Raw genomic sequence first — 72,089 nt, forward strand, 5'->3', positions numbered from 1 at the left:
ATTCCTCCTTCTCATCCCAAGTCCCAGCGGACGGTGCCTAGGAAGGACAACATGGAGCACAGAGTCAGCCAAACCACAGGTACGTACAGACAGCTTGCACAGTTAAAGAATGGCAATGGGTTGAAAGGCGTGTATGTGTGGCAATGCAAGGCCTAGGCCTGTGTGTCGCAGTCAAAATTAAGCCATGTGGGCCCTGGAAATGGCGGCTGCCTGACCTGTGAAGTGGGACAATGGGATGTGAGGTCACTGCGCTGGCGGGGCACACCGTGGCGGTAGGCGGTCGAAGACCGCGGCGCAAAGCCGCATTGGTTAACATTGAAGCCTATGGGTTTCAGGAGCCAATAACGAAGTGCGCCGGCGGTCGCGGTACGCACCGCCGCGGTACGCACCGCCGCGGACGTGACCGCCATTTTCTATCTGCTTAATCACTCGAGACCTGATCATCCACAGGAGAGGACCTATACTGCAAGTGCTGCTGTGACCTCGGTCTGGAAGATACAATGGCTGCTGTGACTGGGGAAAGGGCCCCTGCCTTCACGTCTGAAGAATTGGACAAGCTCGTGGATGGGGTCCTCCCCCAGTATGCGCTACTCTACGGTCCTCCAGACCAACAAGTGAGTACCCCGGGTGCTAATGGAATGGGCTATGCCTGTGTGGATTGGGGTGGATGTAAGTTGGTGGGGTGGGGTGGGGGGCGAATGAGGTGTGCAACGCCCGACAGATGAGAGCATGTGCCATGTGGCAAAGTGGGTGGGGGGGGCCAATTACATCTAACATGCAGGCCATTGATGATTTCCTCCTTTCCACCCTGTACATGTCTAATAGGTCAGCGCCCATCAGAAGATCGATATTTGGCGTGCCATCGCCAAGGAAGTCCGGACCTTGGGGGTCCACAACAGACCGGGCACCCACTGCCGCAAGAGGTGGGAGGACATCCGCCGCGGGACAAGGAAGACCGCAGAAAGACTGCTGGGGATGGCCTCCCAACCTAGGAGGGGTGCCAGTCGCACCATGACCCCCCTGATGTCCCGGATCCTGGCGGTGGCCTACCCTGAATTGGATGGGCGCTTTAAGACATCACAGCAGACACAAGGGGGTGAGTATCAGCACATTCTCCTATCTTTCTGCGCAGTGGAGGCGTCTGGGTGGGGGAGGAGGGTTGTGGGTGACATTAGGCCAGGGCGCTTTCTGTAGTGTAGTCCTCTCCCTTAGGCATGGCCCTGGGCCCCCGGCCCCCACCTCTGTAGGGTGACAAGTACAGCCATTGAAGGTCCAGCATCTCCCATGTGCGCGTTTGACGTCTCTTGGCCTGTTGTCTTAGTCAGTAGTACTGAGTAGTGTACCCCGAATGCGCGGCTTAGTGCATTAGGCACCTGTGTCTGTCCTCTCCGCCAACGGTGTTGACATTGCATGCACTCAACCTGGTCTTCTTTTTTCTCCCCCCACCCTTTCTCTTCATCTTCTTGTGCATGTGTGCATTAGCATCATCAGGCGGAGGAGATATGGCATTGGAGCACGAGGGAGCTGCAGGACACAAGGCCCCGGTGGGCCCAGGAACAGACACCGAGGGCACCAGTGATCCGGAGGGCGAGGGGAGCACCACGACGGGGACCGCTGGTGAGAGCAGCGACAGCGACACGTCCTCGGATGGGAGCTCCCTAGGGGTGGCGGCAACATCCGTGCCCCCCGCCTCTACAGGTACAGCCGCCACCCAGCGCACCAGCCCCGCCCTCCCAGCAGCCCCTCAGTCTTCGCTCCGTGCCGCTTCGCCCAGGAAGGCGCGCGTCTCCTTCGCCCCAGGCACCTCAGCCCCTGCCCCTGTTGCCCCTGCTGCCCTCAGTGCGGAGCTCATTGACCTGGTAAGGACGCTCATTGTTGGGCAGACGACCCTTCTGAATGCCATCCAGGGTGTGCAAAGGGAGGTGCAACAGAGCAATGCGTACCTGGAGGGCATTCATTCGGGTCAGGCTGCCCATCAACGAGCGTTCACTGCTCTGGCCTCAGCACTGACGGCAGCCATTGTCCCTGTTTCCAGCCTCCCTCTTCTGACTGCCTCCAGCCTGTCTCTGTCTCCTGTTCCTCAGCCTATCCCATCCACACCATCAGACCAGCCTGCACACACCTCAACACCCAAGAGCAGCTCATCCAAACACAAGCACCACAGATCCCGCAAACACTCACCCGAGCAACACCCAGATGCAGACATGCCAACAGCCACTGCCACCCCTGTGTCCCCCTCCTCCTCGTCTCCCTCCTCCCTCCCTGTGACGTCTACACTCACACCTGCATGCACCCCAACATCAGCCAGTGCTTCCATCACCACCTCACCCTCCAGTACAGTCCACACTCGTGCAGTCACCACCCCCACTGCCATGTACACGTCCCCTGTGTCCTCTCCCACTGTGTCTGTCACCCCCTCTTCCAAGACACACAAACGCAGGCAGCCACCCACCCAACAGCCATCCACCTCACGACAGCCTACAGCACCAGCACCTTCACCCAATGACAGCACACCTGACTCTCCTACAACCACCTCCTCTACCTCCACTTCCATCTCCACTACTCCTACCCTTTACCTTGGCCCTAAAAAACTTTTCCTGGCTAACCTTAACCTCTTTCCCCCCGATGACCCCCCCCATCCATCTTCAAAGAGTCCCAAGAGCACCGCAGCCACCACCAGCCCAGCTTCGGGTGTCACTGTTGTGCCTGGGTTCTGGAGCCCACCCTTTGCCAGCAGTGACACATCGAGCTGCAGCAAGGACACGTCCAGCCCCCCCCCCGGCAAGAGGACCCGCAAAACCAAGGACCGCCGTGCGAGGACTGACAGGGCTGCCCCCAAGGAGCAATGTGCGGCCACTTCACCACCCACACCATCTGGGGGAGGCAAGGGCCCGAGAGCCCCATCAAAGGAGCGGAAGGGCAGCAGGAGCGCGGAGAAGGTGGACCCCATATGCCACATCCCAGCTGGGAAGGAGGACACTAAGGAGGCCAGGAGTCCGTCCCCGAAGGGTCCAGATACGTCACGGTCCGAGGGCGACTGAACAGGGAGTCCAGGCCAGGTCTGGCTCCCTTGACCTGCTGGATGTGCACCGCTGAACAGGGCCCGCGGTGCAGAAGAGCACCGCTGAACAGGGCCCGCGGTGCAGAAGAGCACCGCTGAACAGGGCCCCGCCGTGGAGATAGGCACCGCTGAACAGGGCCCGCGGTGCAGAAGAGCACCGCTGAACAGGGCCCCGCCGTGGAGAAGAGCACCGCTGAACAGGGCCCGCGGTGCAGAAGAGCACCGCTGAACAGGGCCCCGCCGTGGAGATAGGCACCGCTGAACAGGGCCCGCAGTGCAGAAGAGCACCGCTGAACAGGGCCCCGCCGTGGAGAAGAGCACCGCTGAACAGGGCCCGCGGTGCAGAAGAGCACCGCTGAACAGGGCCCCGCCGTGGAGATAGGCACCGCTGAACAGGGCCCGCGGTGCAGAAGAGCACCGCTGAACAGGGCCCGCGGTGCAGAAGAGCACCGCTGAACAGGGCCCCGCCGTGGAGATAGGCACCGCTGAACAGGGCCCGCGGTGCAGAAGAGCACCGCTGAACAGGGCCCCGCCGTCTCAAGCACCGCTCCGCTGGGCCCTTCCACTCAAGCACCGCTCCGCTGGGCCCCGCCGTCTCAAGCACCGCTCCGCTGGGCCCTTCTTCTCAAGCACCGCTCCGCTGGGCCCTTCCTCTCAAGCACCGCTCCGCTGGGCCCTTCCTCTCAAGCACCGCTCCGCTGGGCCCCGCCGTCTCAAGCACCGCTCCGCTGGGCCCCGCCGTCTCAAGCACCGCTCCCCTGGGCCCTTCCTCTCAAGCACCGCTCCGCTGGGCCCCGCCGTCTCAAGCACCGCTCCGCTGGGCCCCGCCGTCTCAAGCACCGCTCCGCTGGGCCCCGCCGTCTCAAGCACCGCTCCGCTGGGCCCGCCGTCTCAAGCACCGCTCCGCTGGGCCCGCCGTCTCAAGCACCGCTCCGCTGGGCCCTTCTTCTCAAGCACCGCTCCGCTGGGCCCTTCCTCTCAAGCACCGCTCCGCTGGGCCCCGCCGTCTCAAGCACCGCTCCGCTGGGCCCCGCCGTCTCAAGCACCGTTGATGGTTCATTGTGCCCACCATGCCTCCTCCTTGACCAGTGGAGACTGTCATTCACATGATGGACTGTGGCTTTGCACTCCCCAGGATTGAACAGTGGGCAGCACACCCACTGTAGAGACATTGAGAGACTGTGGCTTTGCACTCCCCAGGTTGGTCCAGTGGGCAGCCCACCCACTGTAGAGACATTGAGAGACTGTGGCTTTGCACTCCCCAGGATGGTCCAGTGGGCAGCCCACCCACTGTAGAGACATTGAGAGACTGTGGCTTTGCACTCCCCAGGATGGTCCAGTGGGCAGCCCACCCACTGTAGAGACATTGAGAGACTGTGGCTTTGCACTCCCCAGGATGGTCCAGTGGGCAGCCCACCCACTGTAGAGACATTGAGAGACTGTGGCTTTGCACTCCCCAGGATTTAACGGTGGGCATGGTGGCTCCTCGTGGATCTGGCGTTGTGGACTCATGTGGCTGTGGTGCCCCCCCTTCCCTTCCCCCTGAGGTGCCTGTAGTTTTTACATCTGATGCCCCTGCAGTGTTCTCTCCAAAGGACTCAGGTCTCCTGTGTGGGCTTTGCCCTTGTTTGTCAAGACTTTGGCCCACGGACATGCTGAATTGGTAGGATGTGCAGGACTTGGTACTTCAGTCATACACTGATGCGTATGTCATTTGTTTTGTTGTGGATATCTTTCATGGTTGTACGCTAATTTTCTGGAGCTTTTTGGTACATAAATATTTATTCCAAATATGATTATGTCCTAGCATTTTTCAGGGGTGTTTGGGTGGTGTCACTGTGACTTGGTGCTCTGCATTGGTGGGTACATGATTGGGGGGGTGGGGGTCGCATATGTGTGTGCCCGTAACCTTTCGTCCTCCCCCTCCCGTGTGTCGTAGGTGCAGTACTCACCGTTGTCGTCTGCGCCGGACTTCGTACTCGTGGTAGATGAGAAGGTAGACGAGAGCAGGTATGATGTTCAATTCGGGTTCCATGCTGTCCTCCGTCCTCGTGGAGTGCGTAGTGGTGAGCGTTTTCCCGTTCGTAGTCTGTTTCCGCCGTGTTTTTATCGGCGGTGCTCCCGCCCCGGAAAAGGTGGCGGATTGGTGAGTTATGATAGTGTGGGCGGTACATTGTCTGCCGCCTGCCTGTTGGCGGTGACCGCCGCGCTGTTTGTCTGTACCGCCGCGGCGGTCAGAGTGTTAAGTTGGCGGGCTGTGTTGGCGGTTCCCGCCAGGGTCAGAATTCCATTTTTTGGACCGCCAGCCTGTTGGCGGGTTGGCTGCCGCTTTAACACCGACCGCCAGGGTTAGAATCACCCCCATTGTATTTGTAATTGTATTTATATAGCGCTTACTACTCCTGACGAGGCGTTGAAGTGCTTTTCGGAAAGTATCTTCTAACATACCTGAATGCTGTCAGTATAACTGTGAAAGACTAACATAGAATGTGTGGCAGATGTACAGAAAGGTAATACAGCATTCCTACCATGATGGTCAGGGCAGTGGGATTGTTTCCTTGCATATTAGAGCAACTGCATTATAGACTTTGGCAATGTACACCAGTTTGGGGTACATTTCAGGTACCCACATTGATGGCATAAATGCAAAAGACAATGCAGGCATCATAGAGTTTCTGTTAGATAATCCTGGTAAGGGACAGATTTACTAACACTTTATGGTGATGCAAAGTTACCAAACGTGACTCAAACTGGTGCAATGCATTTGTTTACTTTCCAGTTCAAAACCAATGGCCACTGGAAATTTGCCCGAAGATAATGCAAAGTAGTGCTTTGCGTTAGTTGCTTAAATGGGCATCCTATGGGTGATACATAGACATTCCAATACTACCACCTTGGTTATTGACACAAAGCCTTATTGTTTGAAAGTGCCTCTTTTTGTGTGGTTACCCCTGCTGAGTGGTATTGCTGGTTTGTGAAGTTTATTGACTGGGACACTGCTGTCCAGTCTCCAATGCCTGTGCTCTGACCAGAGTCTTTAAGCCTTCAGGCAGACCTATAAAATTAACCTTTTTTGACAGAAGGGAGTGTGACTTTTAAACATTAAGGAAGTCACCCCCAAGTAGGCCCTGCAACCTTCGAGGTAGGGTACCTTGGGTTTAAGAGTAAAACATGTAAGAAATTAGGGTTGGCATGTTCCTACAGTTACTAGCTCCCAAAACCTATTTTGAGTGTGTATGGCCATGACGTGTTTCATAAGGAAAGATGTAGTACAATTAAATACTACTTTTTAGATTCTTTGGCTTAGGCTCAGCAGCAAAGTTCATCCAGCTACTCTTTTTTAAATATTTATTAAACATTTATTAAAAATCTAATTCACTGTCAAAGGTTTGTGATAAATATAAGGAATAATGATGTTTAGACAGTCATATTTTCTCTGCATGAGGCTCTAGCGCCTAATTAATTAATTGGCCTCCCAGTAGCTGTCCTGCCAGTGCTGCCTTTGATGAAATGTGAAGAAATGCTCTCAGAGCAGAAACCATGGCCTGGGCCTTGCAGGGCAGCCTGGGTGAGGAATATAATCCAGAACAACCCAGGGAGGTAAGTTGACAAGGGTCCAGGAACTTCACTAACTAGAAAGGGGCCTGTACTTTTAGTTTTATAGTTTAGCAATTAGGGATCCATTGAAAAGAGGGGTCTGTTGATCCCATGATATACGTTTACCTTCCTGGATTCATCCACACTGAGGGTGGAGCTGGCTATTGTACTAGTTTGGCGTGATTGAGAGGGAGGGTTCTGTCCATTTTCCCAGACACAATTCTGGTTCTGCCAGGTCAGACTTTATTGAGAATGGTCCACTGTGGGATAGTTTGCAGTGAAGCAAACAGAATGTGCTGCAAAAGTAGGAAGATTTGTCCTTGGGAACTTTTTAGCCAGAGGTCAGGAGTTTTCCAGAAGTCACAGCAACCATTTGGCTAATCAACTGAACAAAAAACCTACCTCATCCCTAACTCTTTAGAACTTATCTGGACCTGTGCCAGTGGAAGAACAGAAGAGGACTGGACCTGAGGTCTGTAGTCTATGTGAAATCCAGAAGGGCTGGACTCACTCCTAGTTGTACACAGGACTGGATTGAGAAATGGACGCAAGCGGTCAGTTTGCTGAACTCTTGTGTGGCTAGAGTGACACAAAACATTTAATGGAGCCTTTCCTTGGATTAATTATTTGATTAGTGGCAAATAGACCTGGACTTAACTATGTCAGTGACCTCTGCTGATGAGAGTCCTGAACTGTGAATCCTATATCTGTGATCCTGGAAGCCTATCTGCCCAGGGTGGTCCTATTGATGCTTTTTTCACCCAAAAGAACATTTTGGTGGAACCGTGCAGCTAAGATATCTGGGTTCAGTGTGACCCACCCAGGTAAAGCTTTCAAGTTTCTCCCATTGGACATTTTTGAGCTCCAAAAAAGAGATTTGGTTCAAACATTAAAATCTTGACCAGGCAACAGCGCACCAATTATCTGGCTAATGAGAGGACTTAATCAGAAACGCTTTCCTGCTCAGACATATTACCAGCAAATCAAACCTTTCCACCACGTTCCTAGTTTGCACCTCGATGAACCGTTTTATGGCCACCGTCCGGGGTCTGGGTCATGACCCAGGACTGCAGACCATATCCTTGGTCTGCTGAAAGTAGACCATGGATGCAGACCATATCTTTGGTCAGCAGAAAGTAGAAAAAAACAACCGCTAATGATTATGCACATTGTTACCAAGACATGCCTGTATGTTATTTATACTGACTAACTGATAGATGTGTCTTACAGTATTGTACTTTATGGGATGGCACATCTCTTATATTTGTCAATGCTAATGGTGTCCATGTCCTGATAATGTGGGCACTTCTACATGCTGACTTTCATGTTCAGGCAGTAGGTTACTGTGATAGGTGTTTGTAAAAGTTGCGGACAACCCTGTGTCATGTGCACTCCCTCCATGTGCAAAGAGACAAAGTAGTGATCACATTTCGTATCATATATTCGGCACTAGGTAGATTTGGACATTGCCCACCATTTAAGTTTGTTGCATTTGCAAAATGTGACATAAATAGTTAGATATTTTTCAGGTTATGCTTGTTGTCAGACACGTAATGCTGAACTTAGATGAAGACATATGTGTAATACTGTGGGCCATTATTATGTAGGACACACTGATGTAGATACAAGTAGCTTTCTACAACAGACTATGGCACACTACGTTATTGTTTACCATCTATTTATAAAATTCTACCTTGTAGGGGATTATGTACTTCTATGCTTTTATTCTGCCATCACTGATGTGGCTTGAGAAAGTTGAGATTGGGATCTTGGGTACATTGGGCTACCTTGTCCTTGTTGCATTCTATTCCATGTTAGTTACTGGTGTAGGACATGTTTGACAGATTTGTGTTTTAGTTTGTGAGTTTGACATTGAAGGCTTCCTGTGCTGGGAATTTGGCCTTGTTACAAAACAATACTGATGATCTATCACATTGGTTACATGTGTCAATGTGGCTTGATACTTATGTATGGGTGTGTATTTTGTAATGTTGGATCACAGATTGCTACATTAAATTGACTTGTGTTCATGAGTGAGGCCCACACTTACATTGCATGACACAAATGAAATTTACAACTACTTCTTCCAGAGTTGCTCCAGAAACTAAGGTCTACATATAAGTGTTCAGCCATGTGTGACACAGCTACTTATGAACACAACACCTTTAATTACTTTTTTTGAAGTGTGTACCAGAAGATGTAGGCATCATGTGCACTTCCAGGATATTTGGTCAGCATGTTGGTGTACATCCCCAGATGGTCTACGATGGCCTGGACATTGATGAAATAGGTGTGCTTCGGTTCCTATGTAGGTGTGATGTTTATGCAGGGGAAACAAATTACACATGTGTGCAAACCATGCAACTATCACACAGGAAAATCCTGCAACGGCATAGAAGCCTTGCTTGGTCTCCAGCTGCTCTTGTTGGTTCTTGGAGAAGAGGAGGTACTGGGGTGTGAGCCAGATGATGTCATCCAGGACAGTAGGTAGGACGGCAGAAAATGAAAAAGTGATATTCCTGCCACTCTTGCTGTTGTGACCTGGAAGGAACCAGAAGCAAGCATGTGGAACACAGCCATCAGTTTAACATGCTGAGGAATGTTAGTGGGCCTGGCAGTTGGTGCCAGGAGACTTTGCCAAATCTTGTAGAGCAGATCTATGATAGACTTCCTCCTGAGTGGATAGAACTTGATAACCTCATCCTTCCTGATGTCGATTAGGGAGATGCGCTGCTGGAACACACGCTCCCTCCTTCTTCGCTACCTATGTGTTGGTGGTCTCATTGTGACTCCAAGCTTCAGGATCACAACCTTCATGGCGTAGTTGAGCTTGCCAAAGTGTTTTTGGTTGTTGTTAAAAATTGGGTCTTTGGTTGGCAGTCAGGTTACCCCCTGTGCAAGCAAGGACCCTCACTCTAGCCACGGTAAAAGAGAATCACCCTCAGCTAACCCCCCACTTGCTCCCTTGATAGCTTGGCACGAGCAGTAGGCTTAACTTCAGGGTGCTAGGTGTAAAGTATTTGTACCAACACACACAGTAACTTAATGAAAACAAAACAAAATGGCACAACACAGGTTTAGAAAAATAGAAAATATTTATCTAAACAAAACAAGACCAAAACAATAACAATCCGCCATACACAAGTCAAGTCATCAATTAAAAACCAAAAAGAGTCTTCATGTGAAATTAAACACAATGCTAACTCTGTTAGTGTGGAAATGTACCTGGGCACGTCAAAAATAACTCTGCATGGGTGAGTGTGCATCAAAAGGGGCTTGCGATGTGTTGATATCACTCACAAGCGAGACTGGGTGTTGTTTCTCCTTTAGTCGGGTCGGCGTGCGTAGTTTTTTCTCCCCGCAGGAGAGCGGTGCGTCGATCCGAACAGCACTCTGAGGTCCGGGCAGGCCTTGCGTCGTTTTACACGCCCAGCAATGTTTGCATCAGAAATCCTGCTGCCTGATGATTCGAAAACCACGCAGCGTGGGTTGCGATCTCACCAGCCTCCATCTGCAATGCTGCACGTTGTTTCTCCAGCCGTGAGTATCGTTTTTTCAGCCGCGTCTCGGAGTTGTGTCGATCTTTTCCCTGCACAGCGGTCTGTGCGTGGATTTGTTACTCTTGTTCTGCCAGCTTCTCCTTTCAGGGTCCCAGGAACTGGATGGGCACCACTTGGCAGGGTAGGAGTCTCAGCAGAAGCTCCAGGTGCTGACAAAGAGATGTTCTTGCTGTCCCTGAGACTTCAACAACAGGAGGCAAGCTCTAATTCAAGCCCTTGGAGAGTTCTTCACAAGAAGGAAGGCACACAAAGTCAAGCCTTTGTCCTCTTGCACAGGCAGAAGCAGCAACTGCAGGATAGCTCCACAAAGCACATTAACAGGCAGGGTAGCTCTTCTTCCTCTGCTCTTCAGCTCTTCTCCAGGCAGAGGTTCCTCTTGGGTTCCAGATGTGATCTAAAGTGTGTGGTTTTGAGTAACCTTCTTATACCCATTTTGCCCTTTGAAGTAGGCTTACTTCAAAGAAAAGTCTCTCTTGTTTGTGAAATGCTGCTTTGCCCAGGCCAGGCCCCAGACACACACCAGTGGGTTGGAGACTGCATTGTGTGAGGGCAGGCACAGCCCTTTCAGGTGTGAGTGACCACTCCTCCCCTGCCTCCTAGCACAGATGGCTCATCAGGATAGGTAGGCTATACCCCAGCTCCCTTTGTGTCACTGTCTAGTGTGAGGTACAACTAGCCCAACTGTCAAACTGACCCAGACAGGGAATACACAAACAGGTAGAGTCACAGAATGGTTTAAGCAAGAAAATGCCTACTTTCTAAAAGCGGCATTTTCAAACACATACCCTAAAAACCAACTTCACTAAAAGGGGTATTTTTAAATTGTGAGTTCAGAGACTATAAACTCCATATTTCTATCTGCTCCTAAAGGGAATCTGCGCATTAAGAAATTAAGAATATTTAAAGTATTTAAAGGCAGCCCCCATGTTAACCTATGAGAGAGATAGGTCTTGCAACAGTGAAAACTGAATTTGGTAGTATTTCACAGTTAGGACATGTAAAATACATCAGTATATGTCGCCTCTTTAACATACACTGCACCCTGCCCAAGAGGCTACCTAGGGCCTACCTTAGGAGTGCCTTACATGTATAAAAAGGGAAGGTTTAGGCCTCGCAACTGGGTACACTTACCAAGTCGATCTGGCAGTTTAAACTGCACACACAGACACTGCAGTGACCGGTTTGAGGCATGGTTACAGGGCTACTCATGTGGGTGGCACAACCAGTGCTGCAGGCCCACTAGTAGCATTTGATTTACAGGCCCTGGGCACTTCTAGTGCACTTTACTAGGGACTTACTAGTAAATCAAATATGCTAATCATGGATATGACAATGTACACATATAATTTACACAGGGAACATTCACACTGTAGCGCTGGTCAGCAGTGGTAAAGTGTCCAGAGCAAACAAAACAACAAACAGAGGCCAGCACACAGAAACAACCTGGAAAGCTGAGACAAAAAGGTAGGGGAGACCAGGCCAAGGATGCCAAGTGTAACACCTCTAATATTACAATCATCTTAAATTTTCTTTTCAAAGTAGAAAGCCATACAATAGTAAGTTGTTCTTGTGGATGTTTTTTTACAAAATATATAATAAACTAATAAATAATAACAAAGAAGAGACTTTGGAGAACATTTGACTAATGGTGTCAGTTGAAACACAAGAAGTTGATGATAGTTGAGTAGGGATGAATATTACCAAAAAACAAAGTAAAACATCATATATGCAGATAGGCATCTGTTACCACTTTAGGCAATCAACCTTTTAAGACATTAATGACATTTTGATAATAAAACTTATAACAATCATGGACTTCATGCAAGTCAAATATATTACCAAAATGTAAAATTAAAGCACTGCTGTATTGACAAGATGTTTGTGTCAATGCACACATTTTAAGATTGTACTTGCAATAATGTTAAAATCATAAACTGCATTAGTATATTATTTTAAAATGATAACAAAGAATTCCTTGTACTGTGGCCTTCTGTAGAATCCATAACTCCTTCTGAGTCAACATGCAATTGTTCACTTCCTGGTACCTCCATTTCCATATCCCAGCCTTTTCTTCAATAAATTGTTAAGTTGTTTCTGTCCATTACTCTGGGATTGGGCAAATTAAGGCCTGGAGGCCATATCCTTGGTCACCTAGAAAAAAACATTATTGGTAATACCACATAATATATAGTTCATATATTATAAAGAGAAGTAAAACAATGCAGAAAACATAAACATATAGTTACGTGTAAGGATAACTTATATTTGACATCAGAATTTGGAAAATAACATAGTATGAAATTTAGCTAAAATGCATAAACAATTAGGACATGTACACACTCATTTTTCAAAACAGGTATCTTTAATATTAGTAATTAGACAAATGATTGTTAAAAACATATATCTAGTGTACACAGAATTTGTTACGTTGTTTCAGGATTAATCTGTAACATACCGAAACAGGCATTCATTTTTTAATAAGTTATTCTATAAGTCATATTTATTATCTAAAGTATTCGTAAGCAAGCTTGATAGCACAAAAACACAAACATTTGAAACTAAATATGTTTGAAATTTAGAGGAGTCACATTAAATTCTACATCTAAAATCAAAGAGAGATTGACTAATGTAGTGTAACTAAAGACACACATATAGAAGAGTTCTAACTCTTAATTACACAAACAGGTATTGGGATTACTAAATCATTGTTAGTGGTAATCTAAATATATAATTAAGCAATATTTTAACATCCTTACCAAGTAGTTTCCACAGAGACCATCTTGGAAGAGCTTATTTATAGTATTGCATCTGAAGATGTACACATCATGTGCAACTTCCAGGATTCTTGACAACAACAGTGGTGAATTGTCCTTTACAGAAGCCCACAGTAGCCTGAACATTAATAGAATAGGTCTGCTTTATATTTCAGTAGATGTGTCCTATTGCAGCAGGTGGTACTAATTGCAGGAGTGCAATTAATAGATCGAAATACATGAGGGAACCTTTCAACACCATACAAATATTGCTTGATCTTGAGTTGTTCTTGGTTTGAATTTGGGAAGGCAGACATTAAGGGGTTAGGCTGACTATAGCATTCAGGACAAATGGCAAAAAGGACCCAAATGTACCCTGGGAATTTCCCACGACCTGACAGAAGTACTCTGAAAGGATTCAGTTGTCAACATATGAAGTACTGCTATTAGTTTCACATATGGGATGACAAGCGACTGACCAGTTGTAGGTTGCAGAATTGGCCAATCTTATCCAATAAATGCCAGGTGTTCTTCAAGCTGTATAACTGGATCACCTCCTCTCTCCATAGATCAATGGGGGTGATCTTCTGATGAATGATCGTCTCCTTCCTCCTTCTCTGTAGTGGGTGTCTCTCATTAACTGAGGTGAATACCTCATCAACTAATCCTTCACAAATTGGGAGACGTGGAAATTATTCTGTTATGTACTCCACTAGCATACCAGCAGGACGTGGAACCCTGCTATTTACTTTACATTTCAGAGCCCTTTGGATGTTGTCTTTTTTAATAGGTTCTCACCTGTACTCTTTCCAAAGCGAATAAACATAAAAGGCCTGATCTAGAGTTTGGCAGTTGGGTACTCTGTCACAAATATGAGGGATACCCCATCTGCTTTATTACAAATGCATTATATCCTGATGCACTTGCAGTAATTAGAAGGACAGGATAATTCCTGTCCTAATTGACCGATGTTGCGCCTCCCGGCCCAGTACAATTTACTTTGGACATGTTCCCACCACTAGCACCGCTCGTATGTTGATCTGATTACAATACGGACAAGTAAATGGCATTCCTGGATTTCTATCCGGCTCCACCTAGTCTTCTGCCAGCATTAGATACGTATTTATGAGCATCCTCGACTTATAGCAGCAACCTCATACTCCCTTATGGTGGTGATTCCTTGTAATTGGACCCTCGTGTCCATGGGCCCCAACCTGATAACTTTACCTTTGGTGCCTGTTCCAGATGCTTCTTTCTTCCAATGTACTGAGGAGGCCCATAACTGCCTGGGGCCGAAAAGCACCCACATCATTTCTGGAGGAGTTCTTGGACTCTGTGTTTCTCTGTGTAACTAATTCCCTTGTGGATTGTGCTCTCAAAATAGGACTTACAGCCACATTGCCTGAAATATTTTGGAAGTTTGAAGCCCAGTGATTTCTGCTACATTATATTGATGTAGCCAGTATTCTGGCATGTTATTTGTTTGGTGAAGTGATAGTTGTCATCTGTTTTATATATGTTGTTGCTTTGTTATCTTACATGGTAATTCTAAGTCCAGGTGCTACTATATTGAGGTGCGGGACATTGTGTGATATGAATAGAATAATAGACATTTTTTTATAGGACATCTCCAGTGATTGATCCATGTTTTCACTGCTGCCATACGTGACAGTATTTTTCCCTGTTATATACCATCATCTTACGGTTATCATGGTTTCAGCCCAGGTTTAGGACGGTCACAATGGCATACCCCTGTTTTGATACCAAGGGCCTTATTACGAGTGTGGCGGTCTATAGACTGCCACACTTGTGGTGGCGGTCTGGACCTCTGCCAATGAGGTGACCCGACCACCACATTACAACCCCGGAGGTCGGCCCACCAGGGAACAGCCAGCTCCACCAGCATCTCGGATCCCGGTTGTCTGGGGGTGGTGGTGGTGGAAGCAGCACTGCCCTGGGGATTGTGACCCCTTTCTCTACCAGTGGTTTCATGATGGTACCACTTCCATGAAAAAGCTGGCAGATAATGGCTGCAGGGGGCCCCAGGGGTACCCCTGCATTGCCTATGCACTTTGCATGGGCAATGCAGGGGCCCCCTGGCTAGCACCATTGCAATGTTTATTGTTTGCTTTGCAGACAGTGAACATTGCGAGGGTGCTGGTGCACCCTGCAAGCTACAGAATTGCGGCCGGCTGGATTGCGAGCCGGAGACAATGCTGTAGTCTGTTTCCCGCTAGGCCCGCAGGCGGAAACTAAGGTTACGGCCTGTTGACCTAGCAGGAAACCCAAAATAGCTCTGGCAGGGAGGTCACCGTGTAGGCGGCGGCCACCCTGTCCGGAGTTTGGCAGACAGAGTTTTCCATCTGCCAAACTCATAATGGAGCCCCAAGTGTCTTTTTAGCACCTGATATCAGGCACCTTTACATAATACCACGTTCACCTCGGTTCTAGTCTGCTTCATCTTTACCTGATGAGCCATGCAGTGACTACTCTCTTTCAATATGAGAAGATCTCCATTGCTTTAGTCTAATATCCATTTCTCATTGCTTTTAAGTACACTTTGACAATTCAGTTGTCTTCCCCTCCAGATAATTCACTGAGGAGTAAACCCCCTGCTAATATCTTAGGGTCATATGTATGAAGCATTAGCAAATCAGTAATCAGTCACAAACTAGTTACAGTACACAAAAACAGTGTTTTCAAAAGTGCAAAAGCCATTCGTAGATCAATTTGTAACAGTGCGAAAAGCAAATCAGTATTTTTGCGTCATTAAATACCGAATGGCAAAAAGGAATTTTATTATTGTGAATTGCGTCGCCTCGCCCCTTGATGTTATCGGGAGCTACGACTGGAAACCACGTAGTTTTGAAACCATAATATATCTGTATTTTCAGGTAAAATAATGTATACATGACAATATAAAGCTCTTTTAACACGTGTATGTTAAACAAAACATAACATAACAAAAACGTAATATTTGGCAACAAAATAGAATAAAAGTGCACACTATTTTAAGGCATGCATCTGCCTCGACATATGTTTTTGCTTCAACATTCTCTCAAGCCCAACTGTAACTGCTACTTTGATGCAGATTCATACTATCTGTGTCTGAAATGCTGTTAATAGTGGCTTGAGTCTTCATTTCCCCAACTCCATCTTGTGTGCCCCTAGAGAGTTAGGTTGTTTGCATTGTTTCTACTGCATTATTCACTTGAATAAGTCCTCCAGCAACATCTGAGCTGTAGTGCCCTATTTTCGCTTGTAAGCTCACAGTGTAGGTTGATAAGGTGGTTGAGGACTGTGCAAGGTGACTGATTGCGTGAGTTAAACCATTAATACAAGGTGAGTTACAGAGCTCCCAACGTCTTTGATGTATGTTCTCCTGATGTAATTCCATGCATTAAGTCTTGATTGCATCAATCAAATTCTCAAATTTGTCATTAATGCATATCTGATTTACGGCAAGAGTATTAGAAATAATCCTAGTTTTTGATGGAACAATCTTATTTGTTTTTGTTGCAGACCCTGAAACATTCGCATGCAGGTTTCAGAATCTCTAAATATTTGAAAAGTTCCTCCACTATGTTCATCTGCAACAATTGGCTTGGATTGTGTATGAGAAGCACGACTAGTCCGAACTCAAAATCTTCCTCGCATTTGTCTGGGCCTCGCTCTAGGTCCCTCCTGTTACATTCGTTGTGATTTTCTCAAAACCTTCATCAAGTTTTGTCTGTACGCTGCATAACTGCTTGACTCACATTTGCAGCGTGTGTTGGTCTTTCCTTGCTGCCAGTATTATTGGGCTCATCTACATGCATATGTATGTCGTGATGCACTTCCCTTCTGAAAGGTCGCTTTCTTGTACAGGGATGATATCTGTTTTTGACTAGATTAAAGATTGCTTTGTGATTTATGCTTAACTGTAGTTGATTTATATTTGCTATATTTTCATTTTTTTCTTTTTTTAGGTCCTTATAACTCTGAAAATTCCACCAGCACCATATTCTGTGGGGAATCGCTATCCAGCTTGAAAGAGTTCTGTCTCCAGCATCGATCACCGTCAGTACTCTCTTGTAGTGCCCGAGTTTTCATATGATCGGGACCAGAAAAGTCATTGGGCTGTATTAGCTGTTTCTCTTACACATAACCATCTCACGAACGGTGACCATATCACCTTCGGCAAGACTCTGTCTACCGCCTTTTCCGATATGTGGACTTGTATTACTGCTCTGCGCTAATTACTCACCTTTGGTGGGACTACTTGTAATCACCGTCTATACATTTCCCTCCTGGCCAACTGAACAGTGCAAAAAAGCAGCCTACATCCGACTGCCATTACATCATGCTTTTACCCCTCACTATGTTCTGTATCAAAAAAAACAAGGATGAGCTTACCTGAATGTCAAGCTCCAACAACATTGATACTACATTGCATATTGCTTGTCAAAATAATCCCAAGGTATGACAATCCTAGAACATATGTATGTCATTAGCTTTCTGGAATCCACACCTTTTACGGCTGTTATTCTTGTTTTTCATGATCCTTGCCTTCTCCAAAGGAGTCCAATTGTACATTTGTAAATTACAACATGATTATTTTTGAGAATAGCAGATATAACTGTAGTATACAATAGGTTCAAGGATACTTGAAATATCTCCTTGATCTGTACTTCAAGCAGATCTACCACCCAAGGTGTATATATTGGCTTAGAGTTCTCATCTAATGCTGTGGCCAGATAGCCATAACACATAGAAACTTCTATCTTCTTAGGCCCAAGGTTTTGCAGGTCCTATGTACATGCCATTTCTTGTATAGTTTTTTTACTATATCTCTACATATTTGAAAGTGCATGGAAAACTACTAATGTACAGACTATGTTGAACACTATAGTTGTTGGGATTGACAACATCATTAATGGTTGTTCAAAGGTGTACATGGCTCACTGAAACATGTTCAAAGCCATGTTTTGCATGACAATGCAATATTGAACTTACCTTGAGAAGTTCCTGAAATGTCTGAGGTGTCAATAATGCCAAATCCACCGACAGATGCTGGCTTCGGTGTTGTTTTCACTAGATCAGCTTTCCACTAGGCAGGAGATTTAGTGCCCTAAACAGGGCTACAAAGAAGGTGTGGCTAGACTCCACAGCAGGGGATTTTTTGCCTTGTCATTCCCCTCCTGTGCCCCTGTTCCAAACACAGTCCTTCGCTGCCACACAAATTGTCCCATTCAGCAGGAGTGTTAGCACCCTAAATAGCGCAATAAAGAATGCAAGACTGGTGTCTTCAGCATGGAATTGTGGCTCTTGCAGTCCCCCAGCTCCAAATACAGACCTCCACTACTTCTTTAGCTCCTGGCCCTCTTTCAGCATGAACAAATAAGGCCTTGGGTTCATTTACAGATGGAATAATTTCCAGAGCTCCTGTTTTCATTTCCCTCCTGTTTAAGTCCCAAACACCTATGACCAGCCACAGAGCACCCAATTATCTGAATTCCTACTGCTTGATGTAGTTTGTTCATTCCATCCCGAGACCAAACCAAGTTGTGTCTCAAAAGTGCCTATTTATTGCCTAAGAGGAACAATGGTATAGCATTCCCCATGCAGTGTCGTTGAAGTTAAACAACACCATATTTGTGGTACTTATTAGTGCGCTCTATTTTCAAGAGTTTGCTTGTAAGTCAGAGTGCCAACACATTTCTTTTACTACTCTGTTGTGTAATAGTCCAGTCACCTATTTATTGTTAGTAATTGCAAACCACTCCAGTTATTTGCTACACTGGAATCTACAGTGTTTTTAAGTTTGAGAATAAAATAGCAAACCATTTAGAGAGGGTATTGAATCCCTCTTACTAATTACTACAGCTTTGATGTTTTATATGCCTCTGTCCTTCACTGTGATCATAACAACAAAAACATCAGTCCCAGAATATTTACTTATTAATACTTTGTGAGAGATTGATTTTGCTCAGTTTTGGTCATTTCAGAGCCTCATCCTAAACATAGGCACATAAAGTTGTGCAGCCATGACAGTTGAGGTAATGTTGTTACATGGCCGCCCCTTAGGTATGTTAGCAGTTTTATAGACTCGAGTGCTGAGTGCTCAGGGAGTGGGGATGAATAATCAATTACTAAAAAAACTTGTCACTGCAATTACATTCTCAGCAGTTTAAAAATGTAACTGAAGTTAAGTTCCATCTTCGATGTGAGATGTTTATAGAGCATTTGATCGTTTACCCCTAAAGGTCTGCCTAATGTAACCATTTTCGATTTTTTTTATAAAGATAATCTTCAATGTTGCTGTTTGTTCTTGGGATATAAAGTTTAGCTAGCTAGCTCCTGAGTATATTGTCAGGTCTTTGCTCCAGTAGTTTCTGTGTATTGAATTTCATCCTGGCCCTTAATAAAATGGAATGTTTGATATGATCATGCTTCTTGCAGATGAGGACCAGCCAAGCTACATTTTGTTGTATCCTTTGTGATCTATTCATTAGCTTTTAAGGAACTCCAATGTACACTACACAGAGTGGTCCATAGGGCTTGTGATCTGTGATTGTTTCAGTTCTACTCGATATTCAGTTTGTAGAAGACCTTGAATTTTCCTGGAGTATGAAATTTTGATCCAGAAGTTTTTGGACCTCTGCTAAGTTGCTCATTTTATTGGCTTACAATGGCCAACTAGATACATACAATTCAAATATTTGAAGGATGGATATTGCTAATATTTAGTGCATCACTACATTGTTCATTCATATAGCTGTATTGTTATTACTTGGTTTGTAAATGAACATGTTAGTCTTTGTGATCATGGTTCAGATCATGATTGCATTCTATATTATAGCTACAGATATTTCTGTGGCAAACAGTTTTGACTGGTTTGAATGAGCAGATGTAATGATCCACATTGATTATGAACAGCTAAGAACATTCTATTGTATTTATTAAGTCAAATTGTCCTCTATGTATTGGACTACAGCATAACATAATTAATATTTATAGTCAGAATGCATATGCTGTATATTGTGAGGTCCCTGGCTAACTGTAAGTTATTGGTTAGCAGTGTTGATAGTGGCCTGATAGGTAATTATCTGACCATTTCTGCTCCCTCATTTATCTGGGGTATAGTCCTGCACAAGCAGCAGGAAATCATGCCTTTATTGGCTTATTTCTATATATGATGAGGGTCCTTTGCAACTATCCCATGCAAACTGGCTGGAAATAATCAGTGGCGAGACAGTGTGCATTGCCACTGTCTGAAAAGCAATGTTTTAAGTGTCATGAAAGCCACTTTTTTGATTTGAGACCAGCTCAGACAGTTTTGTAGCGTCCAACACACTTGAGTATTTCCATGACAGGGGTCCTGCCCCCTTCTAGTTTATCTCATAGAGTATCTGCACAATTTGAAATAACTTAACATTGGAGGGTCCTTATTCTCAACCTACCTGAGTGAGTAAATGTATGCTTTATTCTCTTTGGTGTTAACCTTCATGCCAACAGCCAACAGCCTTCCAGCATGAATGCCACATTTTGCCAGTCTTTCTGAAAGCCTGCAGATTTCAATGGAGTTGAGTTGAATCATCAACAACAACAAGATGTGCAGACTTAGCCAAATGGATTTCTATGACTAGAATCCAGACTAATATGATTTAAAAGCAGCCTTACACAACTAATGGATTTAAGTGGTGTGTCTTTTGTAGATACACATCTTGCATGTCTCCTTTCTTTTTATAAAGTCATTGGGGGCTTACTTGTTATTCCCCCTACTCTCGGCCACACGTTATGACCATCACTTTTATTAGTTCTTTTGTCTTTATTGTTTATGATAATAACTTTATTGTTCAGGCTACACATATTTTCTTTTCTTCACATTTACTGCTTACAGTGATTGAATCTCTGGTACTAAGGGCCAGATGTAGCAAGCAGTTTTGCCCATTCTGTGTCTATGGGAAAATGTGTTCGTACATATGGCCCTAACTTACTAGTAATTGAATCCTTGGTGAACTATTGTGGTTTTGCATAGGTTTATATCCAGGTTCCCAAAGGTAAATGGGTTGTGCCTGCATATTTTAAGACTAATTCAAGCTACAGCACTTCCACATCATTAGCAAGCTACTTTCACCATTATTATAAGTGTTTATTGTTTACTTCTGATTTTGCTTTACCTAGCTTTTAGGAGGACTAAACAAAGTTTTACGTATTTAGAATTTCATATGCAACGAAAATCCAACATTCAATTTACGTTAAATTTGGTAAGACTAGGTAGATTATGATTTTGTGTAAAAACAATGTTCATAGTATGCAGGTATATTCATCAAAGCAGTGCACTTCTCTTAGCTTCATTAAATGAAGTAAAATTGGAAATCCAATCCAGTATATTTGCTAATCCAAAGTTTTGAAGCCTGAAAGTTTGAAGATGCTTCGGCTCCACATATCACATTATAGAAGAATTGCTAAGTATGTAGACCTTCAAACAAAGATGCAGTTTATTTAGCAGTATCTCAAGGGACCGTTAGAGTCATTTGAATGGCCATCAAAGTCTACGTCAGATAACAGCGTGTAACAACAAGCTTATACCTATAGTAAATGGACATAGATTGTGTGTAGTTGGAATTTATTAAATCGTTTATGGGAATGACTAGTGAACTACACTATTTATTTTAACAGTAGATACATTTCAGGATTATCAAATTTATTCTAGCTATGGTGTACAGGCAAAGTAAAGGGATGGAAAATGTTGTTGATGCCTGATCCTGCTTGACATTTTTCCATATGCAATGGTCTTCACTTTTGAAGCTTTTGTTTGAATAGTTGTAAATTGTTTTTAAAATGGCAGATTATTTTGTTGCCTTCCCACTCCTTTTATTCGATTTGGTGATTCCACTCCCTAATGTGACACTACACCATATCATTTTTCTTATTTGCTCTATCTATAAGATCATTCCACAGTTTCCTTGTAGATCTATAGGGTGTTTTGAAAAAGCAGATCAATCCATTTGCTCGCTTTCATCCCAATGCAGATCCATCCATTAAATGTCTAAGGAACTTTCAAATTAATTTATCTATTTTCATATTTTCATCTTTCTACTTTGCTACCATTCTTCTGCCTTTGAACCGCCTTCTCATCTTCTGCTCCTTGACCTATCTCTAATTTCCTTATTACAGGTAGGTGTGTGTGAAATTTGCATGATTGCTGTTAGTGTAATTACTTGAAACCTGAAAAATATAGACACAAATACACTTACATTCCTCTCCTTTGCCTTTTACATAAAATTATGGTGTGAAGATGCATTTTTTGTTAAAAAAATAATGCAAAATGGTATCGCTTGTGGTGCACATGTACGGCCTTTGCTTGCTGTGGTCCCTATCCAACCCCATCTGTCCCAATATTGACCATCTCTCCCATTTCTTTCTATTTTGTTGTCTCTTTTTTCCCCTTTCCTTGTTTCTGTGTTTTTATTTTTTATTTTTCTTCCTTTCTGTCTGTTGCATTTTTTTTGCACAGCTATGAAATTCAGGAGTGTGCCAGTGACATGACCCCGATGACTAAGTTGCAAGAGATAATATCTTGCTCACACATAGGTTGCAGAGGTGGAATTTGAAACCCATCTAGTGCAAGGGCTTAGTCAATGTACCAATACAAGTTAGAAATCAAGTTGTACTGCAACCCATACACAACCTACTGAGCATTACTGAGCAGTAATTAGTTACTAGCAATGATCAGTTATTGAGTTGAGAGGCACAGTGAAACTCCAAACCCTCTTTTGTAAATGAATAACACTCTCAAGATAGCACTAAGAAACAAGATAGGTATTTTAAAATGTTCATTTTATATTATTAATTTAGTGCCTATTTTATGACCTGTAAAAATCAAAAATGAATGCAGTAAAACCTGTCATGATCTGTGAAAGCAGCCTGAACATTTCTAACATGAAGTTTGAGTAAAGAAGTAACTTTCAAGCTTGTGTTTTAGTTTATCAGGATGAATCACAGCCTACCTGTGTTTTCGTTATGAAATGGCAAGTCAGCTGTTATCCATTAGACTATGTTTGGGGCTGGAAAATAAACAGCAACAGGCTGAAGACCCACCTCATTGTGGGGATGTCATCTCCGACTGAGGCTGGCTGGTGCTGCAAATCGGCATTACCGCTAGCATGATAGTCCCAGTGTGAAGTCCGTCTCTAACTATTGTTAAATATCTGAGTTTATTGTATCTGCTTACTGATTTTATCTTATATTTTGAGAGCAAATGTAGGGCCTGAGACATTATAATATCAATAAGACTAACCAATCTTGGTGACAAATGCTTCTTCTTTATTCCTATATTGATAATAGGTAACCAGCATTACAATCATGTGATCATAGATAAAAGCAGACATGATGCAACCATCTCCATGCATGTCTAGAAAACTTCACATTTCCTATGGAAGATATTGAAGAATCTGAGGACCGGCAGAGAATAAAAATGACAGAGTTTAAGAGAAAATAAAGCTGAAAATAGAAGAGCTAAAATGTTGACTGTCACAGTGTTCACAACATCCCTAGAATGTAAATTCCATTTAGATGCATTTACATTTTATTGCAAGACCAGAGGCTCATATTATGCTGTCTCTCATCTGACTTTAACAGCAACAGTCAAGAAACTTAAGAACTACTTTTCCCATGAGGCCAAAAACACAGGCCAATGGGAGTGAAGAAAAAGAGTAGTACAATGCACCAACCATATTTGAGGAATAGTCTATTATACCTAATTTGACTGCAAGCAGGTCTCCTTTCTTGCTGCTTGCAGTCAGGATAAGAACTCTTACAGTCTGTTGATACTTTTTCATATATGTGTATATATATTGCCTATTAAGTGTTTCATGTTTAATGAATGGTTTCCTACGTGTTACATTATCATTCTGGCCTTGTTGCTCAGCGGTGAATGCTTGAGTGCTTTTTCTGTTTTTCTCCACACTTGTGTGATTGCACCCGCCACTGTCTGTGGCACAGCACAACATTCTTCTTCCTTTTCCTCAAAAACTCCCATTACTTTCAATAGGCTCTTTATTATTTTTCTCAATGAAGCTTAATTTTCAGAGATCTCTCCTCTCTGTCCCTTCTCCTGATGATTCTCTGTTGAGGTTGTTACCTGGAGATGCCTTTAGGACGTGGCATTGCTCCTCACCAGAGTCAATAAGGCATGGTATAACTCTCAGGACAAAATGCTAGACATTGATGGCCCACTTCCATGTATCTTTGGTATAGCTGAAGCAGCCAGGTTCGATAGAACATCCATTAAAGCTGAAGAGTTATCCATGTGGACATAAAGGGGCACATTTATACTCTGTTTGCGCTGAATGTGCATCACAAATTTTGATGCACATTCGGCACAAACCTTGCACCATATTTATACTATGACGCCCGACCCAGCGAACGTCAAAATTCCTGCGTGTGCCTCATTTTCTGGATGCGGAAAACCGCCTTGCGTTAATGACATGCAAGGTAGGTGTTCCTGTCCAAATAATGACTTTAAGGCCTGTGCGCCTTATTTATACTCCAGCGTCATTTTGACGCACAGGAGGGGGCGAGCCTTAAAAACGGCGCCCAGCCTGATGTGTGTTGTTTTTTAACGCCTGGGTCAGGGCAGGCGTTAAGGGAACTTTGGGCTCATTTCCATGGTCTCTGACCATGGAAGCAGTCCACAGGTGCCCTTCCCTGCCCCCAGGGACACCCCCTGCCACTCCCACCCTCCCCTGGAGGATACCCATGGATGGGGGACCCATCCCAGGTAAGTACAGGTAAGTTGAGGTAAGTATTTAAAAAAAAAAAAAAAATGTGGCATGGGGGGCCTAACTTGGGTCCCCCTACATGCCACAGTGCCAAATGGCCATGCCCAGGGGACAGAAGTCCCCTGGGCATGGCCATTGGGCAGGGGGGCATGACTCCTGTCTTTGCTAAGCCAGGAGTCATTTCAATAGGGGTTGTACGTCAAAAAATGGCGCAAGTCCGATTAGATGATTTTTTACTCTAACCTGACTTGCACCATTTTTTGACGCACAACCCCCATTTTCCCCTACGCCGGCGCTGCCTGGTTAGAGTCATTTTATTTTACTCTGACCAGTCCGCAGCGCCGGCTATCGTCAATCCATAAATAAGGCGCCCGCCTGGTGCGTTGGAATGACGTTAGCCGGCTGTACATTTTTTGACACAAACCAGCGCTGGCACTGGTTTGCATCAAAAAGTATAAATATGGGCCAAAGAGCCTTCTGTCTTTTGTGAAAAGCCAATTCTGCTATTACCCACAAACCACACAAAGGCTTACTGGTTAAACTAATCCCAAATTGGCAAATCCTGCAACTACGGACCCCGGCTTCAAGACACACGGGGGCATATTTATAATCTGCGCTAAATGTGCGTCAAAAAGTTTGACGCACATTTGGCGCAAACCTTGCACCATATTTATACAATGACCCCCGAGCCCGCGAGCGCCAAAATTCCACCGTGTGCATCATTTTCTGGATGCGGGAAACCGCCCTGCATTAATGACATGCAAGGTAGGCGTTCCCGTCCAAAAAATGACTTAAACACCCGTGCACCATATTTATGCTGCCGTGCAAAAATCCCACACGGCTGGGAAGCGGAGTCAGAAAATGGCGCACAGCCCGATTTGCATCAAAACATAACTCCTGGGTCAGGGCAGGCGGTAAAATGGGGCAAACACACCACTATTTAAGGAAAACACACATAAGCAACAGCAGAGCTCAGAAAGGAATACATGGAGGTGATTTTCATCCAGCATGCACTCAGACACAGAGCACAGGACCAACAACAGCAGCTTGCACAATACCAGCAGGGACCCCAAAGACAACGCAGAAGGCAGGAGAGGATATTCTGCACCTGGACAACCTTTCTGGGACTCCGGCAACAAGACATCATCCAGAGGTGCAGACTCAACTGGCAAGCCATTCAGCAGCTGCTGCTCAACATTGAGCCACAGTTGGCACCCAGCTTGTAGACACCCCACACAATTCCACCAGAAACCAAGCTGCTAGCTGTCCTCCACATGTTGGCAAGTGGATCCTTTCAAACCACTGGTGCCCTGGTTGCCGGGTTCTAACAGCTCTTATCCTCTGCCTTCCTACCCAAAGTATTGGATGCCATCATCTCCCTCACACCCCGCCACATCAGCTTCCCCAACACACAGCAGAAGCAGCAGGAGACCAAACAGGGCTTCTATCAAATCAACGGCTTCCCACACGTGCTTGGTGCCATTGACTGCACACATGTACGGATTGTGCCACCTGCTGCAACCGAGCATCTATACTGCAACAGGAAGCACACACACTCTATCAATGTGCAGGCCATTGTGGATCACAAGGGATTGATCACCAACATCGTGGCAAAGTATCCTTGGAGTGTACATGTTTTATTCATCTTCTGCCACTGCACCATCAATCAACACTTCAAGGATGAACGATATGGAAATGGCCTTCTTGTTGGTAAGTACAGAAACCTACATGTATACACACTGCACAGCAACCCTGTAGGACACACAACACATACACCACTACATTGACACGTGGTCAGGAAGACACTGAGGTTGTGACACTGCTAGGCATGTTTGATATCCTCACCCAATGGGATACACACCTATGGACAAATGGCAGTTCCAAATAACAACAGATGCCACTCCACAGACACAAGGGAACAATTTAAAACAACACAATGACAATGACATGGCCTTAACTGACAGTACAACTTGGAAGATGAATCTTTCAATATCACATCAATAACACTCAATCAAACACCCTTCCAAGCAATAATTACTGTGTAAGGGGGATGCAATGTATTTTGCTGCAGGACAAACACCATGAGACACATTGCATGATGATGATGACTACAATGAAGGTGACATGGAATCATTGAGGCTGTACCAATATCTCACATCACTTCTGCTCTGACATTGCCCACTACCAATGAGCAAGTGGACTGTGCTAAGAACACATATTGATGTGACAATATTGAAAATGCATATTCCTTCACGTATGGATTGAGACAATTTCACACACACACAACAGATGTACAGGCATATGGACCTTCTGACACTCAAAACGTCAACCTCACAGCCAAGTTAGCCAGCTGAACTGGACCAGGTTCAGTAGTATAGGTACACGTTTGAACATGAGTCAACTCGGCAAGGGCAGAGAAATAGGTCTGCAGAGAACTTGTCACACATGGGATATTTGTGCATTGTCAATTGTCAACACGTCAGCGCTGACAACTTGTGGAGATGTGTTGTACATTGTCACCTAGCCAAATCAAAGTGCCTCATTGATGTTTAACAAATTCTATTGCATATGTTAAATTGGATGGGATGTCCAGCCCATATAGATGCAACTGTGTTACCACCACTGTGGAATTGATTATGTGTATGGAAGTATCATGTCACCCCCAGTTAAGACACATGGACACCTCTTTCACATGACATAATGCAAGGGAGTACACAATAAACTGCAACTCTACAAAAATACCGCTGACATCTGGTCAATCAATCAAACACCATGTTCAGATAATAAAACAACTCAATGCTGATGGTACATCCTAGAAGCCTAGGATTCCACACAATAACACAAACACAGATGAGTCACAGACAACACAAGATAGCAACTGCCATGCAAAGTGATAATCATGGTGCTATCAAAATCAAAATGTTCTCACTCATTTTCTCTTTCAGCTCACCATGGGTATGGGATCCAGCCATGGATCATGACCCCATTTGCAAACCCAAGCACAGATTTATAGCGTGCCTATACTGAGGCACATCGGAGGACACGCACCATAGTCGAGAGGAATTTTGGTATCCTGGAGTCAAGATTCAGGTGCCTCGACATCACCATAGGCAGCCTCCTATACTCACCAGAAATGGTCTGCAAGATCATTTTGACCTGTGCCAACCTGTACAACATTTGTGTAAGGAGGAACATTCCCCTCTATGATCCAGACCCACAAATGCCTGAAGAGGAGGAAGAGGAGGACGTTGTCCATCAACATGAGGGGGACCATCCAAACACAGCAGCAGGATTGCATCAGAGACAACACATTGTCCAAAACTTCACCACTGTCTTACAATATGTCATTAAACACCTGTTCAAATCACTATATCATGGTCTGGGTAACCATTTTCGCATCACATTATCCCTAAGATTCATAATCATAGTGTAGCCTCATGGAGCATTGCAGAAATACATGTTAGGATCCTGAAAAATCCACATCACATTTGATGGGTATGAATGTACAGCCAACTTCACACATACTATAAAGGACATATATCCTGTCCATTTCACACTTGAAGGGCAATAGCAGAGGACCACAGCTATTTCACACATACAGGTTGGCAACATGGTTCATTGCAGCATATGACACACAACAAAGACACCATCATTCACTAAGGAAAAAAAATGCCTCATACATGAGGCAGTGGATGTGCTATTGCATTGGTAACAGGAAGGTATGACCAGATCCTTGACAGCAGTAAGTGTGACATCAACTATCTTTGCAAGGATTATGTGTGACAAGAAATCCATGTAAGCAGCAAATGGATAGCATGAGTGCACCAGGTATGGCTAGCATTGCTCACAAGACATCCCCTGCACATGCCATCCCAGGTCATAAGTCCTGCCATTGCCATGTTCTCTGTCTCTCCCCACCCTTCTCGAGGGGGCCCTGGAAATGGACTATTTGTACCAAGATAATCCCTCATCTACACACACCCAGACTCACATTCTGACTCGTGTGTGCTTCCCTCTTTAGTATGGTATGCCATAGTCATTGTTCATCTGTCTGCATGGACTTCTGGTTGGTCGGATAATGCACTGCCTTATAGTCTGTAGGACCTGTAATCACCTGTCCATTGCTTTCCATGTGAAAGGTACTGTTGGCTCTTTGAACTTGATTCTCATCTACAGGACTTGTGAGAGACTGAAGCTGCACACACCTGTGAGCACCTCCATGCAGACCAGCCATTTGAACATGCACTGCCCTTGCAGTTGCCTGGAACGGCATAGAAACTGCCATTATATGTATATCACTGTTATGCATTGCCGTATAACTCACTTGTGTAACACAGGCCTTGGGTTACTGTGTAACGTTGCAGCACACAGCACAAAAACAGTTTACATTTTCCACAGTGTTGTTCCAGCTTTGACCAGTCTCAGTCTGCTCACTGTGTATTCGCCTTGTTCATTTTCGTTCCTGATTGACCCTGCATCCTATTAGCCTGACTGGTTCCTGTCTTTGCGCTACCATAAAGGTTCCCTGTCGCTACATTTGTCTCATAGTTGCTTTCCATGCCCTCACTCTCCTCCTGGGGTATTGTGTCAGGTAGGTCTACAATGAATACTCAAATACATTGTATAGCGTAATCAGTTTACTTATCGTATCATGGGGTGGAACTTGTCTTCAAATAGCCTAATCATGGCCCATCCCTTGTCTGGGTTTCATGTATGCATGAGTGACAAATAGTGACAGTGTACCATGGCTGTATGCATGGATTGGGTATGGTGCCTCCAGCACAACAAACAATGTTAGATAATGTGCATGAAATGTCAACACATGTTTGTACCTTGACGGTCCACACACTGATTCACATCACCCCCAAAATATTGATGGGGCTTGCGTGGTGAATAGCTGTGAGATTAATCAGCACAGAGGCAATGATGTTCCCGGATGCAGTGGGAATTTTAGAGGCCATCCTCTGTACAAATGTTCTGAGGAAACCTGCTGGTTTAAAATTCCTGATCCATTAACTTTGTCAGCACACCAAGGTTGCCCTGTTGTCAGTCTCATAAAAAATCTGCAGTGCCATAGCTGGACTATCCCCATGTGTGTTCTCAATTCCTCTTTGGCTTTCGTTCAATTCAGCTGTGAAGGATACTTTGTTAATGCAGGGAATGGTTCCACTGACTCATGACTAGAACTGCACGCAACTGTGACAACATGACCCCAATAATGATACAGGCTACACATGGGCCCACACACTTGAACTGGACACCTTTGTGCAATTAACCACTGGAAATATGTGAACATGTGCTGCTTGGTCTGCTGGTCCTCCACTGCCACAGGAGAAACATAGGTCATTTATACAACTCAAACTGTGGAGTGGCATTACATTTGTGGATTGGTTTTGGGACTCGGTGTCACAAACACCGTACCCACATAGCATTTTCCAATGCCTGACTCATGGGTAGTATACAAACAAGTGACCAGGAAGTGCTACCCAACATTCCAGGACATGTGATGGCTTAGTCTTGGAACATTGCCATGATCAATCGTCTTCTATCTATCCTGTGCATAGTTTGTCATTGGAGATGCTTATGTCCCAAAAATCTGGTTCACACAACATTTGCTGCTACGTGTATGACAAACACATTTCCTTTCTCATTTCCACACTGAATAGCATCTGATGGTTGACCACATTGACAACACATGCATACAAGCACATTGATGAACACACGTCTTGTGATGTTCACACAGTGGGAAAACTAAATTTGTAAGAGCCAATTCACACACATTGACACACAGGCAATGAGTTACTGTATTGAGTTGCGTAGCCTTGCTATCCTCTATTGACGCACAACCTGCTCAAACTGGGTAATACCAATTTGTATTCCACACATCTGGGGATCTATTGCATCAGTGAAGAGTGCAAATCCGGTACAACAACTAGAGGATCATGGTCCACAGTAGTATGATCTGCCACATGTGCCCATACACCAGAATGCACAATGTAGGTGCAAACAGCCTATCTCTGTATAGTTACACCTGTCATGTACTATAAAATTTGAGATATCACCCAAACCCAGTAAAAGAAAGAAATGTTGACGCATATGTGTCAAAAAAGACACACATGTGTCAAACAATGCTGCATATGCGTAGAAAAATGACGCTCACTGCCATGATACATTCATTGGCCCTGAGCAGTAATTCCCATACTGTACCCCATGAAATTGGTTAAGTATGAAGAATATTTGAAAATATGGATGCAGGGTAATTTCTAAGCATGTGTGTCAAAAAAATTGATGCACATACTGTAAGCGTTATAATATGTTTACGCATAAGAATAAAAACGCACCGCATTTGAGGCAGGAAGTGATTTAATAGGATATCCTGTTTACAGATTTGGTACAGTGGGTGTACTTTCACTTTCACTTTGCAGTTTGTGATTTTTCTTGACTGTGTGGCTGTGTTTGGACTTGTCTCTCTGTAAATATTGTGAATTTGTCTCCTGTATGTTCTTTATATTATCTTTTGGTGTTTTCTAAGTGTCTGTGGTATCCTGTGTAAGTGTACTTTTGTAATTTCTGGTGTCTAATTTTGTCTTTGTACTTTTGGGAGTCTGTTGTGGGTAGATTGGGGATAGTTGGGCTGTTGTAGTGTCATTTACTTTTCATTTCCCTCTCCTCCTTTCCCTTCATTATCCTCTGCACCCCTTAATTCCTTCTTTTTTTTTCAAGCATGTTAGGTAGGCCCCGTCTCAGTAGAATGGGAGAGGAGGAGCTGGGGGGATTCATTTGGCTGGTGTGCCACTTCCTCCTATTGATGGTGGAAGCAGGTGGCTGGGTGAGACAGGGGTTTCACACAGAGGCACGGAGGCTCCGGTGGGTAAAGGTCCTGTACCATCTGCAAAGAATATACAACACACCGCGCAACGACCACCAGCTAAAACACCGTTCGGCTGACCTGGTTGCCAGGGAGCAAGACCTGCTGGACCACCTGGGGATTGTGATTGGTGGCCCTGTTGGTGAGTACAATTCAGAGTAATGTGCACATTTAAATGCTCTGTAGTGACAGTAGCAGATTTGTTCATATGTTGCAGGCAATGTTTTTGGACATGTGGAATGCAAGTTACACATACAGTGGCCGTGAGTTATACAATAATTCCTACACATTACTGTCATTTGTTGACTCAACAGCTGCACTGAGTTACAAAACACAACTGGAGCCTGTAAATTAGTGCTGCCTTCACGTCAATAGATGATGCAAATGTGGCTCTAACATATGTTTTAGGCATGGTCTGTGAGTGTACCAGGAAAGACATGTTTTTAATCCAGATATTTTCAAGAATTAATGTGTCCCCCAATTATTTCTGACACATGTCTGAACTGGATTCCGACACATACGTAACAAGTTATTTCTGACCTCAGGTAACATCTTAGACTGATAGTTTGACTTGGTTGTGCCTCAATTAAATTAGGGATGGATGCCAAAAGTATTGCACACAGGTTCATATCTAAATGTTTGGTGCTACTTTCCATAGCTGTGGCACATAAATTGAAGCAAATGATACAAATTGAGAGGTAACAACTGTCCATGGCCCTCTGTTCATTGTACCTGTATGTTTTACATTGGTCTTAGTCACAATAGCTGGAACAGAGCTAATGCATTTGCCATCTGTGCTACTCTATTGCCATGAACTTCTCATAAGTTATGGGATCATCATGGGATACCTGACGTTGGGGAATGCATGATCACAATGTATTACGTGCATGATGTTGTGCAAGGGACCCTTGACCAATTCCATCATACATATAAAGTTCACTAATACTTTGCTAGTTTAGTTTTACACACCACCCATGCTGATCTAGTGCAGCATATGTTTAATAACTAACTTCCCAGTATGGAGGCTATCACTGACATGGGTGTATGCTAAGATCAGAAGACCAGCATTCCTGTGACTGCTGTCATTCCAAAGGTACATACAAATTGAAACCTATATCATCATGATTGACACAGTGGTACATTTGCTAAACCATGTGTTAATCATATCACAGTGTCAGTTTGCTGTATATCTGCTGATCAACCAACTTGGCAAATGTAAGATGATGAATGTGGCTCATCTGTGATTTCCTAAACCCATAATGGATACACAGGGCAATGAGTGACACATTTCAGGTGCAATGACTACACCTGTGCCCATGCAGTCTGTCATGGATGACTACAATATACACTGTCAACATATATCTCCTTGTTGTATCCAAATATTAAAACTGGTCAATCCATGGCTAGCGTCAAACTGTCACCAAATAATGCACAGGATCCCTGCCAATATGGTGTCTTAGGGGGCATATGTGGCTCAGGGTACACTGTTAATGTTCCATATGTAACCTAGACACAGCACAGGCCCTACATGTAAGGGACCATAGAAAGCATGATAAATCATGACCTTAAATCAACCCACAGGTCCGTCACACAGTAAATGATTGTCCTTTGATGCACAAGCCACAGTACCTGAGTGACTGGTATTGCCATGCTCCAGGAAAGTGGCTTTGCATGTCTCTCATTACTACAAATGATGAGAGGAGTACACTCCATAAATGAGTCTGCAAACAATTGATAGAGCATGTTTGCCACCACATGATAGTTAGGGCCACTGCATGTGTGCAGATATGTGTGTATCACTCACTGGAGTGACCGGGTCTGTACATGTTTGCAGTGGTATGGCTGTTGCAGTATCATCATGCCTGAGAGGTTGGACTTTCAGCTTTAATGTTACACACAGTAATTTTATTTGGAAGTGTTGTACAGTGCACAGACATTGAACACATTTCTCCCTTTCATGCTTTACAGATGGACCTGCCCCCTACACAATCGGAGAGGCGGCTCGATTTGCGGACCCAGACATCTCCAGTAAGTGTTGATATTTCAGTTCTGTGTTGTGTTTGCAGCTGTTTTGTGATTGACTCCTGTGTGTTGAACACATAGCAAGGTATGATGTGCTGGGAAATGATCGAATATGTTACTTGAGTGGAATATCACTTTTTTTTCCATCTTTGAGTTGGACAATCATTAGCGTATATTCATATTTTGGGATTGTAGTGCAGCCCTGTAGGCATGGCCATGTAAATAGTGTGACATTTGTTGATAAAAAATTTGTTAAGAAAATTTAGCAGAGGGCCATATTTATGATTTAGTCAGCAAGTCAGACCCTGAATCTCACAGAATAGGGATGCCAAAGTCTTACCCACAGACTTGAGTCTCCATGTTTATTAATGAACATGTTCAACTGTATGTTTGACTTCCTTCCATGTTGTGCTACGTGTATGTGGCACTTGAGTACAATGTCATAGGTGTGAATGCAGCTCATGGCCAGTTGTGTGCTTGCATCTGTCTGCTTGTTGTAAGACATGTATTAGTGGTATTAAATGATGTTGACAATTGTCTGCATTTCCAAACATAAATGTGGATGGGATTGTCCAAGGTTTGGGCGTATCCTAGTTGGACATCCTCCTTACCAGTGGTGGACTGCCCAAACCCATGTACAGCTGTCCAAAGCTTCCTGGGTGTCCTAGATGTTGGAAAGTATTTGTTGCTTGTCCATCCACCCCCTCAGGCACAGGCTTAGGGATATGAAATGTGTACTTAGGAGTGATGATCAAAGTTTAGTACACAGATGTGTAAATCTGTAAATCACTTGTCCAAAACTAGGATACCCACTCATGATTAGCAACTGCATTCCATCCTGGCAATTTCATTTACAAATCACAGATTTTTTGGCACTTGATTGTCATCCAGAAGATAGTCATTAGTGGGCCTGTCTCATGTGGAGGACTTGCAGCATTTTTTATGTGAAAAATGGCTGAACAATGATGCATAGGTCATTTAAGTTGTTACACATGTTTTAGAGCATTGCTGTGCTGTTAGATAGGACATGTGTAGGCTGCGCTGGCATGCACTTCCTCAGGGACAATCTGTGATCTGTAGGGTGATATGGTCTGTTTCTGCTACATTAGATGTATTGTCTGATTTACTTCAGTAGCTATATCACACAGTGAATTACCTAATGTGTGGTTTTATCTTTTTTTAACAGCAGCCAATATGAATGCCAATCAGATACAGGAGTTTCAGCGCCGGGCGATGCGTTACCGGCACATTCTGGATGTGGAGTCTGGGTTCCGCCACATGGCACGGCGTTATCGCCATGAAAGAGCCTCCGGAGTGTGTAGTGCATTTGCTCAAGGGGGCCCTTCAGTGTCCACCACAGCCGCCACCACCAGCACCACCACTACCACCCGGGTAGCACCAACCATATCAGGCACCACTGCAGGACCATCGACCTCCACTGCTCTCGGACCTATGACAGCACCACCTGCACCTCCCCCTACAAACATGGCACCGACAACTGGACAAACATCTTCAACTGTCACCCAGACCACCCCTGCTGCAGTTATTGACCCTGCAGATTTCCAACGGATGCAACGTGACATGCAACGTATGTTGAGGAAAATGAACAGGCTGCAGCAGGAGGTGGCACAAATTAATAAGAGGGTGCGTGCCATCAAGAAGACCCTCCGGAGGGCCAACTTGTGAAAAATATACTCTGAGACATGATTCTCTCCCCTCCCTCCTCTTTCCTGGTTCTTTAATTTAGTGGGTTTAGAAGGGTTAGTGTTAGGTTAGAATAGGCTGTTAGTTTATTTGTAGTAGTGGGTTGGGGGTGGGGGTATGATAATTTTAATATCTTTTTTTATTATGTGTGTGTGTGGGCTGGTGGGGGATGATGTTGGGGTTTTGGTGTTTTAATAAAAAAAATATAAAATATAAAATATAAAAATAAAAAATATATATATTTGTTTAGTATAAGATAGTATGTGTTTAGGTTAGTATATGTTGTCCTCCATGTGTCCCGTCTTATAAGTGGGGTGGGAGGTTGATGTTTAGAGTGTTTAGTTAAATGTGATAAGTAAGTTTAGCTTAGGTTAGTTACGGCCTGTTGTGGGTAATGTGTAGTTAGGATAGGTTAGGTTACGTAAGGTGTTTCCCCAGGTTTTCTCTTCCGTTTTTACTGTTAAATAAACATTTAGGTAATCCTTTACAGTATGTGTGAAATGCTCGGGGATCAGGGCCTTGCATGGCTGAACAGTGTCTCTTTAGTATTTGCATTTGTGTCCCACCCTGCAACCAATTCCCAATTGAGCTGTTACATTGGCAGCTACACCAGAGCTACTTTGCTAAGATTCTGCCATCCATTGCACCCACCACTCAAGGTTACTATGGATCCCAAAGTGTTGTTAATTTTTGATGTATGTTTTCAATCTCACATACTTTGGGACCAGATTTGGTATTGAGGACACTGTGTTACGTCTGCCTGCAGCCTGATGTTCAAGTGAAGCCTTATAAGGTGAGTGGTGGTATGATCTCATGTAGTATCGTATACATAACTCACACTTATCATTTGTTACATTGTTCAGCCAGGTTACTTATTTGTACGTACACTGATACACATCCATTCCTGCTGTATGGTGTGTGTTAGGAAACTTTTGGGTCAAATGTCACATACGTAAAGATTGGCTTGAAGACAAATTTGAAGGCAATGATTTTTGGCTTAGACATCCCTTGAGGAAGACCTATTCTGTCCAACACCTCATTATACTGTTTAGTTTCTATTTCCTTCAGAATTAACCCTCAAGAAGGGCAGATGATGGTACTATCCAGATCACAGTGCATAGTTATCAGCCCACATTCCTTTAGGGCAGTTGTATTGACATTCTATAATCATTGACATGAGGCAAACATCACTGATCTCCCTCACAGTTGATGTGTCACATTACAAAGTGGTTGTGTAAGTGCTATTTATTATAAAGTGCTGTAGTGCTATATTTACATTGTCCATGACTGTGAGTCCATTAGTGTGACACCTTCCATTGTGATCCTACACAAGTACAAAAGGACATGTCATTGGACATGCTGGGGCCAAGTGTCAAACAGGGCAGAGTGACAAGATAAACAGTAGGCTGGAGAACAGTGCTTGACAGTAGCTGGTGCAAGACTGGCATGTTACAAAGCACAGGACCTTGGTTATAAGTGGCCAGGTGGCAGGGACTAGTGCTACCGGGTACTCTTACGGGTGAAGGTGATCTGTTCCACGTCTTCATCTTCTGATGTGTGTGTTGTCTCCTCTGCCCTTGGTGGTGGTGGTTGTGGAGGGGCAACACTGTCAGAGTCACCAGATCCTCGGGTCTGTGCACATTCCCAACACTTCCACCACAAGACAGCTCCAATACTCTGATAAGAATTGTCACAGAGTCTAAGAGAGTCCAAGTGGGGAAATGGGGATTAGGAAGGGAACAGCTGGGAAGGAGACCTGTAGGAAGCAAAAAGGTTAAAACACAAAATATCAATATTATATCATATGGATCAATACTAGGCTATGACTCTAAGCATTGTCATTCTGAAAACATGGACAACCCAAGCATAGACTTAAAATGACTAGGCTTCAAGATGTCTGGATATCTATGAGGGAATCAAGAAAAGGTAAAATGCAACTTTCAAATTCAAGTATTATCTTTTGCATGAGGATCAGGAAACAATCTGAATGATTTCTAAACCATCATATGAATCGTGTTTGAGAAACATATTATGTACACACAACGTTACATCTAGAACTCTGGCTTTTTGTTCTCTCAAATTGCCGGAACATGAATTGCGCACATTGCAGATTTTCACATAGGTTGTAAAATACCATAGAATGATTGTGCACCATGAATAACACAAATTAGACTTGAGAAATAAATCACGCACATTGCCAACTCGAAAGCCACCAAGTAAATGCCTTAAAATGGTAACGCAGAATGAACACCGTGATTTTAAACACAGAAAAGGAATCGCGCTGCTTGCTGATTCGAATGTCACCATATGAATGTCGGGAAATGGTAGCGTACAATGAATGACATGAATTACACACAGGAAATGAATCAAGCGTCTTGCCGATTTGAATGCCACCATGTAACTGCCAAGGAATGGTAGTGCACAATGAATATCAAGGGTTAAAGCACGAGAAAAGAATTGCGCGTCTTGCCGATTCGAATGCCACCATGTAACTGCCAAGAAATGGTAGTGCACAATGAATATCAAGGGTTAAAGCACGAGAAAAGAATCGCGCGTCTTGCCAATTCGAATGCCACCATGTAACTGCCAAGGAATGGTAGTTCACAATGAATATCAAGGGTTAAAGCACAAGAAAACTGTGAGAAAACAGGGCTGATTGCAGAGGCCCCATAACTTTTTGCCCCCATTTTCCTCTTTTTGCTGTTTTTTTCCTGACTTTGATGGTGCCCTGGGTACTGCTAACCAGTCCCAGGGCCTGTGCTCTGTGTAAAATGGATATGCAAATTAGGCTAATTATAATTGGCTAAGTTAACCTACCTATAAGACCCTAGTATATGGTAGGGCATGTAGGTTTAGGGACCACAGCATAGGTGGTGCACACCTAGGTGCACTGCTGAGGTGCCCAGTGTCATTTTAAAAGCAAGCCTGCCTTGCTGGCTGCTTTTAAATTAAAGTTATATGCAAATTCGACTTTGGAATTAAAGGTACTTCCAAAGTCTTAAACTACCTTATTTTTACATATAAGTCACCCCTAAGGTGTGCCCTATGTGCCCCTAGGGCTGGGTGCCATGTAACTATAAGCAGGGACTTTATAAAAATAGATTTATAAGCCCTGGTGAGGTAAAAACAGCCAAATTCGTTTTTCCCTCATTGAAGTAAATGGCCTTCATAGGCTAGAATGGGCAGACTTTATTTTAAATTTTAAAGTCTCCTTAAATGTTACATACCAAGAATTTGGTATCAAATTAATTGTTGTAATAAATCCCACAACTTCCAGTTGTTGGATTTAATATAACTTGTTCAGGTAAAAAGTTTAGACTTTACCTAAAAAGTTGCCAATTTCAGCTCTGCATTGTTTTTGCTGCTGTGCTCTGATTGGCCAGCCTGCAGCAGCTTCTGCCAGGTTGCCTTGATGAGGTGTGAAGTGGCCAGGCTTCACACAAAGGAATGTGCTTGGGGGAGAGAATCTCCCCTCAGCAGATGGTGAGGCAGGAAGGGGGAGGGCTGCCAAACTGGTCTTCAAAGGCAGAGAAGGACATTTGCAGCACCCAGCAACACCCCCACATCCTGCAACCCCAGACAATTAGGTGCCCCCTTGATTAGATTAGGAGAGGGCAGGAGAGGGGTGTGTTTATGATTTTTAGCCACACCAGTGGGTGGGCTCAGCCAGATGTAACCTCCAAAAATCAGATTCATCCATGTTGGATTTTTAGAGACTGTTGCCTTCTGGGATGGATTTTTGCCACACTTCCCAGGAAGTGGTCATCACAGGGGGACGACCCTGTACCTGATTGGAGAACCAGGGCCCCCCTGCTTTTCACCCAGGAGCAAGGATAAAACTGGCAGACCTGCACCCACGCCTCAGATCCCCACCAAATTTCAAGAAGAAAGAACTTAAGGAGAAGAAGGACTGCCCTGCTGGACCCCTGGCCTGCACCTGGACCCTGCACTCAGAAGGACTGCACCAGCTGCACACTTGGGCTTCACCACAAGAAGGACTTTGCCTGACTTCAACTGGTTCAAGGAGGGACTCCCTGTTTGCTACAGGTGAAAAATTGCTAAACCTGAGTCCCCTGCACCAACTCCTGAAGAAAGCGACCAGCTGACCACTGTCCAGTGGCCAAAAAGGAGTTTGCGCCAGGTGCATTCTGGGAGTTGAAGTCCGCACGCCCCAAGGACCATCACAGAACTTCTGGACCCTTGGGGTGAGCTGTGGACCCCAAAAGAACCTTAAAAGAACATCTGGGTGAAGCCCCAGAAGTTTGGAAAAGATTTGAGAATTTTTGGAAAAAAGCTCCAGAGAGGGACCGACCCGCCGCGGAAATTCTAGCCGGCTTGCCTCAACCGCGACCCGGCCTGACTTCGTGGTTCGTTCCGGTAAAGAAAAACATCCAAAAAAGAGACTAAGTCCGAACGTAAAAAGTTGACCGGGACCTCCCAGCCATCGTATCCGAGAAGGGCTCCATGGACGTCGGATCAAGATCCAGGTTTACCCCGGTCGAAGGATTTTCATCTCGAAAAAACGACTAAGTCCGAAGGTAAAAGTCTCCACCAAGGAAACCCACATCGCGTATCTGGACAAGGGCTCCAGGAGGTCGGATTCAACTGGCAGGTTCGTCCCGGTGAAGAAAAACGTCAAAATAAAGACTAAGTCAGAAGGTAACTTTTTAACCGAGGCCTCCCGCGACCTGTAGCCGAGCAGGGCTCCATCGCGGTCGGCCTGAAAGTTTGACTTTGCCCCGGTCGAGGTGCAACCAGATGACCCGATTGGCGCTTTTTGTTTCTAAGCGCTAGAAAAGTAATAATTCTTTAAAAATTCATATCTCCGGTTCCGCTGAACCGATTTTAATCGTTTTTGTGTCATTTTAAAGATAAAAATATAAACTATTTTTATAAATTGGTTTTGGATTTTTAAACTGTTTCCTGTGTTTTATTTAATTACTGTTTTGTGATATTTGAATGCTTTACACTTTGTCTCCTAAATTAAGCCTTGACGCTCGTTGCCAAGCTACCAAGGGTTGAGCTGGGATTAATTTACTGAGACCTAACTGTACCTATGTGGAGGTTAGTGGCTTGTTGCTAGGTGTAGGTACCTACCTGCCCTACCAATAACCCATTTTCCAACATAATTGGAAGCAGCGACGGGATCCTGTACTTGTGTTCAATATCACGTTACAGTTTTAGGTAAAACAAATTAAAAATCCTTTAAATTGTCCTAGTGCAAAAATTGTTTTTAATTTTTAATTTGGATTAATTTCAATTATTGAATTTTTGTAATTTTTCTAAATTCTTGTTTCCAATTTTTGCAAAAAGTTTTTGTTGACACAAAACTAGGGAACCATGGAGCTTGATCTGGCTAGCCTACCCACACTGACAGTAGTCCAGCTTAGGGGGTTGTGAATTGAAAGAGGGTTGCCTGCAACCACTGATCTCAGGAAGCAAATCCTGATCTCATCCCTGACAGCATGGGCTCAGGCCCAAGAGGTAGAGTCAGAAGAAGCTCCAGAGGAGGGAGAAAGAAGGGAGGATGCAAGCTCTAACCACTCAGGGGAGGGAAGGCATCTGAGCACAAGTGAGGATGAGGAAGAACGGTCCTCAGTAAATACAGTCACTAGGGGCAGATCCAAAGCTAGTGGTGGGAAGGGGGTCCTTTCAGGAGGAGAGAACCCATCCATCAGAGAAAGAGAGCTGGAGGCCCAGCTAGCATACATAGCTTTGGAAGCAGAGAAGCTGGCCCTAGAAAAGAAAAAGTGGGCATACAAAGAGAAAAGAGATGGAGGCATCGATAAAGAAGCTGAGGTGTCCATGGGTGGGGGGGTTTGCCCCAGATTACCCAAGGGGGTTGTTCCTGCTTATGTAGAGGGGGATGACCTAGATAAGTGGCTGGGGGCCTTTGAGAGGGCACTCCAAATGAGAAGGGTTAGGCCTCAATACTGGGGTTCCCGTTTGTGGGAGTTGGTCCCCAACTCAGGGAGGGATAGGCTTCTGACCTTAAGGGGGGAGGAGGCAGATTCATACCCTAGTATGAAGAGGTGCTTAGCCAAGAAGTTTGGTCTGACCCCAGAACAATATAGAATGAAGTTCAGGGACACCCAGAAGGTCAGTACCCAGTCTTGGGTTGACTTTGTGGACATTTCACTAAAGGCACTAGAGGGCTGGATTATTGGTAACAAAGTAGATACTTATGAGGGGTTATACAATCTGATCATGAGAGAGCACATCTTGACCAATTGTTCCCAAGAAAGGTTACGCCAGCATCTAGTGGACTCTAAGCAGACCAACCCTAGAGAGCTAGGGGAGGCAGCTGATGAGTGGTTGAGAACCAGGGTGGTTGTCAAGTCCCAGGGGGGAGACTCCAAGAAGGGGGGGACAGGTCCCCAAAAACCTAAGGAGGGAGGTGGTAAGCCCACCACAGAGACTCCCTCTGTACCCCAGAACCCTAAGAAGGAGGAGAGTAAATCCCACTCTGACCAGCAGAGACAGTTAGACCCAGGGTTAAAAAAGCTCTTGGACAGTAGGGCTTGCTTTGACTGTCAGCAGACAGGTCACTTCAGAGGAGATGCAGCCTGTCCAAAGAAGGTGGTTAGCACTGGGCTGTCCAGTGTAGCCATAGAGGAGGATTCCTCAGATGATGAAGTCCTCCTAGCATTGAGCTGGGAGACAGGACCAGATGGTAAGCTGGTGATCCCTGAGGGTGGGAGTAGGCACTTCCACCACATTCAAGTGAATGGGATCCCTACCACTGGCCTGAGAGACACCTGTGCCAGTCACACTATAGTGAGTGACCGGTTAGTGACCCCAGACATGTATGTCCCAGGAAAGACAAAGAAAATCAGGATAGCCACAGGGGAGGTCACCTCCAAACCTGTAGCCATAGTGCCCCTAGAGAGGGAGGGTATCCTTGACTGGATTAGGGTGGTAGTCAGTGCTGACCTTCCCCTAGATTGTATCCTGGGCAATGACCTCCCAGAGGTGAGTCTGGTCACAGATGGGGTGGTCGCCCAGTGCCCCCCCCCCCCAACCCAAAGTCCTGGGGAGTCAGTCCCTACAGTTAGGAGACAGGGGTCCCCAAGAAAAGGAAAGAAGAAAAGGAAGGGTAGGCCACTCTTAAAGAGAGTTCCAGGGAGCCAAGGGCCCTCTGCCCCAGTAAGGGGGGAGCCCAGAGTTGGCACTGGTGAGGCCTCACCTGACCCCAAGGAAGTCCTGAGTAGTCAGGCAGCTGTCCAGATGCAAGGTGTTGCCCCTGCACTGACAGAAGGGAGAGTGGAAGGAGGGTGTCTGCCACAGGAGGTGGTAGCCCCCCACTCTAGACAGCAAGAGGGGTGCCAGGACCCCAAAGTTGCCCCTAAAGCAGCTCAGCCACCTGTCAGTGGAGAGCTTAGGGTGTGGTTCTGGGTACTGACAGCTGTCAGTAGCCTCTGCTGGGTGCTAGCCTTCCTGGCAGCACTATACTTGGCCTGGGAAGCAGACCCCAGGGCCAATAGCAAAATAGGCCCCCTGACCCTATTGGTCATGGTGGGGTTGCTCAAGTGTTGGGTGACCTCTTTGGGTAAGCTAGGTGTTGCCCTAGCAAAGTTTGGAGTAGGGGAGGTGGGCACCTCACTACCCAAGTTGGCAGAGAGAAAGGAGGAAGACCCCCCTAGAGGAAAGTTTCAGTTTGAGTTGGGTCCTTTTACTGTTGGGATGGCTTCACTACCCATAGGGAGTGACCCTGACAGGAGGATATAAGGCAGAGTAGGCCCTGCAAAGGGACAGCCAGTTTTCTTCACTGTCTTCCTTGCCTAACAAGCCAGGAAGACTCTCCCAGTGTTGGGCTGAGTCTCCTGGGCGTGTGGGCTGGGGGGGGGTTGTGTGAGAAAACAGGGCTGATTGCAGAGGCCCCATAACTTTTTGCCCCCATTTTCCTCTTTTTGCTGGTTTTTTCCTGACTTTGATGGTGTCCTGGGTACTGCTAACCAGTCCCAGGGCCTGTGCTCTGTGTAAAATGGATATGCAAATTAGGCTAATTATAATTGGCTAAGTTAACCTACCTATAAGACCCTAGTATATGGTAGGGCATGTAGGTTTAGGGACCACAGCATAGGTGGTGCACACCTAGGTGCACTGCTGAGGTGCCCAGTGTCATTTTAAAAGCAAGCCTGCCTTGCTGGCTGCTTTTAAATTAAAGTTATATGCAAATTCGACTTTGGAATTAAAGGTACTTCCAAAGTCTTAAACTACCTTATTTTTACATATAAGTCACCCCTAAGGTGTGCCCTATGTGCCCCTAGGGCTGGGTGCCATGTAACTATAAGCAGGGACTTTATAAAAATAGATTTATAAGCCCTGGTGAGGTAAAAACAGCCAAATTCGTTTTTCCATCATTGAAGTAAATGGCCTTCATAGGCTAGAATGGGCAGACTTTATTTTAAATTTTAAAGTCTCCTTAAATGTTACATACCAAGACTTTGGTATCAAATTAATTGTTGTAATAAATCCCACAACTTCCAGTTGTTGGATTTAATATAACTTGTTCAGGTAAAAAGTTTAGACTTTACCTAAAAAGTTGCCAATTTCAGCTCTGCATTGTTTTTGCTGCTGTGCTCTGATTGGCCAGCCTGCAGCAGCTTCTGCCAGGCTGCCTTGATGAGGTGTGAAGTGGCCAGGCTTCACACAAAGGAATGTGCTTGGGGGAGAGAATCTCCCCTCAGCAGATGGTGAGGCAGGAAGGGGGAGGGCTGCCAAACTGGTCTTCAAAGGCAGAGAAGGACATTTGCAGCACCCAGCAACACCCCCACATCCTGCAACCCCAGACAATTAGGTGCCCCCTTGATTAGATTAGGAGAGGGCAGGAGAGGGGTGTGTTTATGATTTTTAGCCACACCAGTGGGTGGGCTCAGCCAGATGTAACCTCCAAAAATCAGATTCATCCATGTTGGATTTTTAGAGACTGTTGCTTTCTGGGATGGATTTTTGCCACACTTCCCAGGAAGTGGTCATCACAGGGGGACGACCCTGTACCTGATTGGAGAACCAGGGCCCCCCTGCTTTTCACCCAGGAGCAAGGATAAAACTGGCAGACCTGCACCCACGCCTCAGATCCCCACCAAATTTCAAGAAGAAAGAACTTAAGGAGAAGAAGGACTGCCCTGCTGGACCCCTGGCCTGCACCTGGACCCTGCACTCAGAAGGACTGCACCAGCTGCACACTTGGGCTTCACCACAAGAAGGACTTTGCCTGACTTCAACTGGTTCAAGGAGGGACTCCCTGTTTGCTACAGGTGAAAAATTGCTAAACCAGAGTCCCCTGCACCAACTCCTGAAGAAAGCGACCAGCTGACCACTGTCCAGTGGCCAAAAAGGAGTTTGCACCAGGTGCATTCTGGGAGTTCAAGTCCGCACGCCCCAAGGACCATCACAGAACTTCTGGACCCTTGGGGTGAGCTGTGGACCCCAAAAGAACCTTAAAAGAACATCTGGGTGAAGCCCCAGAAGTTTGGAAAAGATTTGAGAATTTTTGGAAAAAAGCTCCAGAGAGGGACCGACCCACCGCGGAAATTCTAGCCGGCTTGCCTCAACCGCAACCCGGCCTGACTTCGTGGTTCGTCCCGGTAAAGAAAAACATCCAAAAAAGAGACTAAGTCCGAACGTAAAAAGTTGACCTGGACCTCCCAGCCATCGTATCCGAGAAGGGCTCCATGGACGTCGGATCAAGATCCAGGTTTACTCCGGTCGAAGGATTTTCATCTCGAAAAAACGACTAAGTCCGAAGGTAAAAGTCTCCACCAAGGAAACCCACATCGCGTATCTGGACAAGGGCTCCAGGAGGTCGGATTCAACTGGCAGGTTCGTCCCGGTGAAGAAAAACTTCAAAATAAAGACTAAGTCAGAAGGTAACTTTTTAACCGAGGCCTCCCGCAACCTGTAGCCGAGCAGGGCTCCATCGCGGTCGGCCTGAAAGTTTGACTTTGCCCCGGTCGAGGTGCAACCAGATGACCCGATTGGCGCTTTTTGTTTCTAAGCGCTAGAAAAGTAATAATTCTTTAAAAATTCATATCTACGGTTCCCCTGAACCGATTTTAATCGTTTTTGTGTCATTTTAAAGATAAAAATATAAACTATTTTTATAAATTGGTTTTGGATTTTTAAACTGTTTCCTGTGTTTTATTTAATTACTGTTTTGTGATATTTGAATGCTTTACACTTTGTCTCCTAAGTTAAGCCTTGACGCTCGTTGCCAAGCTACCAAGGGTTGAGCTGGGATTAATTTACTGAGACCTAACTGTACCTATGTGGAGGTTAGTGGCTTGTTGCTAGGTGTAGGTACCTACCTGCCCTACCAATAACCCATTTTCCAACAAAAACGAATTGCGTTTTTTACTGATTCGAATGCCACCATGTAACTGCCAAGGAATGGTAGCGCACAATGAATAACATGAATTAAGTACGAGAAAAGAATCGCGCGTCTTGCCGATTCGAATGGTACCTTGTAAATGCCAAGGAATGGTAGCGCACAAAGAATAACATGAATTAAGCACGAGAAAAGAATTGCGCGTCTTGCCGATTCGAATGCTACCTTGTAAATGCCAAGGAATGGTAGCGCACAATGAATAACATGAATTGAGCACGAGCAAAGAATCGCGCGTCTTGACGATTCGAATGCTACCTTGTAAATGCCAAGGAATAGTAGCGCACAATGAATAACATGAATTAAGCACGAGCAAAGAATCGCTCATCTTGCCGATTCAAATATCAGCATGTAAATGCCATGAAACGACCAAGCGCACATTCCCACGCACAAGAGTAAAATTGTTTATCATGCAAGATTAGGCCGAAGAACTCGAAAGTCTTCGATAACGGGATCGGGGGCCCAGCCTGACCTCCATCTTACCGCCCTTATCAAGGATCACCAACTAAGTGAAAAGGGCAAGGCCTGGAGGATCAAAGTAGGCTACCGGAACAGGAGCTCAGGAAGTTGCTGCTGCTCTGCACCGGGACCTCTGAATAGTGAGCACGTGGAGCTGGGCTGGCTCCCTTATATAGAGTCTTGGCCTAGCCCACAAACCACACCCAGGCATGCTGCAGGGAAAGCTTCTTGAAGGCCCTGGAAGGGGACCACACCCTGACACAGTCTGAAAGCCTGTAGCAGTACATCACATGTGAACAGTATTTATATGCATGCTGAACATAAGTCTTCAAGATTAAACTCTGCAATCCAAAAAGTTAAGCAACATCATATCAGCACAATGCATAAATTATGTTAGCTTGAAATTGTTAGGTTTTTGCATTCTAGTTGCCCGTAGAGCGCGTACTGCCCTGATGTTGACGCATTCTAGGGTCTGGTTTGTCTGGATTGAGACGATTAAAACGCCTCACAAGTACTGGAGCATGGATATCAGATGCGAAAACCCATGAGTGACTTTCAGGGCCATAACCTTTCCATGAGATTAAGTACCATAGGTTACGCCCCCTCAGTTTAGAATCCAACACTTTCTTGACTTCGTATTCTTCTTCCCCCTGTACTGGAACTGGAGCTAGATGAGGGCGGACCTTTTGGACTGCCTTTTTGAAGAGGGAAGTGTGGAACACTGGATGAATCCGTAATGATCTTGGCAATTGCAGTTTATAGGTCACTGGATTGATTTGCTGAAGGACAGTGTAAGGACCTATGAATTTGGGGTTGAACATGTGCTTCTTCTTGAAGTCTATATGTTTTGTGGAAAGCCACACTTTATCACCTGGTTGATACTGCGGTCCCTCACAATGTTTCTTGTCATAATGATTTTTGTATTTTTGTTTGGCCTTTTCTAACTGCTGTTAAATAAATTTCTGGGTTTTATGCAAATGTTGAATGGTTTCTGACACAGCTGGAGTAAGAGAACTTTTTTGAGGGATTGTGATGGGCAAGGTGTCAGGATGATAGCCAAACAAGCCAAAAAAAGGTGTAACGCCAGTAGAAGTGTGGAATGAGTTATTGTAGGCTAACTCAGCTAACCAGAGCATTGATGTCCAAGAATGAAGTGCTTTTTCAGCATAAGCACGTAGGTATTACTCCAAAGTCTGGTTTAGTCTCTCCGTTTGACCATCTGTTTAAGGATGGTGGCTAGTAGATAGTGTAGATGTCACTTGGAGTGTTTTACACCATGTCTTCCAGAAATTGGAGGCAAATTGTGACCCCCGATCGGGGAGGATCATTTTTGGCAGTCCATGATAACGAACCACTCTATTCAATAAAATAGTTGCCAGTTCACTGGAGGTGGGCAATTTCTTACAGGCAATGAAATGTGCATATTTCGTGAGACTATCTACTACCACCAGAATTACTGAATGTTGTTGAACCACTGGTAGACCGGTAATAAAGTCGAAAGAAATGTGCTCCCACGGAGGACTTGGAGTTGGGAGTGGATGCAACAACCCTTTCGGTTTTGAATGACTTGTTTTAGTGCGAGCACAGACTTCACAGTTGTTTACCATTGATTTTACATCTTTTGTTAGGGTAGGCCACCAAAAATAGTGTTGGATAAATTCAAGAGTTTTAGGAGTACCTGGATGACCTGCCGTAGGTATAACATGCAACCAATGAAACACCATCTTGGGAAGTTTGGTAGTGGGCACGAACAAACGGGCGTCATGAAAAGGTAATCCTTGCTTGATTGACCTTTTGGGATCTGCTTGGGTTCATGTCTGCCATTTCTCAACAGTGAAAGAATTGCGGATGTCTTCAAAGAAATCTTCTGTTTTTATGATACATAGGACTTTGTCTGGAGCAATGATAGCTCTGGAGGTTTGAACTGCAGGCAACATGGTAGACTTTTGGCGGGACAAGGCATCAGCTTTTCGATTGTCTTTAGCAGGCCGGAAGGTTACCACAAAATCAAATTTGGCAAAAAACAGCATCCAGCGCAATTGCTGAGGAGTCAAAAGTCTGGCAGAACTCATGAACTGAAGGTTGCGATGATCAGTATATACCGTGACAGTGTATTTGGCACCCAACAAATGATGTCTCCATTCTTTAAAGGCGTCACGAATCGCCAGAAGCTCTTTCTCAGCAATGACATAGTTCTGTTCGGCTTCGTTCAACTTCCGAAACATGTAAGCTACAGGATGAAGTTGACCAGTGTCCTTGTTTCGTTGCAACAAGACTGCTCCTATTGCCACATCTGAAGCATCAGCTTCCACTATGAAGGGTCTATCCGCGTCAGGATGATTCAAGACTGGGGCAGTGGAGAAAGCTTCCTTCAAAGTTGAAAAGGCTTGATCAGATTCTGGGGACCATACAAATTTCTCCTTCTTTCTTAATAACTTAGTGATTGGAGCCACTGTCTGGGAGAAATGATTCACGAACCTCCGGTAAAATTTTGCAAATCCCAGGAAACATTGCACATCATGAACAGTCTTTGAAGTGGGCCAATCAAATACGGCCTTCGCTTTCTTTTCTGCCATCACCATACCTTGAGGGGTAAGGATAACCCCCAAAAACTCAACTGTGGTAACATGAAACTCACACTTGTTTAGTTTGCAATATAAATGGTGCTTTCGAAGGGCTGCAAGAATTTTCTTGACATGTTGGACATGTTAATTTTCATTGTCTGAGTACATCAAAATGCCATCGATGTAGACTATGGCAAATATGTTGAGGTACTCTCTAAGAACGTCATTCAAGAAAAATTGAAATGCTGCTGGAGCATTACACAGACCAAAAGGCATGACGGTCTATTCAAAAAGGTCATATCTTGTCTTGAACCCTGTTTTCCATTTGTCGCCCTCTCTCATTCTGACCAAATGATAAGCACCTCGAAGATCAAGCTTCGTGTAGAATTTTGCTTTCTTTACTTGCTCCAGCAAGACCGGAATTAGGGGCAAAGGATATTTATTCTTGATGATGACTTTGTTCAATCCCCTATTGTCGATGCAAGCTCGAAGTTCTCCATTCACCTTCAGAACAAAAAACAAAGGAGAAGCTGCAGGAGACTTAGAAGGGCGAATGAAACCATTCTCCAAGAATTTATCTAGATGTTTTCATAAAAGTTGATTTTCATGTCCTGACAGGGCATATACACGACAGTTGGGAAGTATCGCACCTGGAACTAGATCAATTTGACAGTCATAAGATCTATGAGGGGGTAAATTCTCTGCTTCTTTCTCATCAAATACATCTTCGTAAGATGAATACTGTTTGGGCAATTTAACTTCTTTCTCCACGGCAGTGGCTATGTAAGAGTTGCAAACTTTTGATACTTGAATCTTTTGGAGGCATTGTTCTTTACATAGCGCAGATGAGAACACAACCTTTCTTTCTGCCCAATTAATCTCTGGATTGTGATGAGTTAACCATGGTAAGCCAAGAATAATTCCATAATGGGGAGCATGGATCACGTCAAGGATGAGTTTCTCTTTATGTTTCTTTCTTTGATTCTTATCTTCACAAATTACCCACAAGGGGACAGTCTGAAGAGTTACCGGACCTCCAGTCAAGAGTTTTCCATCGACTGCCTGAATGATTTCTGGGATCTTTTTTTCAAAACATGGGATCCCCCATGCACAAACCAATTTGGCGTCAATAAAGTTCCCGGTAGCCCCAGAATTGACTAGAGCCTTCTTGAAATAGGTCTTTTTCTTTACCTGAACTCTTATTCCCAGTTTGAGATGCCTAGATTGTGAAGGATCCACAGTGCCACCCAAGAGCAACACTTCTCTGCATCTTGGGTGCTTTAGTTTTCCGACTCGACTTGTGCATTGCCTGCAACCTTCTGAACTGGACCTCGTTTGCTCTTTGGTTTGATTGGACATTCTTTGGCAAAATGACCCTTGCGCCCACAATAGAGACATTGTCCATTCTTTTTGCGTAGGTCCTTTTCATCATTGGTCAAGGGTCTCCTGATGGTTCCAATTTCCATTGGTTCCGGTGTTCTTTCTTTCGGAGTTCTTGAGTCTCTATTATCCTGAGCACGGCAGGAATATTTTTCAGTCTTTTTGCGTGTTCCTTTTCGTTCTGTTAAACGATGATCAAGCCTCAAGACAAGGTTTATCAATTCTGGACAGTCTGTAGGTTGCGGGTCTATTTGAGCTAGAATATTTTTTAGCTCCTCCTTGAGTCCCTTGTTGAACAAGGCCGCTTGTTTTTCTTCAGGCCAGGATGTCTCAGCGACCAGCCGATTAAAGTTGGCTAAATATGACACTAAGTCCTGATTCACTTGTCATAAGTCTAATAATTCACGATCTGCTGACAGTGTTACAGTTCTAAGATCAAAAACTTGCTCAAACTTGCAAACAAAATTTCTCCAGTTGTACAGCAGGGGACTATCGTTACGCACAAGAGGAATAGCCCAGGTAGCAGCATCTCCAGACCAATATGATAACAAGAAAGCTACTTTGGACTGGGCATCAGGGAAAGTATGTGGTCTGCAGGTGAAGTGTAATTCCACTTGAACCAGGAAAGATTGCGCTTTCAAGGGGTCGCCTGAGAAACGTTCTGTGGGAGCTAAAGGAATGGCTGAAGGAACATTGAGGGAAATGTTTGTCGGGTTACCTCCAGAAGTCTGAGAACAAGTACCTGGCCAAGACACACCTGTGGGACTTTGTTCCTTCTTCTCTACCTTTTCCTGTAACTGACTCACTCTCTCAGCTAGGCTAGTTGCCAAGTCTTTTGATGATACCACCTCTGCTTGGAGCTGAGTAATAGCCTTCACTAGCTCGTCCAGTGTGGCCATGTTGAGAACATACACAAACCAGGAGGATAATAATTTGTGGGCTCACTATTCTGTCAGAGTCACCAGATCCTCGGGGTCTGTGCATGTTCTCAACACTTCCACCACAAGACAGCTCCAGTACTCTGATTAGAATTGTCACAGAGTCTAACAGAGTTCAAGTGGGGAAAAGGGGATTAGGAAGGGAACAGCTGGGAAGGAGACCTGTAGGAAGCAAAAAGGTTAAAACACACAATATCAAGATTATATCATATGAATCAATACTAGGCTATGACTCTAAGCATTGCCATTCTGAAAACATGGACAACCCAAGCATAGACTTAAAATGACTAGGCTTCAAGATGACTAGATATCTGTGAGGGAATCAAGAAAAGGTTAAATGCAACTTTCAAATTCAAGTATTATCTTTTGCATGAGGATCAGGAAACAATCTGAATGATTTCTAAGCCATCATATGAATCGTGTTTGAGAAACATATTATGTACACACAACATTACATCTAGAACTCTGGCTTTTTGTTCTCTCAAATTGCCGGAACATGAATTACGCACATTGCAGATTTTCACATACATTGTAAAATAAAATACCATAGAATGATTGTGCACCATGAATAACACAAATTAGACTTGAGAAATAAATCACGCACATTGCCAACTCAAAAGCCACCAAGTAAATGCCTTAAAATGGTAACGCATAATGAACACCATGATTTTAAACACAGAAAAGGAATCGCGCAGCTTGCCGATTCAAATGTCAACATATGAATGTCGGGAAATGGTAGCGTACAATGAATGACATCAATTACACACAGGAAATTAATCGCGCGTCTTGCCGATTCAAATGCCACCATGTAACTGCCAATGAATGGTAGCACACAATGAATATCAAGGGTTAAAGCACGAGAAAATGAATCGCGCGTCTTGCCGATTCGAATGCCACCATGTAACTGCCAAGAAATGGTAGCGCACAATGAATATCAAGGGTTAAAGCACAAGAAAAGAATTGTGCGTCTTGCCGATTCGAATGCCACCATGTAACTGCTAAGGAATGGTAGCGCACAATGAATATCAAGGGTTAAAGCACAAGAAAACGAATTGCGAGTGTTACCGATTCAAATGCCCCCATGTAACTGCCAAGGAATGGTAGCACACAATGAATAACATGAATTAAGTACGAGAAAAGAATCGCGCGTCTTGCTGATTCGAATACTACCTTGTAAATGCCAAGGAATGGTAGCGCACAATGAATAACATGAATTAAGTACGAGCAAAGAATTGCGCGTCTTGCCGATTCAAATGCTACCTTGTAAATGCCAAGGAATGGTAGCGCACAATGAATAACATGAATTAAGCACAAGCAAAGAATTGCGCATCTTGCCGATTCGAATATCAGCATGTAAATGCCATGAAACGACCAAGCGCACATTCACACGCACAAGAGTAAAATTGTTTATCATGCAAGATTAGGCCGAAGAACTCGAAAGTCTTCAATAACGGGATCGGGGGTCCAGTCTGACCTCTGTCTTACCGCCCTGATCAAGGATCACCAACTAAGTGAAAAGGGCAAGGCCTGGAGGATCAAAGTAGGCCACCGGAACAGGAGCTGAGGAAGTTGCTGCTGCTCTGCACCGGGACCTCTGAATAGTGACCACGTGGAGCTGGGCTGGCTCCCTTATATAGAGTCTTGGCCCAGCCCACGAACCACACCTGAGCATGCTGTAAGGAAAGCTTCTAGAAGGCCCTGGAAAGGGACCACACCCTGGCACAGTCTGAAAGCCTGTAGCAGTACATCACATGTGAACAGTATTTATATGCAAGCTGAACATAAGTCTTCAAGATTAAACTCTGCAATGCAAAAGGTGAAGCAACATCATATCAGCACAATGCATAACTTATGTTAGCTTGAAATTGTTAGGTTTTTGCATTCTAGTCGCACGTAGAGCGCGTACTGCCCTGATGTTGACAAACACACACCTCAGTGTTTGAAGACGTGGAGTCAGACAACCCGGTAGCTGCCAACTGTGGGGCTATTAAGGGCAGTACTGCAGTTAGGAGGAGCTGCTGGTTCTTAAGAATTGCAGCCACATCACTGTGGTAGGCAGCCAGGTCAGCCATGAGGGGGTCAATTGGGGTGGTGGGTGGGCCCTCTGTGATGGCTGCTGTATCTGTGCTCCTCGTTGCGACTGAAGGTGGGGTCTGGAGGGTCCCAAGGACATCTTGGAGGGTCTGCTGGCTGATGTTTGTCAGCTCGTCATCCATGTCATCAGGGATAATTCAGGACAGGCATATCCCCAGGAGAACCATCATCCTCTGCAATTAGATATTGTACAATTAGTGTGTCTGTGTTGTGGGATTTGTAATGTGACGTGCTTGCCTTCCTATTTGTTGCACATTGTCATCTTGGTTCCTGTTCATTAATCCTGTCTTTAATATTAGCATTCTCCCAGGCCTATCCCCCACCTGCATGTCACATGCAGTGTGATCAGTCTGGGGACTTGTCAGCATCACATCCTCTAAGTGTTGGTTCTGGCCAAATTGTATATTGCCACCTTCTTGTCCTACTCAACCATCCGTCTACTTCCATTCTCACGGTGAGGCCTTGCACTGGCTGTGGTTGTTCTGATGGCACTTGCACCACACTTAACAATCTGGAACTGAGCCAGTCTCAGATATTTCACATCCAGCTATATGTTTCTGAGACCTAGCATATACTATGTATAGCATTGGTAGTGTGAAATGTTGATCCGGGGGAATGTGTGCTACATTGGATTGCACTGATGGTCCTAGCAGTGTTCCAGTTCCTCCTCTGACTGTGAGGGTGACTTTCACTAGCCGGTGACATATGTCCTCCCCCTCAATGCTGTTGTCTGAGCAGCATGACATTTGGGGTATTGCATGGTGTCATTGGAGCTATTGTGACCCAGGCACAGGATGGACCCTGACATATGCAGCATGGGTATGACATTAGTGCTGTGTACCTCATAATGTTTATGACAATGGCTGATGTTTGTAGCAACTATGGACAATCACATTTGTATGGGTATGACATTAGTGCTGTGTACCTCATAATGTTTATGACAATGGCTGATGTTTGTAGCAACTATGGACAATCACATTTGACAGGATGAAAACATTTTTATTGATTACAGAGGATTGATAAAGTAGTCATCCTGAACCCTCTAATTTGGATGTGTTTGATCCAGGGGGATGTTACTGCCATTAGCTACTTGACCTACATACACAGCAGAGGTGGTAGTGTCAATGTTAAATTCCACTTTTAGATAAGGCCTGAGACTGTTAATTGAGCCCTAGTTCATGTAGGGAGATACCAGCTGTTGTGTGACAGCAGGCCAGTTTTACGTTGTACACTACCCTCCTAGACTGGCTTTACCTTTCCAACATCCTTGGCATGGCAGCATACCCCCATGCAAAGGTAGTTGGTGTAGTGTAGTACTATGCCCCAGGTTTCTTCTGAACAGCCCATGCCCCCGTGCCGTGCTCCTTTACCCATGCCACTCCTTGAATATCATGACTTACATGCATTGTGTAGTAGGTATGTCCCCCCCACTTGCAGTTAACATTTGTGCATTTTAACTCCCCATGCGACTTACCCTGCATCTGTGTTGTCTCCTGGTAGTCTGCGCTGTCCTGTCCTTGAATCCCTGTGACGATCCCCTTAGGGATGATGGCTACCACCATCTCCTCCATGTGGTCTAGGGCCTCCTACGGTGCTGGACTCCCACCTCCAGTCTGCAGTGCTGCCTTCCTGTTCCTGGCCATCTTTTCCTTGGTCCTGCGCTTGCAGTCATGCCAGCGTTTCTTGAACTCGATGACTGTTCTACATACTTCTGCCACACTGTTTATCTTGTCAACAATTTGTTGCCATATTGCCTCTCTCCTACTGATTGGCAACTTTGAGGTGACAAAAAGTTGGTGCTGGTGTTCCGTCACCTCTTTCACCAGAATTTCCTGCTCCTCTGCACTGAAGAAACACTTTCTTTTCTTCGTCGCCCTCTCCTGGGTCTTGTATGGGTCCTCCTGGCTGGTTCCTGGTCTGTTGTCATCTTCCTGGGGTCTGTCCAAGCATCTGGGATCAATTTGGCTCTCCTTAGCACATTTTGCAGTATTTGCACAGCTTTTTGACACTATTGCGTCAAAAAACGGCGCGTATCCACCACGTTAACGTAGTTTTTCTTTACCACATGAAGCATTGGTTTGAGTAAAAAAAAGACTCACTCCTGTGGTTTGCGCTGCCGTGCGTCAAAGCATAAATTTGACGCCTGAGCGGCGCAAATAAATGGCGTTAGCCGGTGGTAAAATGTTTGATGCAAAACTGCATCGCGCAGTTTTGCATCAAAAAGTATAAATATGGGCCACAATTTACTGTTCAGCAATTCCTTTGTCAAAAAACTCAGTTCAGTATATTACCACCTTCACTTTACTAGATAAGGCACAACAATCATTGAAAAAAGTATTTTCCAGCCGTGTTTTTGCTAGGGTCAGTAGATGCAGAAGCGGATTTACCTGCCAGAAACCAATGATTCAGAGGCTCCTACAATTCAGTTACCAGGACTTCTGTCCACAATTCTATCCTCAGCGGTCAAGAGGTTACCACAGCTGCAAATGCCATAACTTCACACCCAGCAAGTAATTCTTCCTTCTGGCCCACCTTATGTAGGGGATCGCTTGAATTTTCCTCAGCAAATAGCAGTCTACAACTTCAGACCTTTGGTTATAAAACAGAGTTCAGGGTTATTCCATGGAACCTTATGAAACTCCTTTTCAAACTTTTCCCCTTCCTCCTCTAAAATTTTCAACTGAAATGTCTGTGCTAATTTCCTAAGAAATTCTCACTCTCTTAAACAAACATGCATTCCAACATGGTTATCCTCATCCTTCATGTTTCTTAAGCTCCCTTTTCTTAGTTCAAAAGAAAAACAAAAAGATGAGTCCTGTCATAAACCTCAAACAATTTGATTTGTAGTTTATCACCATTTCATAATAGAAACCATCTTACATCTCCGAGATGCCTTACTTCAATCTGATTGGTATGATGCACACCTCACCACCCATTCCACCATGATCACAGGAAATTTCATCAATTTCAATGGCAGGGAAAACAGTGTCAGTTTTCATCTCTTCCTTTTGGTGTTTCCTCTGCACTATGGTAGTTTACCAAAGTAATGAAACCTGTTGTTTCCTTCCTCAGGTCCCAGGGCATTATATTAGGTATTTATTAGTTATTTAAAAAGGACAACAATAGTCTAATGGGTCAAAAACTTGAAAACTTTTCATTCCCTCATTCCCACATTCCCACATTCAGATCATCTGTTCTCTTTGATCTGGGCTTCCTCATCGACAAAGATAAATCAGTTTTAACCCCTGCCCAACGATGGAATTCTTGGTTTCCTCATTAATTCAGTGAATGCAACTCTTCATTTATCCTACTCCAGAGTAAAAGCAATAAATCTGGAAATTCTCCAACCACTACAACTGCCTACCATCTCCCTAAGATCTCTTGCAAGGATTGTTGGTCTGCTTTCTTCATCGATTCAGGCCAATTCCTCGGTCTGCTTCACTATTGATCTCTCCAGAAACTAAAAATTTGCCATCTACGCAGATGGCTTGCCTATTCTGACTCTATCCTTCAAGATCACAAATCCATGTTGGAACTCCAATGCTGGCTACACCATTTAGATGCCTGTAATGGCAGAACTATTTTTGCTGAAGCCCCAGATCGTGTATTAGAACCTGATGCAAGCCTTACTGGTCGGGGCGTCCAGTGTGGTCAAAGCTCAACTGGAGGTACAAAGTCCTCATTGTAAATCAACTGTTTAGAGATTGTTGTAGGAAATGTGAAAATTAAACATGTGAAAATTAAATGCATTGCTACGAATACAAAATGAGAAAACATTGCACAACATCAAGCATCAATGGAGGCTACACCGCTGTTCACAATCAAAAAGTAGTTTAGGCCAAACCCTCACTCTGACATGAGCAAGGTGAAAGGTTCTTTCAAGAATGAAACGGAGTTAGAAACACGAAAGGGTCATCTATTAAAGGCCAACTCATGTCTGACAAATCTGTAGGTATTTACGACATTAGCACACTAGTCCCAGGCTCACTCTCTGTGCCTACAAACAGATCACGGACTGATTAGATAATGGGCACATAACTGAATTAGCCCAAACCACACAGGTGCTTGATTTACAATGGGTGCAGGGAAGAAACCAAATTCCAAATGCCCAGGAGTCTCGGACCCACAATGCTGTAAGCACACACTTCAAATAAATAACATTTACAAAAGAACGGGTACAAATTCATAGGTCAAAAAATGCTCTGTCATAAAGTGATAAACCTTTGTTGAATGTATAATAAAGAGTGAGTAATGCCTTAACCTAGGAATTCGGGGTTATGGGGCCACATGGTTTTGAGTGTTTTTCATGTTCGTCTGTAAACTTGCAAGTTATCAACTGTTAATCATGTGTAATAAAGTATTTTACTGATTTGTATATAAGAGCCTGTCTGTGAACAGGCATTTGAGAAAAACTGTAGAGGCAGGTCTTGCAGGGCTGAGGTGAAGTCTGCAGTGTTTTTATCCCTTTCGTAACAGTTAGTAAATACTTTCTTTGGAACTTCCAAGAAAAGTCTTTGTGGTCATTTCTGACTCAAGAAAGCATATTTGTTCATCCTGCCATAGTTGGCGAGCCACCCCAGGAGGTTACTTTGCAGCCCCACCTGACAGCGGGCACCAAAAGACAGCCGACCCTAGCTGAAGAGAGACCAGTGCACACAAACTTGATGAGATGAGGAGAAGTTGAGTTAATTGAAGTTCTGCCTGTGCATGGGGGATTGAAAAGACTCCCGGGAATTCCGTCCTCTTAAAGGTGAGGACAATGCGCACCACGATCCTCCTTTTAAATAAGCAAGCTCTTTTTGGCAATACTAAATAGAGAGCTAACTGTTATGTAAGCTCACGCGATTTGTGTTTATACTTTGTGAACCAGTAAGGCTGTAAGGTTAACACATGCGACTTGCATGAACTTTGTGCTTATTCTTCATGAATCAGTAAGGCTGTATGTGTAACACATGCAACTTGCATGAAATTTGTGTTTTTTAATTTGTAAATCAGTAAGGTCGTAAGGGTAATTCAAGTGACATGTGCGTGATTTGTTGTTTACTTTGTGAATCAGTAAGGCCTTAAGCGAAATGCATGTGACTTGACTGTGATTTGTGTTTTTTCTTTGTGAATCAGTAATTTTGCAAGGGTAATGCATCCTACTTGTGTGTAATTTGTAATTTTTTCTTTGTGAAACAGTAAGGTCGTAAGGATAACGCCAGCAACTTGTGTGCAATTTGTGTTTTTTTTCCTTGTGAATCAGTAAGGCCAAAAGTGTAACGCATGCGACTGCGTGCCATTTGTGTTGTTTCTTTGTGAATCAGTAAGGCCGTAAGGGTCAGGCATGTGACTTGTGTGTGATTTGTGTTTTTTCTTTGTGAATAATTAAGTCCATAAGGGTAGCGCATGCAACCTGTGTGCAATTTGTGTTTTTTTCTTTGTAACTCAGTAAGGCTGTAAGAGTAATGCGTGCAGTGTGTTTTTTATCTTTGTGAATCAGTAAGGCCGTAAGGGTGATGCATGCTACTTGCGTGCAATTTGTTTTTTTTCTTTGTTAAGCAGTAAGGTCATGAGGATAATGTATGCCACTTGTGTTTTTTATTTGTGAATAAGTAAGGTCGTAAGGGTAACATGTGCAAGCTGCTTATATTGACATTTTGGTTTGTTGAGTGACTGAAGGCGACCGCGTGCAGAAGAATGAAGTGTGGCCACAGTATGATGTTGTTGTCAGATATTGTATAGCTATGCAAACTGTTTTTAATACACATTGCATATCATGGAAAATTGAACTGTAAGTGCCCCATAAGACTGCGTAGGTAGAACTAAAAACTGAAAAACCTATTGTAAAAACAGTACAGTACAAAAAGAAAGTAACATTATTTCCCGCTAGAAAGGTTGTGTGTGTCCACCTTAAACTTATGGAAACATGGTAGTGGAAAAGGTAAAAGGTAAATAATTAAGAACACTGAACATGGAGACCACCTTACGACATATGCAGTAATTAACTCCAGTAACAGAGAGAAATTGCAAAAGTGTAACCAGGAGTGGTTTAAAGCCACCCAAAAGCATACGTATCCTCGGCAAAAGAAGGAACGTTCAATGATAGAGCAATTGAGAACGTTGTCGTGCACCTTCGAAGTAAATATGCAGTAGCCAAATTAAAGAAAAGAGAAACCACCTTATCTTTATGGATAAAAAATTGGGAAAATTCAAAAGATTCCTCCCAGCAAGAGACCTCAAGTACCCCTTCTGTTCCTCCACCTCCTGATGACCCTACAAGCACTACACCCACAGTGCCCAGCATCTACCAACTAGTGCAGCTGCAAGACGCCGCAGTAGGATTTGAAAACCCTGAAGTTGAAACCCCTCACACTGCCCTAAAGCATTCCCAAGTTGACCTCATAAATACCAAACCCAGGGAGGACAAGCACTCCTAGATAGGAAACCAGGATAGGGGATGGATCCACAATTTTCAGGGCAATTAGAGGCACAGTTCGCACTGTATCTAGACCCTACCTCTCCCCAAGAGGAGAAAAGCAATGAGCAGAGTTCAGGGAATGGCAGTGACCAATTACATATTTCATCAGCAATGCCATAGTTGCTTCAGAAAATGGACACTTCAGTTAGTATACTTAGGAGACAAGCATTCACCCCACAACAAAGGGATGCAGGGAATGCTGGGTGGAGAGGCCATGTGCATGGGTCTGTAAAGACAGTGGGAAAGCTTGCATACCAAGGAAGGGAACAGGTACAAAGAAGGATTGAAAGTAGTCCATCCCCTTGGCAGATGGAGAGGAAGGGTGTAGTAGTCTCACCAGAGAGTGTGCATGACTGACTATCATGCAGTGAGGACAGGAGAGAGAAATGTAAAGTGAGGAGAGAAGGGCATGAAGGTGACTGTACAGTGCATGACGGTGACTGTTTAGAGAAGCCTTGGTATATCAGCAGACAGAATAGAATCCATACACCAGCATGTGGAAAGCATGGGTGAACTCCTCCAAAGCCAAAAAAGCAAGTTATATATTTACGCGAAGAAAGACCACTCATTGATCTAGATTGCACCTGTGGCACATGGAGACTGCCTAACCTAATTGGTTCTGGAGGGGCCAACATGCCCATTGCTCTGTCCTGGGGAGTGCAAGGCCACGGTCTCTCAAGTGGGTGACTTTCCCACTGGTTCTGGAGGGGGCAACATTCCCATATCACTGTGCTGGGGAGTGCAAGGCCACAGTCTCTGGAATGGGTGACTTCCCCACTGGTTCTGGAGGGTACCCCTTGTACAGCAGCCCCTGGAGGGTGGCCTACATGGCATCCACTGGTGGTGATGGCTGCAGTGTTGTGGCAGATTGAGGTGCCTCCTGGGCAGCCCCTGCTGTTGGTGATGGCTGCAGTGCGGCGGTGGATTGAGGTGCCTCCTGGGTAGCCTCTGCGCTTGGCGATGGCTGCAGTGTGGGGGTGGATGGAGGTGCTTCCTGGGAAGCCTCTGCAGTCGGTGATAGCTGCAGTGTGGATGGAGGTGCCTTCTCGGCAGTCTCTGCTGTTGGTGATGGCTGCACTTCCTCAGCTTGCAGTGGGGTCCCCTGTAGGAGGCTGACTTGGTTTGTAGTGGGTACCTTGGGTACCTACACCTTATACCAGGTCCAGTTATCCTGTATTAGTGAAATCTAGTAGTGTTCTAGCAGCTTAGGCTGATAGAGGTAGAAGAGCAGTTTAGGCTGAACTAGGAGACATGCAAAGCTCCTGCAATACCACTTATAGTTACACAGTACTTATACACAAGTAAAGACAATTCTCAGTGTTACCAAAAATAAAGGTATTTAATTAGGTGACACAGTACCAAAAATATCTTAGAGAAAATACTCCTTCTGGACGAAAGTATTTTACACAATATGTACTCTAGACACCAAAATTAGACAAGTAAATAGTCATAGAACAATGCAAACAGTAGGAAATCCTATAGAATGCAATGGGAGAAAATAGGTTTAGGGGCAACCCAAACCATATACTAAGAAAGTGGAATGTGATTCATGAATTCCCCCCTAGACAAGAATAGTGTGTGCAGAATCGCTGGGAGAGTAAGAATAAAGTAAAGGCAAGCAAATTACCCCACCCCAGAGCCCAGAAAAGCAGGAGTAAAGTACTGCAAGTTTCCTTAGGACACACTACACCTCGTTTTTGGGATTTTGCTGCAGCCAACCAAGTCTTCAAAGAACAACTGCTGGATTATTGGACCTGAAGACCTGCAAAGGAAGGGGACCAAGTTCAGAAGTTGAAAGAAGTTCCAGGAAGGACAGGAGCCCCTGCCAACCCAGAAGAGGATACAAAAGAGTCCACGGGTAGTCAAAGACTGCAGAATTGCACCCTAGGAAGATGCCAGTGGGTTCCTGCATGATGCAAAAGATGTCCCATGGCATGAAGATCGTTGCAGATGAGATTTTGTGTTGGAAGTCACCAACAAGCCAACAATACCAGCTTTGGAATGAAGGACAATTCCGTGATCTTAGACATGTTACATGGCCATATTCGGAGTTACCATTGTGAAGCTACATATAGGTATTGGTGTCCCTGGACTCACAAAGTTCGGGGAAGTGGCCCTGAACTATGTGGGGGCACCTTCGCTAGTGCAAGGGCGCCCTCACACTAAGTAACTTTGCACCTAACCTTCAGCAAGTGAAGGTTAGATATATAGGTGACTTATAAGTTACTTAAGTACAGTGAAAATGACTGTGAAATAACATGTGCGTTATTTCACTCAGGCTGCAATGGCAGGCCTGTGCAAGGGTTTGTCTGAGCTCCCTATGGGTGGCAAAAGAAATGCTGCAGCCCATATGGATCTCCTGGAACCCAAATGCTCTGGGTACCTAGGTACCATATACTAGGGACTTATAAGTGGGGTCTGGTATGCCAATAAAAATTGGTAAATGAAGTCACTGGCCTACAGTGACAAATTTAAAAGCAGAGAGAGCATAGGCACTGAGGTTCTGGTTAGCAGAGCCTCAGTGACACAGTTAGGCACTACACAGGCATACACATTAGGCCATAAATTATGAGCACTGAGATCGTTACCAGCAGGATCCCAGTGAATAAGGGCAAAAACATACTGACATACAGGTAAAAATGGGGGTAACATGCCAAGGAAGATGGTACTTTCCTACACCCACCGTCTTGGGTGAGTGGGCACGGGCAAATCCCTGAGAGGCTACTGGGAGGGCAGTGCTGGTACAGGGGGTGGTGGCTGTACCTGTAGCTGGGGTGGTCACAGAGGTGTCCACCACCACCAGGAAGCTCCCATCAGAGGAGGTATCTGAGTCTGTGTTCTCACCTCCAGTCTCCGCCGTGGTGCTCCCCTCTCCCTCTGTGCCACTGGTTCCCTCGGGGTCGGTGGATTCTGCCTCCTGGGTCCTGTGGGATGCAGCTCCCTCTGTCGCCGGTGCTTCTCCGCCAGATGATGCTAATGCACACAAGGACAGGATGACAAAACAGGAAAGGGGGGAGAGAGAGAGACAAAGGATACACTGGGTAAGTGACTACACCAACACCACTATTGTCATACACATCACCGTCACACACAGGGAACAGGCTTAAGCACAATGCTTGCACTATCAGTGTTATGGCTAGTTACTAAGGCAAGATGAGGGCCGCATACCGCCAACTGCAGCACTCCTGGGACCCAGGATGCCCTGCTGAAATGGACTGCTACCAAGCTAGGTTACCTGTATTTGCCATGCACCCATTACCCTTGAGATGACCCACGCTGCAATGTCTGGCCAGGAAAAGTTTCTTTGACACACTCGGACGGGAAGATGGAGGGGTGTGGGAGTGGAGGAAGAGGTAGTGGTTATAGGAGGTGTATGTCTGCTGAGTTTGGGTGAAGGTGCATGGGCTGGAGGCTGTTGTGAGGTGGATGGCTGTTGAGTGGGTGTGTGCCTGCGTTTGTATACTTTGGGAGGAGGGCTTACAGACACACTGTGAGAGGACACAGGGGACGCGTGCATGGTTGTGTGGGTGGTGATTGCTCATGAGGGGTGTGTTGTGATGGGCATGCTGGTGATGGAGGCAGGGGCTGATGATGTAGTGCATGCAGGTGTGAGTGGAGACGCTACTGGGAGGGAGGTGGACGAAGAGGAGGAGGGGGACACAGTGGAGGAAGTGGATGTTGGTATGTGTGCATGGGTATGGTGCTTGTGTGAGTGCCTGTGTGATGATGTGTGGTGCTTATGTTTTCCTGAGCCACTTTTGTGTGTTGATGTGTGTGCATGCTGGTCTGAAGGTGTGCTTGGGACAGGGAGAGGTAGAGGGGATTGGGTTGGGGTAGTGTAAGTTGTAGGGGGGAGGCTGGACACAGGGACAATGTCTGCCATCAGTGCTGAGGCCAGAGCCTGAAATGCTCTCTGTTGGGTCAAGCGAAGAAAAGGTGGAACAGAACTTGGCTAAGTCTTTGATAAATGATGAGCCAAATAGAAGGCCATCGGCTGAAGGACCCGCTTCCGATGACGCAAGATCCGATAATTTGGGATCTATGCGCATAAGCACAGACTTCCTGCGTTCTGCCGAAATGGCACAGTTAGAATTACCTAGTAGGCACACAGCTCTTTGTGCCCAGCCGATAAGGACATCGGTGTCCACCGGAGAGCTAGATTCCTTGGCTACATATGCCAACTCAAGGATCTTAGTCAAGGGTCCTGAAAGATCCAACAGTTTGTCCTGACAACTCCGCCAGGAGCGGTCCAAGCCTTTTTTGGGGTCCTTAGCGAATTTTTTCATAAAGGTGACCATAGTGGGGTCTATCTCTGGAGTATCGGAAACCTTGCCCTCCAGAACAGGTCTGGGGCATTCCGCTTTCAAGCGTGATCTAACCTCTTTATCAAAGCTTTTTCATAAATTAGCCTGGACATATTGCGCTACTTCAGGAGGGGGAACCCAATTGGTGGATCTGGGATGAATGATTTCCATGGGATCAAAATCCAAAACCTGGAAGGGAGGAGGTGTTTTCTTACTTTTCTACTCGGTATGGAAGCGTCCGATTCATCTGAATCGTCAGAGGAGGAATTTTTATCAGAGGAAGAGGTAGAAAGGGGGGTCCCCTTTTTTGAGCTGTAATTATGTTCGCCACTGCGTTTTTTACGCAGCTTCTCAAAAGCGTCAGCATGGACACCACTGACCTCTGCACCAGTCTCCAGATTTTTTGCTTTGTCTTTGACTTTTTTAGGTTCGTGTTGAGGAGGTTCCTGGGTCCAACCTTGTGAGCGAGCAAAATCAAATATTTGCCCTGAAAAGGGTCCCAAAGCTCTCACTAGAGCATCATTTACTGACTGCTGTACCCTGGTATCAAGGGCTTCCACCAGATCAACTTCAAGTTGATTGCCCAACTCCTCTGTATAGTACTCAGCTTCTTGTTCATCCCATTGAGCCATGGCTACAATATGTATCAAAGTACTGAGGAGAAAAAACCTTTTACTCAGGGATCCAACAGGGGGAGTGCAAAAACCCCAATATCAGGCAAAAAAAAAGGAGCCCTTAATTTTAAAGTGTGGAGGAAGCAGCCTGAATGGCACTCTAGGCAGCAGCCTAATTTATAATTTTACAACCCAGACAGGTTCTTAGCTGGGCGTCAGGGAGCAAGAATAACTATTTATTTGAGTGAGGGGGCAGAGACAAGCACGCAGCATCCACGAGCCGATCCTCACTAAAAGTGAAAGTAGATCGGCTCGATAATGCGTGTGCGCGCTAAAAAATGGAAAAGAGACTGCCCTAGAGCAGCTCCGCTCCCGCTTCCACTCCACTTAAGGAACCGGGCTGAAATTTTGGCAAAATGCCATAAAAACGAAGCGCAAGAGCGCTTCTACAAATATACTGAGAGCGCGCTGAATCGCGACGCTTAGATTGGTAATATTTTAACATTTAAATGAACAATGCAAAGTACAATCATTCGGAGAGAAAATAAACGTGTACTTATCTGCTGCGAAGCAGCAAAGAAAGAGGAAGTGACTTCATAGGTCAAAGGACTCATAGCAGAGGACATGGATGGTGATTGGACCATGTGACAGGATGTTAGGTATCCTGGGTGTTTTAGTTTTTTCTGTTACTTGTATTTCATTGGCTGCTGTTCAAGTCAGTAAAGAAAGAGAAAGCATAATCGGAGCCTCCGGTCCTGACATAGAATTGGAGCCAGACCTGATGTCAGCTATCCGCCAGCCCACAGGAATCCCCCCTCTAGTGCAGGTCCTGTCAGTGCTCCATTTCCTGGCAAGTGGTTCCTTTCAAACAACAGTGGCCATGGCATCAGGGATGTCTCAGCCAGTGTTCTCCAACTTGTTGACCAGAGTGTTATCTGCCCTGCTAAAACACATGCACACCTACATCGTATTCCCCCAGGTGGAGGATTTGGCCACAGTGAAAGCTGACTTCTATGCCCTGGGCGATATCCCCAACATCATTGGTGCCATTGATGGTATACATGTAGCATTTGTCCCCCTGCAGAAATGAACAGGTCTACAGGAATAGAAAAAGCTATCATTCAATGAATGTGCAAATAGTGTGTTTGGCAGACCAGTACATCTCCCATGTGAATGCCAAATATCTTGGCTCAGTGCATGACGCCTATGTCTTGAGGAATAGCAGCATCCCTTATGTGATGGGGCAACTCCAGAGGCACTGGGTGTGGCTATTAGGTGAGGCCAAGGTCCCCACGCAGTATAAGTTGGGGTCTGAGTATGGGGTTGTCCCTTAGGCTTAGTGTGTGTCTAACAGTTGTCCCTCGATATTTGCAGGTGACTCTGGTTACCCCAACCTCTCATGGCTAGTGACCCCAATGAGGAGTCCCAGGACAAGGGCAGAGGAATGTTACAATGAGGAACATGGGTGAACAAGGTAGATTATTGAGAGGACCTTCGGCCTCCTGAAGGCAAGGTTCCTGTGCTTCCATCTGATAGGTTGATCCCTGTACTACTCACCGAAGAAGGTGTGCCAGATCATCGTGGCATACCGTATGTTGCACAACCTGGCCTTGAGACGCCAGGTGCCTTTTTTGCTGGAGGATGAGCCTGGTGATGGTCTTGTGGCAGCGGTGGAGCCTGTGGACAGTGAGGAAGAGGAGGCAGATGAAGACGATGTGGACAACAGAACAAACATTATACAGCAGTACTTCCAGTGACACACAGGTAAGAGACTGTAACTCAACTTTACTTTTCAGTTATCTTTTGGACATTGTACATGGCAGCTTCTTACCCTCTGTCTATGGCCACTGACTGTTCCCTTTGGATTCCCTTTTTTTCAGATCTGTGTGCCCCATTCTGGCTCCTGCTATATGCACTGCTGCCTACCAACTGTCATACATTGGTATAATTCAATGAACTCAGACGTTGCAATGCTTTGAGGATGTTGTAAGTATACATCTTTCCAATCATTACACAGACCCCAGTATGGTTTATATTTCAATGGTGTTTATTTTTTGTGCTAAATAGTATGGGGGTAAGTGCAAGGGGCTAGGGTGATGGTGGAGGAAGGTCCAGGGTAGAGTACAGTCTCTCGGTATCACAGGTGCATTGTCCAATGGGGCATAGGAAGGGGAGTAATGGCAGTTCAAGGTGGACAGGGTGACATAGTGGGACAGAAGGGTGACAATCAGGAGAGTCCTAATTCCTGGCGGGGGTCTTGGCAATGTTCTCTGTCTTCTGCCTGGATCGCAGGGACCGTTTGCGGGGTGGTTCTCCTTCTGCAGGGGGTGGGGTGCTGGTGGCCTGTTGGTCCTGTGGCGGTGCCTCTTGTCCACTAGCGCCAGCGGAGGTGGAAGGCTTTTCATAGGTATGGCTAGTGTCAGGGGCTTTTTGTTGTGCCACTGCCTCCCTCATGGTCTTGCACATGTCACCCAACACCCCTGGATTTTTGTGAGGTCCTCCCTGATCCCAAGGAATTGTCCCTCCTGCAGCCGCTGGGTCTCCTGTAACTTGGCCAGTACCGTGCCCATGGTCACCTGGGAATGGTGGTATGCTCCCATGATGTTGGAGAGTGTCTCGTGGAGGGTCAGTTCCCTGGGCCTGTCCTCCCCCTGTCACACAGCAGTCCTCCCAGCTTCCCTGTTGCCCTGTTGTCCTGTGCCTCTGTCCCCTGAACCGTGTGCCCACTGCCACTGACCCCAGGTCCCTGATCGTCCTGTGTTAGTGGGGTTGCCTGTGGTCCCTGTAGTGGTGGACACACTGCTGATTGACGTGTCCTGGGGACAGAGGTATGGGCCCGCTGGGTGGGTACTGTGGTGGTGTTTCCTGAGGGGGAGGCTCTATGGTGGGTTGGGACTGTGGCAGGGAAACCGTCTGTCCAGAGGTCCCTGATGGGCCAGGTTGGTCATCGTGATCCAGGCGTGCAGAGCTGCTGTCATCACTGTGGGCCTCTTCTGTTAGGGGGCTGGTTGTTGGTGGCACCTCCTCTTCGGTGACATTGGGTAGGGGTCCTGTTGGGATGCAAATGCATTGTTATTGTATCTGTGTGTGCCATCTTGTGCAATGGGTGTGTTTCCCTGTATAATAGTGCTTTCCCTGTCGTCTTGGCCATGTGTGAGTGCTGATTGTGTGGGCTGGGTGAGTCTCTCTACTGGGCATGCTGTGGTGATGGGTGTCCATGCAGGACTGTGATGGGTGTCCATGCATTGTTGTTGCAGGCAGGGATTGGTATTGGGATGGGTGGGTTGTGATGGTGGGGTATATGTGAGGTGATGGGAGTGAGGGTATGGGTGGGGGTATGTGATGGCATGCAGGTAGGGTGGGGGATGAAGTAGGAGAAATTTGACTTACCAGAGTACAGTTCTCCTGCTACTCCTGCGAGGCCCTCAGGATGCATGATCGCCAAGACTTGCTTCTCCCATGTTGTTAGTTGTGGGGGAGGAGGTGGGGGTCCACCACCAGTCCTCTGTACTTCTATCTGGTGTCTTGCTACCATGGAACGCACCTTCCCCCGTAGGTCGTTCCACCTCTTCCTGATGTCATCCCTGGTTCTTGGAAGCTGTCCCACGGCGTTGACCCTGCCCACGATTCTCCACTATAGCTCCATCTTCCTAGCAATGGATGTCTGCTGCACCTGTGATCCAAATAGCTGTGGCTCTACCCGGATAATTTCCTCTACCATTACCCTTAGCTCCTCCTCAGAAAACCTGGGGTGTCTTTGGGGTGCCATGGATGTGGTGTGAGTGATGTGTGTGGATGTGTGAGGTGATGTGTGGGGTGATGTGTTGGGGTGTATACTATGATGTGCATGGATGGTGTATGGGTGATGGTGTTCTGTGCGTCTGATTGAGTGTGTGCTCTTTGCTTGTCTCTCTGTGCTTGGTCTCTTTTTTTCATTGTAAGGGGTTGTGGGTTGTGTGGGTGTGTTTTTTATAGTGATGTGGGTGTGTGGTTGTGGTGTGTGTATGTGTGTCAGGTGTGTGTATTTTGAATTGTCCAATGTGTAGTTTTGTAAGTGTGTGTGTATTTTGAGCGCGGCGGTGTGTACCGCCAATGGTTTACCGCGGTTGAAAGACCGCTGCGTTGATTCGTGGGTTGTGATACTGTGGGCGTATTCCTGTTGGCATGACGGTGTGGGTTTTGCTATCGCCAGTTTATCATCGACCTTTGGTGTGGCGGACTTGTGTGGGTGTCTGTATTGTGGTGGTATTCTCTGTGTGAGTCATAATACCCGTGGCGGATTCCTGCTGAGGGCATGGTGTCTTGGTGGCTGTCGGCACAGTGGTAAGCAGGATTTACCGCCAGGGTTGTACTGAGGGCCAAAGTGTCTAAAGTCTTTTAAAAGCAAACAAAGTCTCTTACAAGCACAAAGTATCTGGTTCACGTGAAAAATCTCCGCAAGGAACTGCAGAGGAGGAGAAGCGTGGAAACAAAGGGGTGTGAGTTGATTTCTCGGCCCGCACACGGCGATGCGCCGTTTAGTTTTCACGCAAGGACAGCTGTGCGTTGATTTCTGATGCTCGGTTGTGGATCTTCTTCGGGTTGCGGGGTTTTCGGACGCCCTGGGGACGTTGCATGAATTTCTGGCACTGGCAGGATGAAGTCACAGGAGCTGCATCGATCCGGCGGGGGCGTTGCGTTGAATTTTCTACTGCACAGCAGGTGCTGCTTTGATTCCCCTCTGGCAGTCAGGCTGCATTGTTCTGGTTTGGCTGTGCATCGATCTGGTAGGGCTGTGCGTCGCATTTCCGGTTGCTATACTGGCGCTGCGTCGATCTTCTCATTACGAAGTCGGGCTGCATCGTTCCGGTTCGGCGTGCAGTGAAATTTTCACCGTAGTGCAGGCTGTGCGTCATTTCTGGCAGGCTGTACATCAAATTTCGCCACACAAGAAGTCCTTCTTGAAGAGATGAAGTCTTTTTGGTCCTGAGACTTGTATGAAGTATGTTCACTTCGCGGAAGCGTTATCACGCGCTTCTCCGGACTCCTGGCACCGTCTCCGTCTTACAAGACTCGCGGAAACTTTAAGGCTTAAGACTGGGCCTTTTTTGGACCCCATGATAGCATTATCTGGTACTACGGATACACCATAGGACCTATTTCCATGAAACGGCAAGCCTCATATTGTAACAACAGGAGTGCCAGCCATAATTTTTGGCAATACTGATCATAACCAGTGGATACAAAGTTACACCTAAGGGGCGACAGAAGCCTATTTGGAACAAATCTTTTTACATACTTGAATCTATGAGCCTTGAAAAAGTTCATGAGGACGAAACACGTGTTGGCTGTTTTCTGATCTCTCACATGCTTTATTTCACATAAAGACATGTTCACCATTGGAATACCGTGTCTTCTTTTGCAATATCATGGATTAAAATATCTTTTGCAACTCTACTCATCTTGGACTGCATATTTATTACACAGATTTCGAGTGCCCTGGTCCTTTGTTCTTTTTCAAGATATAACAACTGTGTACTGATGTGCTAACTACAACCAGCTACAGGTCAATATTTCTATGTTATCACAATGTGCAGTACATTTGTAATGGATGAAACTGTTTCCATGAATACACATTTTCAACACATGACATACACAGGTGAGACAGTACAACTGCACATTTCTATAACTGTTGGTGTATTGTGTGTGGCTGTGGCATGATGGCATTAACTTCCTTTTATCTCAACTTACTGTCACCTATGGTTTGTCATTTTACAGATGGCGATATAACAACTGTGTACTGATGTGCTGACTACAGACAGCTAAGGGTCATTATTTCTATGCTCTCACAGTGTACAGTTAATTTACAATTGATATGAGTGTTTCCATAACTACACATTTTCAATACCTAAAATGCTAGTAATCAAATTGTGTTCAAGGGTGTTTATTGAAGTGCTAATAAGCTGAGGGGAATGTGCAATGGAATGGGGTGATGATGGAAGAAAGTCCAGGGTATTGTTCCAGTCTGTTTGTAGCACAGGTGCACTGTCCAATGTCCTTAGGAAGGGGAGCAACGGCAGTTCAAAGTGGACAAGGTGTTTGAGTGGGACACAAGGGGGACAATCAGGAGAGTCTCATTTCCTGGCTGGGGTCTTGGCAAGTGTATTTGGCTTCTCTCTGGGTCACAGGGAATGTTTACGGGTGGTTCACTTTCCGCAGGGGCAGGGGTGCTGGTAGCCTGTGGGTCCTGTGGCGGGGCCTCCAGCCCACTAGCGGCAATGGACGTGGAGGGCTGGTCAGTGGATTGGCTAGTGGTTGGAGTCTGCTGGTGTGATGTTGCCTCCCTCATGATGTTGTCCATGTCTGCCAGCACCCCTGCTATGGAGATCAGGGTGGTGTTAATGGCATGCAAGTCCTCCCTGATCCCCTGATACTATCCCTCCTGTAGCCACCTCTTTTCCTGCACGGTGTCAAGGATCTGGCTAATCGTGTCCTGGGAATGTTGGTAGGCTCCCAGGAACTTGGAGAATGCCTCCGGGAGAGTCGGTTTCCTGGTCCTGTCCTCCCCCTGGCGCACAGCAGTCTTCCCAGTGTCCCTGTTGGCCTGTGCCTCTGTCCCCTGAACGGTGTGCCCACTGCGACTGACCGCAGATCCCTGATTGTCTTTGGGCAAAGTGTGGCCTGTGGTCTCTGTACTGGTGGGTACACTCCTGATTGACGTGTCCTGGGGACAGAGGTGTGGGTACGCTGGGTGGGTGCTGTGGTGTTGTATACTGAAGGGGGAAGCTCTGTAGTGGTCTGTGAGTGCGCTTGGGTGACCGGCTGTCCAGTGGTCCCTGATGGGCCAGGTAGGTCATCCAGATCCAGAAGTACAGAGTTACTGTCATCACTGGGGGCATATTCTGTTGGGGGACTGGATAGTCGTGGCACCTCCTCTCTGGTGACATTGGCTGGAGCTCTTGTGGGGATGTAAGTGATGTATTATGCTTCATGCCTGTGGCATATTGTACATCCCTGGCTTCCCCTCTATCGTTGGTGTTGCCCTGCCACTTTTTGCTTGTGTATGGTGATGTAATGAAGGATTGTTAGTTTCCCTATGCTGTGCATGCTTTGGTGATGGGTGTCCAGGCAGGGCTGGGTGGGCTGTCCATGCATTGGTATATCATGCAGGGCTTGGCAATTTGGTTAGTCATATATGTAGGTGCAGTGTGTGGGATGGAGTGGAGTGATGGGAGTGAGGGTGAGGGGGTGTGATGGCATGCAGGTATGGACAGCGAGAAGTAGTAAATATTGACTCAACAGTGTCCATTCCTCCGGCTACTCCAGCAAGTCCCTCAGGAAGCAGTAAATCCAAAACTTGCTCTTCCCATGCTGTGAGCTGTGGGGTCTGCGGGCGAGGGGGGTCCACCGTCAGTCCTCTGTCTGGGGAGCTGGTGCCTTGCTGCAATGGAACGTACTTTCCTCCATAGGTTGTTCCACCTCTTCCAGATGTCGTCCCTTGTTCTTGGATGCTGTCCCACGGCGTTCACAATGTCCATGATTCTTCGCCATAACTCCATCTTCCTTGCAATGAATAT

The sequence above is a fragment of the Pleurodeles waltl genome, chromosome 2_1 (genome assembly GCF_031143425.1).
Source record: "Pleurodeles waltl isolate 20211129_DDA chromosome 2_1, aPleWal1.hap1.20221129, whole genome shotgun sequence".
Lineage (NCBI taxonomy): Eukaryota > Metazoa > Chordata > Amphibia > Caudata > Salamandridae > Pleurodeles > Pleurodeles waltl.